This window comes from Notolepis coatsorum (genome assembly GCF_963971535.1).
Source record: "Notolepis coatsorum genome assembly, chromosome: 2".
Classification (NCBI taxonomy): domain Eukaryota; kingdom Metazoa; phylum Chordata; class Actinopteri; order Aulopiformes; family Paralepididae; genus Notolepis; species Notolepis coatsorum.
Window position 1 is genome coordinate 11,345,763 of NC_140166.1, and position 72,089 is coordinate 11,417,851.

A 72,089-nucleotide genomic window follows, 5' to 3' on the forward strand; every position below is an offset into this window, starting at 1 on the left:
AGGGATGGGAGGAGAAGATGAAGGAAGAGAGGAGAAGATGAAGGAAGAGATGAGAAGAGGAAGGGATAGGAGGAGAAGATGAAGGAAGAGAGGATAAAGGGAAGGGAGGAGAGGAGAAGATGAAGGAAGAGAGAAGAGAAAGGGAGGAGCTGATAAGATGAACGAAGAGAGGAGAAGATGAAGGAAGAAAGGAGAAGAGGAAGAGAGGAGAAGGGGAATGGAGGAGAGGAGAAGATGAAGGAAGAGAGAAGAAGGGGAAGGGAGGAGAGGAGAAGAGGAAGGAAGAGAGGAACAGATGACGAGAGGAGAAGAGGAAGGGAGGAGAAGAGGAAGGGTTAAGAGGAGAAGATGAATGAAGAGAGGAGAAGGGGGAGGGATGAGAGAAGATGAAGGAAGAGAGGAGAAGAGGAAGGGAAAAGAGGAGAAGATGAAGGAAGAGAGGAGAGGAGAAGATGAAGGCAATAGGATAATGAGGAGGGAGGAGAGGAGAAGATGAAGGAAAAAAGGAGAAGATGAAGGATGGTGGAGGAGGAGGAGGAGGAGGAGGAGGAGGAGGAGGAGGAGGAGGAGGAGGAGGAGGAGGAGGAGGAGGAGGAGGAGGAGGAGGAGGAGGAGGAGGAGGAGGGAGGAGGAGGAGGGAAGGAGGATGTGAAATTACCCTTCACATTAAGAATGTGGTGGATTTTTGACGTCTCTAGGGATGGTTAAATGAAATACAGAGACAAGAGATTGGCCTTAAATCAGAGTGCAAACCACCAGGTTCTCCACGGACATCCAGCAGCCTAAAACAGTGTCACACTGCGAATTAGATATTCTGAAATAATAAAACAGGAGCAGAAAGAGACTCACGTTAAATGAATACAATACAGGTTTATTGGAAAAGAAAATATATACAGTACGCCCATACGGACGGACTTTCAGTCTGTCAGAGTGTATATTCACAGGTCTGTCAGAGTGAAAGTGACAAAAAGCAAAGTGTCATGTGTTTTAACACAGTGGAATAGAGACGCCTTCTTTGATGCATTCCTTAGAACTCTGGGAGGCTCCAAAAGGTTTCTAGCCGGCGCTGACCTTGACAAACTTATCAGGGCAGATGAATAGTGCTCTGTTTTAAACAGAAATCCTGACTTCACCAAAAGAGGAGGGGGAGGAGGAGGAGGAGGAGGAGGGAAGGAGAGGAGGAGGAGGATGGGGTGGTGGAGGAGGAGGAGGAGGAGGAGGAGGAGGAGGAGGAGGAGGAGGGGGAGGAGGAGGAGGGAAGGAGGATGTGAAATTACCCTTCACATTCCCCACTTTGTGCCATTTTTGGCACATCCTGGTAATTTCAACCATCAATATCACTAAACCACAGTCTCAAGACACCATACAGAACATCAAATCAACATTAATACATCATAATGTCATACTTGGCTAAGTAGGACGATAATTCCAAGCAGGTAATTGCAAAATGTTGCATCCTTAGGTACAATAATTTTTTTTTTTAAAACATAATAAGGTAGAACAATAACTCTTGAGAAAGAAAGAAGAGGGGGAAAAAAGTTCAGGTGCAAATTGAAAAGGGGAGGAGTCCCAGGCCGGGGACAGATTGGTCGCTGGCGCCTTATAAAGCGCTTCTCAGTGACCCGAAGCGCCGACAGCAGTTAATAGGAACCAAAGAACAAATAAAATAAAATGGCAGTCTTAATATAAGTAGTATTTTCAAACTCTGAATATGTACCCATATCTAAATCAGAAATTTGACTTTTTAATATGCACACTGGCTTCCCTTGTTGTCATTCTCAGTAGCAGTCACAGTGGACTACAGTAGCAGTCAGGTGTCTTCCCCACTCCTTCACACACAGAACGATATATCTGTTGCAAGGAGGCTGGATGCCGTTGAGTACAGTAGCAGTCAGGTGTCTTCCCACTCCTTCACACACAGAACGATATATCTGTTGTAAGGAGGCTGGATGCCGTTGAGTACAGTAGCAGTCAGGTGTCTTCCCACTCCTTCACACACAGAACGATATATCTGTTGTAAGGAGGCTGGATGCCGTTGAGTACAGTAGCAGTCAGGTGTCTTCCCACTCCTTCACACACAGAACGATATATCTGTTGTAAGGAGGCTGGATGCCGTTGAGTACAGTAGCAGTCAGGTGTCTTCCCACTCCTTCACACACAGAACGATATATATCTGTTGCAAGGAGGCTGGATGCCGTTGAGTAGAGTAGCAGTCATCTCCCCATAGTTGAATACAGCAGCATACCAGGTGCAAAAGGGCTTGTATTGCCGACTGGGGTGCGTGGTAGGGGTTCCTGTGGATCCCAGCAGCGATGCGTTCTTATCTTCGTGGCAGGGCGGGGCTATTGCACAGGGAGCTTAGCTGGAGTTCCTGTCCCAGTTGCCCTCCCAGGGCCTCCACTGATCCCTGGGCCCCGCTTCCGTAGCACCGGCCCTGCTGTGGTGTTGCCATATCATGCGAGATGTTGAGCAGGCGGTTCCTGTTGGACTTGGGACTGAACCTGATTAGGTTGTCGTCGTCCTCCGCGGGTTCATATGGGTATGGTGGCTGGTGTGCCGGTGGAGATGGGGCCCCTAGGTGGTGTGGTTGCCCAGGGACAGCGTGGCCCTGCAGTGGGAAGTACGGCCCTGGTGCATATTCGTTATCTTCTTTCTCCTGCGCTGAGAGAAACGCACCATCCTCCCCCTCACATTCCATAGATCTGAGTTCGACAGCATTGATTAATACTGCATCTTGGATGTCATGCGTCGCGTTAATGAGATTGCGCCGGCCAAAGGAAAAGAAATCAAACACAAAAAAAACAACAACAATTTCAAACATGGTCAGTGTGTTACATGTCTGGATATCCCTCATAGTTGTACTGGCTGGAAACAAAGGGGAAAAAAACTGTTTACAGTTAGCTGTCGCCCAAGTTGAAACATGTGGAAATAGTGACCACCAGGGGTTACAAGTTGTAACATGCAATCAAATATCAAAAGGAATGACAAATCCAACTTTAGGACACTGGTATTACAAACGCTGTGATGGCGGAAAGACAAGTGCCTCAATAAGCTGTATAAGACAGTGTCTATGGAATTTAGAACATTTGAATAGCACTTATATTCAAAAGTGCTTGGAATAGAGGCCAAAAAATAAATAAAAAAATGCCTAACTGCTGTGCAGTGGCAGAGCAGGTATAACATTGGAAAAGCATGATAGAGATAAACACAGATAGTGACCAAAGCCTTGAACTTATCGCATTGTCACATACATAATCAATAACACAGATAGTGACCAAAGTAACTAGGGTTGACTTCTCGCAGTGTCACATACATATAGTGACCAAAGCCTAACCAGGGTTGACTTCTCGCAGTGTCACATACATATAGTGACCAAAGCCTAACCAGGGTTGACTTCTCGCATTGTCACATACATAATCGCATTGTCACATACATATAGTGACCAAAGCCTAACCAGGGTTGACTTCTCGCAGTGTCACATACATATAGTGACCAAAGCCTAACCAGGGTTGACTTCTCGCAGTGTCACATACATAATCAATAGTGACCAAAGCCTAACCAGGGTTGACTTCTCGCAGTGTCACATAACACAGATAGTGACCAAAGCCTAACCAGGTTTGACTTCTCGCATTGTCACATACATATAGTGACCAAAGCCTAACCAGGGTTGACTTCTCGCATTGTCACATACATATAGTGACCAAAGCCTAACCAGGGTTGACTTCTCACAGTGTCACATACATATAGTGACCAAAGCCTAACCAGGGTTGACTTCTCGCAGTGTCACATACATATAGTGACCAAAGCCTAACCAGGGTTGACTTCTCGCAGTGTCACATACATAATCAATAGTGACCAAAGCCTAACCAGGGTTGACTTCTCGCAGTGTCACATAACACAGATAGTGACCAAAGCCTAACCAGGGTTGACTTCTCGCAGTGTCACATACATATAGTGACCAAAGCCTAACCAGGGTTGACTTCTCGCAGTGTCACATACATAATCAATAACACAGATAGATTACAATATTCAGACGGCCCCCCCACTCCTGCTTACCTAACTCGCCGCGACGCTGCATGTAATGCCCGTGGAATGCCGTCCCGACCAGCCGATGCAGACAGACAATTCCTCACTGTCCCAGACGTGGCTGTGTTGTAGAGCGATGAAGAGCCCGTCTGCACCGGCAGGATCGGTTGGCATCACCACTTCAGACACCAAGAATGTGGTGGATTTTTGACGTCTCTAGGGATGGTTAAATGAAATACAGAGACAAGAGATTGGCCTTAAATCAGAGTGCAAACCACCAGGTTCTCCACGGACATCCAGCAGCCTAAAACAGTGTCACACTGCGAATTAGGCATTCTGAAATAATCAAACAGGAGGTAGGAAAGAGACAGCCGGATTACTCACGTTAAATGAATACAATACAGGTTTATTGGAAAAGAAAATATATACAGTACGCCCATACGGACGGACTTTCAGTCTGTCAGAGTGTATATTCACAGGTCTGTCAGAGTGAAAGTGAAGACAAAGCAATATTGTAATGGCTTAACACAGTGAGATAGAGACGCCTCCTTCGATGCATTCTTGGGAGGCTCCAAAAAGGGCTTCTAGCCGGCGCTGACCTTGACAAACTTATCAGGCCAGATGAATGGGTGCCCTGTCTTTAAACAGAAATCATGACTTCACAAAGAGAGAAGGGGGAGGAGGAGGTGGAGGGGGGGGGGAGGAGGAGGAGGAGGAGGAGGAGGAGGAGGAGGAGGAGGATGTGAAATTACCCTTCACACTAGTGACTGAACTACACATGATGTTAATATCTTTCCTTATTATAGTATCTTTAGAATGTGGTGGATTTTTGACGTCTCCAGGGATGGTTAAATGAAATACAGAGACAAGAGATTGGCCTTAAATCAGAGTGCAAACCACCAGGTTCTCCACGGACATCCAGCAGCCTAAAACAGTGTCACACTGCGAATTAGGCATTCTGAAATAATCAAACAGGAGGTAGGAAAGAGACAGCCGGATTACTCACGTTAAATGAATACAATACAGGTTTATTGGAAAAGAAAATATATATATACAGTACGCCCTCACGGACGGACTTTCAGTCTGTCAGAGTGCATATTCACAGGTCTGTCAGAGTGAAAGTGAAGACAAAGCAATATTGTAATGGCTTAACACAGTGAGATAGAGACGCCTCTGTCTCTGATTGGGTTGGCTTTATATGGTCATTTGGGGAGTCGGATGGGATGGGCCCTTGCGGAAGGCTTGCTGCGGCCTTGGATGCAAGCGTTATCTGGCCTGCTCTGAATACAAAGAATGGATATAGTGTTTTAACAGTTTTTGAGAGAAGGATAACATGACTTCATGGATTTTACCCTGTTGTGGGGCCCTAGAGGAGTAAGAATGTGAAATTACCCTTCACATTTAAACAGAAATCCTGACCTCACAAATAGAGGAGGGGGGGGGAGGAGGAGGAGGAGGGGGGAAGGAGGTGGATGAGGAGGAGGAGGGAAGGAGGAGAAGGTGGAGGAGGAGGAGGTGGGAGAGGAGGAGGGAAGGAGGAGGAGGAGGAGGTGGGAGATGAGGAGGGAAGGAGGAGGAGGATAAGGTGGAGGAGGAGGGAAGGAGGAGGAGGGAAGGAGGTGGATGAGGAGGAGGGAAGGAGGAGAAGGTGGAGGAGGAGGAGGAGGGAAGGTGGAGGAGGAGGGGATGTGAAATTACCCTTCACATTCCCCACTTTGTGCCATTTTTGGCACATCCTGGTAATTTCAACCATCAATATCACTAAACCACAGTCTCAAGACACCATACAGAACATCAAATCAATCAACATTAATACATCATAATGTCATACTTGGCTAAGTAGGACGATAATTCCAAGCAGGTAATTGCAAAATGTTGCATCCTTAGGTACAATAAAAAAAATAAAAAAAACATAATAAGGTAGAACAATAACTCTTGAGAAAGAAAGAAGAGGGGGAAAAAAGTTCAGGTGCAAATTGAAAAGGGGAGGAGTTCCAGGCCGGGGACAGATTGGTCGCTGGCGCCTTATAAAGCGCTTCTCAGTGACCCGAAGCGCCGACAGCAGTTAATAGGAAACAAAGAACAAAGAAAATAAAATGGCAGTCTTAATATAAGTAGTATTTTCAAACTCTGAATATGTACCCATATCTAAATCAGAAATTTTTTAATATGCACACTGGCTTCCCTTGTTGTCGTCCTCAGTAGCAGTCAGGTGTCTTCCCACTCCTTCACACACAGAACGATATATATCTGTTGCAAGGAGGCTGGATGCCGTTGAGTACAGTAGCAGTCAGGTGTCTTCCCCACTCCTTCACACACAGAACGATATATCTGTTGCAAGGAGGCTGGATGTCGTTGAGTACAGTAGCAGTCAGGTGTCTTCCCCACTCCTTCACACACAGAACGATATATCTGTTGCAAGGAGGCTGGATGCCGTTGAGTACAGTAGCAGTCAGGTGTCTTCCCCACTCCTTCACACACAGAACGATATATCTGTTGCAAGGAGGCTGGATGCCGTTGAGTACAGTAGCAGTCAGGTGTCTTCCCCACTCCTTCACACACAGAACGATATATCTGTTGCAAGGAGGCTGGATGCCGTTGAGTACAGTAGCAGTCAGGTGTCTTCCCCACTCCTTCACACACAGAACGATATATCTGTTGCAAGGAGGCTGGATGCCGTTGAGTACAGTAGCAGTCAGGTGTCTTCCCCACTCCTTCACACACAGAACGATATATCTGTTGCAAGGAGGCTGGATGCCGTTGAGTAGAGTAGCAGTCATCTCCCCATAGTTGAATACAGCAGCATACCAGGTGCAGGGAGTAGGGAGGCAGGATATTCGTAGCGGCCGTTGTTTGTACAGGCCGGGGCCGTCGTTGGCGTGGTGGGGTAGGTCCTATTTATGCAAAAGGGCTTGTATTGCCGACTGGGGTGCGTGGTAGGGGTTCCTGTGGATCCCAGCAGCGGTGCGTTCTTATCTTCGTGGCAGGGCGGGGCTATTGCACAGGGAGCTTAGCTGGAGTTCCTGTCCCAGTTGCCCTCCCAGGGCCTCCCCTGATCCCTGGGCCCCGCTTCCGTAGCACCGGCCCTGCTGTGGTGTTGCCATATCATGCGAGATGTTGAGCAGGCGGTTCCTGTTGGACTTGGGACTGAACCTGATTAAGTTGTCGTCGTCCTCTGCGGGTTCATATGGGTATGGTGGCTGGTGTGCCGGTGGAGATGGGGCCCCTAGGTGGTGTGGTTGCCCAGGGACAGCGTGGCCCTGCAGTGGGAAGTACGGCCCTGGTGCATATTCGTTATCTTCTTTCTCCTGCGCTGAGAGAAACGCACCATCCTCCCCCTCACATTCCATAGATCTGAGTTCCACAGCATTGACTAGTACTGCATCTTGGATGTCATGCGTTGCGTTAATGAGATTGCGCCGGCCAAAGGAAAAGAAATAAAAAAAACTAAAAAAACAACAACAATTTCAAACATGGTCAGTGTGTTACATGTCTGGATATGCAACAGGGAGGTAGGGACTCCCTCATAGTTGTACTGGCTGGAAACAAAGAAGAAGAAAAAAAAAACGGTTTACAGTTAGCTGTCGCCCAAGTTGAAACATGTGGAAATAGTGACCACCAGGGGTTACAAGTTGTAACATTACAATCAAATATCAAAAGGAATGACAAATCCAACTTTAGGACGCTGGTATTACAAACGCTGTGATGGCGGAAAGACAAGTGCCTCAATAAGCTGTATAAGACAGTGTCTATGGAATTTAGAACATTTGAATAGCACTTATATATTCAAAAGTGCTTGGAATAGAGGCCTAACTGCCTCTAACTGCTGTGCAGTGACAGAGCAGGTATAACATTGGAAAAGCTTGATAGAGATAAACACAGATAGTGACCAAAGCCTAACTGCTGACTTCACAAAGAGCGGAGGGCGAGGAGGAGGTTGGAGAGGAGGAGGGAAGGAGGAGGTGGAGGAGGAGGTTGGAGAGGAGGAGGGAAGGAGGAGGAGGAGGAGGAGGAGAAGGTTATAATTCAACCAGGAACTCAGATCTATGGAATGTGAGGGGGAGGATGGTGCGTTTCTCTCAGCGCAGGAGAAAGAAGATAACGAATATGCACCAGGGCCGTACTTCCCACTGCAGGGCCACGCTGTCCCTGGGCAACCACACCACCTAGGGGCCCCATCTCCACCGGCACACCAGCCACCATACCCATATGAACCCGCGGAGGACGACGACAACCTAATCAGGTTCAGTCCCAAGTCCAACAGGAACCGCCTGCTCAACATCTCGCATGATATGGCAACACCACAGCAGGGCCGGTGCTACGGAAGCGGGGCCCAGGGATCAGTGGAGGCCCTGGGAGGGCAACTGGGACAGGAACTCCAGCTAAGCTCCCTGTGCAATAGCCCCGCCCTGCCACGAAGATAAGAACGCACCGCTGCTGGGATCCACAGGAACCCCTACCACGCACCCCAGTCGGCAATACAAGCCCTTTTGCATAAGTAGGACCTACCCCACCACGCCAACGACGGCCCCGGCCTGTACAAACAACGGCCGCTACGAATATCCTGCCTCCCTACTCCCTGCACCTGGTATGCTGCTGTATTCAACTATGGGGAGATGACTGCTACTCTACTCAACGGCATCCAGCCTCCTTGCAACAGATATATCGTTCTGTGTGTGAAGGAGTGGGGAAGACACCTGACTGCTACTGTACTCAACGGCATCCAGCCTCCTTGCAACAGATATATCGTTCTGTGTGTGAAGGAGTGGGGAAGACACCTGACTGCTACTGTACTCAACGGCATCCAGCCTCCTTGCAACAGATATATCGTTCTGTGTGTGAAGGAGTGGGGAAGACACCTGACTGCTACTGTACTCAACGGCATCCAGCCTCCTTGCAACAGATATATCGTTCTGTGTGTGAAGGAGTGGGAAGACACCTGACTGCTACTGTACTCAACGGCATCCAGCCTCCTTGCAACAGATATATATCGTTCTGTGTGTGAAGGAGTGGGAAGACACCTGACTGCTACTGAGGACGACAACAAGGGAAGCCAGTGTGCATATTAAAAAGTCAAATTTCTGATTTAGATATGGGTACATATTCAGAGTTTGAAAATACTACTTATATTAAGACTGCCATTTTATTTTATTTGTTCTTTGTTTCCTATTAACTGCTGTCGGCGCTTCGGGTCACTGAGAAGCGCTTTATAAGGCGCCAGCGACCAATCTGTCCCCGGCCTGGGACTCCTCCCCTTTTCAATTTGCACCTGAACTTTTTTTCCCCCTCTTCTTTCTTTCTCAAGAGTTATTGTTCTACCTTATTATGTTTAAAAAAAAAAAATGTTATTGTACCTAAGGATGCAACATTTTGCAATTACCTGCTTGGAATTATCGTCCTACTTAGCCAAGTATGACATTATGATGTATTAATGTTGATTGATTTGATGTTCTGCATGGTGTCTTGAGACTGTGGTTTAGTGATATTGATGGTTGAAATTACCAGGATGTGCCAAAAATGGCACAAAGTGGGGAATGTGAAGGGTAATTTCACATCCTCCTCCTCCTCCTCCTCCACCCCCTCCTCCTCCTCCTCCCCCCCCCCCTCCACCTCCTCCTCCCCCTTCTCTCTTTGTGAAGTCATGATTTCTGTTTAAAGACAGGGCACCCATTCATCTGGCCTGATAAGTTTGTCAAGGTCAGCGCCGGCTAGAAGCCCTTTTTGGAGCCTCCCAAGAATGCATCGAAGGAGGCGTCTCTATCTCACTGTGTTAAGCCATTACAATATTGCTTTGTCTTCACTTTCACTCTGACAGACCTGTGAATATACACTCTGACAGACTGAAAGTCCGTCCGTATGGGCGTACTGTATATATTTTCTTTTCCAATAAACCTGTATTGTATTCATTTAACGTGAGTCTCTTTCTGCTCCTGTTTTATTATTTCAGAATATCTAATTCGCAGTGTGACACTGTTTTAGGCTGCTGGATGTCCGTGGAGAACCTGGTGGTTTGCACTCTGATTTAAGGCCAATCTCTTGTCTCTGTATTTCATTTAACCATCCCTGGAGACGTCAAAAATCCACCACAAGAAGATGAAGGAAGAGAGGAGAATATGAAGGAATAGAGGAGAAGAGGAAGGGAGGAGAGGAGAAGGAGGAGGGAGGAGAGGAGAAGATGAAGGAAGAGAGGAGAAGAGGAAGGGAGGAGAGGAGAAGGAGGAGGGAGGAGAAGAGAAGATGAAAGAAGAGAGGAGAAGATGAAGGAAGAGAGGATAATTGTTATATTGTTAGACTAGACTAGAAGTCTTTATTTGTCATGCAGTTTTAACACACACGCGAGATGGGCGACCCACAGGAACACACACACACATGCACTGAGTCGCAGATGAAATGTCTCTCTGCACTTTTCCCATCCCGTTGTCCTTCCCCCCATGGGTAGCCGGGAGCAGATAGGGCGTCAACGTGAGCCGCGCCCCAGGGACCAATCAAAGTGCTCCTGTCCGTCTTCGTCAAGGACGCCACAGCGTTAGCGATCTGTTGTGCATGTTTTTCCATTGGGTTTATCTTATCGGGGGGGAAACCCCTGCGTGCACGGGGAGAACATGCAAACTCCACACAGAAAGGCCCGGGAGGTACCCCGCCTGAGTACCTTGCATCATGGAAACCTGGTCCCCAAACGGGAATCGAACCCTGGACCTTCTTGCTGTGAGGCGACAGTGTTAACCACTACACCACCGTGCCGCTCATAGGAGAAGATGAAGGAAGAGAGGAGAAGATGAAGGAAGAGAGGAGAAGTTGAAGGAAGAGAGGAGTGTTAGGGTGGTGTCTATAGAACCCTTGAGCACACAAGGCACAGGAGAATGAGGCGGTTTAGGGTATTTAATGGTAAAACCCTGTAGATGACAAGGCAGGCAGTGAGGGAATACAGGTGAGGGATGTGTGTGTCCATGAGGTCCCGGGATAGTCCAGGCTGGTGATGTCCAAGGGTGGGGGTGCAGGCCGGAGGTGTGTGATCCTACACACAGGAGAACAGGGGTTAGAACAACGCAGGCTACAGAGCTCACAAAAACACACTATTAAATATATAGGGTATAGAGGTCCAGATAAGAGTCCTAATACTAAGACAGGTGAAACAACACTCTGACCACTGGGCCCTCATTCATCAACCTGACTTACGCACAGATATGTGCTTAACCTGTGCGTACGAACATTTCTAAGCAAAGAGTGGGATTCATCAATTTCAACTTGAACTTGACTTTGTGCTTATGTGTATGCACAGCTCGGAGCACACTTAGCTGACGCCCAGTGGTAGAACATCGTTACTACGGCATAAGCGCTCCTCAGTTCTGCATTAGTTTCAAGGCGGAAATAAGCTTCCGTGCATTAGTGTTCAACTTCTGTATGACCCGTAATTCATTATAGTTCATTATAAAATAGCGACAGTAGTGTAATTATAACGGGCTCACACGCGAACAAGAGGTTGGCCTGCTTGTTTGGCACGGGGGGGGCAGACGCAAAACACCAACCTCCAAACGCGATTAAATATTGTTTCAAATAAAAAGCGAATTATTTTGTGTTTCATGTTTCCAAATAAGATTGGTCACGAAATGCTTTCTACTTCAATTTGTTGGTTAGAATAGATGACCTCCGTTGAAACTTCACTGAGACTAACAGTCTATTTGTGAGCTCCCGCTCAGATGTGATAATAATAACAATAATAATAATAGCTTAATTTTATATAGCGCCTTTCAAGAGACCCAAGGTCGCTTTACATAGATAGGGGGGGGGGGGAATAACAAAGTAACAGACATAGTGGACAGACACACAACATATAAATATGATGATGGAATTCATTCAAGATCCTCTCCACCCTCGGGTCTTTGCCACCGGCACGGTCCATCGTGATATTGGAGATGGATCGAGCAATAGACTGTTACTGTAGCTGTCAAAGCTCCATCACAAATGCAGTTCTGTGAATAGAAAGGGATTCCACTAAGTCAATGTTGCGATGCGCATTTGCCTGATACATGTTGTTGCTGCATGCCGGGAGGAAGGCGATGCTGAATGTTTTCAATTCATTAAATAAAACGGATACTTTTTGCAAGGGTTTACTGACTGTCATACAAATAATCAACCAACTACATACTGTAACTTTTCAGTGCACGTTCTTATTTACATTGTGACAACAGCCTTGTGAGTTCCCGCAGTGACCCGCACACAGACATGATGGAATTCAAGTTCAAGTTTGTATTGATCACATATAGGCAGGCTACACATGGCGTATCTGCTACATCATACATGGCATTGGCAGTGAGATTCATTGTTCTTGTATATGCTCTCGTATTATTGTTTATATAGGCTACCCAATACTGACATCAAAATAGATTGTATGACTCTAGAAATCATATGCAGCAGGTAGAAAATTGACGGAAAATCCGTCGCGATTTGGAATAAAATTGAGGAGAACTTTAATCCCTGGGTATTAATCAAACAAAACGGAAAAAGGCAGTCATATTCCAGCACAGTCTTTATTAGTGTTTGCGCTGCCCAGGCAGCAATGGTTAATAGATATCATATCCGACATCACCGTACGTGTACACGTCTGTCAGCCTGTCTCATAACACGCTTCCCTCGGTTTAGTCCATTCTTCCACATTTCATGGGGGTCTCCATTACCGTATATGGTTAATCAGGGCAGTTTTGGTATGCAAATACGTGAAAGTGTGCACGAGCCGCGGCGCAGGGCCAAGGTGATATTTATCATGACAGGTGTGCGTAGAACCTGCGTACGCACGTGTGGTAAATCCAGTTTTTTTTTGTGCGTGCACTGATTCTATATTCTGTGCTTACGTGTGGAAATAGAACATTTTCTACGCCACGTTGATGAATGAGGGAGTGGCAGGGGTGCAGGCCTCTTATCCGGGCTCAGTGATGATGATGAGAGCCTCAGGTGTGTAGACCGGCCCAGGTAGGCAGGCTGAGGGTGAAGCGGGAACATGGAGGGGCCCATATATGGTAGTGGGGACCTGCTGATAGACAGGGGAGAGAAAGGCCCTGGCTGTGGCTGTAACAAGGAGAAGATGAAGGAAGAGAGGAAAAGGGGGAGGGAGGATAGGAGAAGATGAAGGATGAGAGGAGAAGGGGGATGGATAAGAGGAAAATATGAAGGAAGAGAGGAGAATGGGGAGGGAGGAGAGGAGAACATGAAGGATGAGAGGAGAAGAGAAACGGAGGAGAGTGTGGAATTATGTTCCCCCCCCAAACATACTATAGTCCCAGATTACCTTGATTAATCCCCAATACCCAAATGTCCTGTCTTCTAGTCCAGGGGTTCCCAAACTTTTCAGGCCGGGGCCCAGAAAATAAGGCGTCAGAGAGCCGCGGCCCAATGCACATCGTCTGTTTTTTTTTTTTTTTTTTTTTGCCATGCGACCGATTTTTTAAGCCAAATATCACTTCAATCCTATTAAGTTAGTTCAAGTTAGTTATTCATTTATATGTGCTATTTATGAGAGGGCTAACTTGTTGCAAAATAATAATGATAATAATAATAGCCTCATTAAAATACTATTGTTGCTTCGGTTGTTTTCAGCGTTTTATGTGCATAATCTGTTATTTAGTTTGAAATGTTCGTTGAAATAAGTAGATTTTTCGTGTTTGTTTATTTATTAAGTTAATATAAAACCATATAGTCACATTTTAGAATACAATAGAATAGAATTTTAGAATACAACTAGAAACACTGTCCTGGCCTGCTTCTAAGTTCAGTGGCCTGACAAAAAAAAAAAAAAAAAAAAAAAAAAAAAAAATCATCTCGCGGCCCACCCGTGGCTGCTCGCGGCCCACCTTTGGGTCGCGACCCCGACTTTGGGAACCACTGTTCTAGTCTATCCCTTTGTCTCTCCTGATCAATCAGTCACCACCCTTTGTCTCTCACCTCCAACACCTAAACCCCCCCACGCCCTCCTAGCTCACCATCCTGTCACCCCTCCTGCCTCCTTCACCCCTATCCAGCCCTCCCCAACCCCAATCCTCCTATCTCCTACCTACCTGGTCACCTGGCCACACCCCTTTTTATTCTCGAATAAAGGTCTATGTTAACATCATTCTTGGAGCTCTCTGGGGATACGAGGCCTGTATCTTCCGCCATAACTCTTGATTTACTTGTATGTCGATACTCTGTTTGAGTTAAATAAATCTGTGTTAACTAAGTCTATATTTGGCTGAGTACTTTCTTAGCTCCGGCTAAATTCCTCCACAAGAGGAAGGGAGGAGGAGAAGAGGAAGGAAGGAAATGAGGAGAGAAAGGGAGGAGAGGAGAAGGGAGGTCATGTAGGAAAGCAGGAGGTAGGTAGGTAAGTTATGAGTTTACCAGAGTATACCCTAATACCCAAGGGTTTTAGTGTTTCTCATCTTTTCTTTGGTGGATAAGATCCCTGACCCTATAGGTCCCTAGACACCCATTGATTGCCGCATTTTAAAAATCTGTAATGATAGTAGCTGCAGTTAATTAGTGCGAAGGAGATAGAGAAGGGGCACTAAATTATTAGGTAGCAGCAATTAGCTAGCAACAAGGCGGTATAAGCTTTTAGAGGAGAGAGAGAGAGAGAGAGAGAGAGAGAGAGAGAGAGAGAGAGTGAGAGAGAGAGAGAGAGAGAGAGAGAGAGAGAGAGAGAGAGAGAGAGAGAGAGAGAGAGAGAGAGTGAGAAAGAGAGAGAGAGGGAGCATGTGGCTGTAGCTGATAAACGTGTCTACCGAGGCCTGTTCTAAGTGAAATGAATAGCCCTGCCATACGTTTCCATGTCTGAATATTAGCGGCAGACCTGCAGACTCAGAGGCAAATTGATGTCCCCTCTTAAGACCCGGCTGCCTATAGCATATCACACTGCTCCACACGCTGGGAGAAGGTACGGCTCCCAGGGGTCGCCTGTCAGACGCAGGGCTTCAAACTAGAGGCAGTTGCAGACCGAAGCTGGTAAATTTTGCCTGTGGCGGTAAGTAAGTCAAATCTACAGGCTGCTTCCAGAGAAAAATGTGTTCAGTCAGTCTTTTCTCTCCTAAAAACTACTTTATCAGCTAAGAAATGACATCGGCTGGTGCATTTTGGAATCCATTTGTCTCCAAGGCTCATTAGTGAAAACATTTTGTTTCACGTCAGCTGGTGAGCTGTTCCTAGAAGTGTAACATGAAAGAGATTTGCTCACGAGTCACAGTGAGCTGTATATGGTCATGTAAAATAAATGAAAGGCTGATCTTCCAGTTCAGTACAAATTTGAGGCACCTGCTGAGAAAGCCATTCCAGATCAAGATAATGGTAAGAAGATGGTGATTACTTGTAAGAAGATGGTGATTACTTGTAAGAGGATGGTGATTACTTGTAAGATGATGGTGATTACTTGTAAGAAGATGGTGATTACTTGTAAGAAGATGGTGATTACTTGTAAGAGGATGGTGATTACTTGTAAGATGATGGTGATTACTTGTAAGAAGATGGTGATTACTTGTAAGAGGATGGTGAATACTTGTAAGAGGATGGTGAATACTTGTAAGAGGATGGTGATTAGTATTACTTGTAGAGGGTTGTGATTAGTATTATGTGTAGATTATGGTGATTAGTATTACGTGTCGATTATGGTGATTAACATTACGTGTAGATGATGGTGATTAGTATTACATGTCGATTATGGTGATTAGTATTACTTGTAAATGACTTCGGGACGCCATTGACCCTCACCTGAGGGACAACCATAATGGCTTTAGGCAAGGAAGGTCTACCGTAGCCCAGATCTTGGCCTTAACCTTAACATGTCTAAGTAAATGGAAGATTGCTCCACTTCTGCAAGGTCAATTTGCATGTTCTTGGTATCTAGGAACATCTAGGGACCTGTGGGTATGTATTTCCAGTGTCAGAAATATTGTGTCTGTTACTAGGCTTGAGTAAATTGTAATGAAGAAAAGGAGAATATAAATTATGATTTATTATTGCATCTGTGCCGGTGAATAACACCATGTTACTATTGTGCCGTAACCGAGGTAGCTCACTGAGCTCATTCAGCACCTTATTGAGATCAAGTGTAAAAATAATCTAAGCAAATTAATAAAGGGAAGATGATTAAACAGAAGGATTTGTAGATACAGTAATAAATGATAATCGATTTTAATTATGAATTCATATTTGACCTTGAACTTGACCTTGACCTTATTATTGCCAAATCATACATCCATGGATAGGGAAAATGCTCCTCTTTCCAATGGCAGGGTTGAATCTGGATTTAGTCATTTCCTTGTGGTTTTACGATAATTAGCATTTTCCTGATAAATTCGCATTTCCGATAAATCGTATAAAACATTGGTAAAAATGAAAATATACAATTTGACTACTGTTTTTGATAGGGTTATGGTCTTTACTCTTGGCTACAAAAAATAAAATAAAAAAACATTAACCTCTTAACATCCAAGGGCCCACATGTGGACGATTCGCGATGCCAATTTGCCGACCTCTAGTGGCTTGGGTGTGCATTTCTTTTAATAGAATATATAGATGGAATTAAAGCCCTATTTGTTGTTGATTGCCCTTTCAGGTGACAAAATCCGCTCAGCGGTTCTTTTTTACATGCCGATATGTGAGGCGTACCCCAAAGTACGCAAAAGTACACATTACCACCCCCGACTCCCGGGGCTCTAGCTCCGTCAATCATTTGGCGATCTCGAAAATATTTGCACAGGGTTGTAGCCAATGAGTGTGGCTTTCCAATGATACCCCATGATATGATAATTGGGGATCTAATACGGTCTCTATTGATCGATTTATGATAAAGAAAAGCAGGGCTTAAAGAGGATTATCGAGGAGGTGAAGAAGAACAACCTGTCACTGGTCCTGTGTTTTATTGATTTCAAGAAGGCATTTGACTAAATACACAGAGGCAAGATGATACAAATCCAAACCTCTTAACTCATTCAGCGCCAGCTATTAGACGGGGCCCGTTGTAGCAATGCCAGGCTTTAAAAGATAGGAATGCATCACCTTCTTTGTAGAGGTATAACTATATTCTATATTATAGCTATGGATACAATACTATGGCCCATTTGACATCACCTATCTCCGCAACATTGCCAAAATCCATCACTGCCTCTCCACCCCTGCTGCTGAATCCCTCATACACGCCTTCATCTCCTCCCGTCTGGACTATTGTAACTCCCTCCTCACTGGCATCACCTCCCGCTCCCTCCATAAACTGCAGATGGTCCAGAATTCAGCCGCCCGCCTCCTCACTAACACCCGGTCCCGTGAACACATCACTCCTGTCCTCCACTCCCTCCACTGGCTCCCGATCAAGGAACGCATCAACTTCAATACACTACTCCTCACCTTCAAAGCCCTCCATAGCCTGCCCCCCCCCTACCTGACTGACCTCCTTGTCCCCTACCGCCCCACCCGTTCCCTCCGGTCCTCTTCCACTCTTTCCCTCACTGTCCCCGTTATCCAAACTTAAAAGATTTATATAGCGCTTTTCCTAATGCTCAAAGACACTTTACAAAACAAACAATACAATACAATACAGTTTTAGTAGATACAATAATAAAATATATATAAAAAGGTGAGAGAGGAAGGAGTTCATGGGTTGAAAGCAAACCATTGGTCAATTGCCCCCAAATACCCCCAAATATGACTTTATAAACCCAGAACTTTTCAATAATAATAATAATTATTATTATTATAACTTATTGCGTACGTTGCGTTCTTCTTCTGAAAAAGATTATGTATTGCTGTTAGAACAGTTAGATGCTGGTTGCCCAGGTGTATGCATATAACGCATATTTACAACATCTCCTCTCCTCTCCTCTCTTCTCTTCTTTGCTCGTACAAGTTCTGAGCACATTCAGGGTTTTAGCCACAGGGACCTTTCAGAGAGAGATGACAGGTGACAGATCCAGTATTTCCCAACCTACTTCATGATTGGTTCTTGACAGGGGCGCAGTCATTCAGTATTGACAAAAGCCTACTTTGCTGGAACGATTTATTTCGCACTATACAGTACGCGGTATACGTATAAGTACAAGTATAAGTCTTTATTTGTCATCAGATTAACACACACATGCAATGAGCGACCCACAGGAACACACACACACATGCACTGAGTCGCGAGTCATGAGACGTGTGTGTGTTTGTGTGTGTGTCATTTTGCGATCAGTCGCAAATCGCTTCCTGTTGAATGGATCAGACAGCGATCAGATGCCGAAACTCGGCTGTTTTACACATGCCTTATTCGTCTTATAAGGAGATGGCGGGCGTGTCTGTATGCAAATTATTTGAGCACGAACACGCATTTGAATTTAAGAATGAGTGAGATTCATCATGCAACATACCTGGGTACAGATTTGGACGTTAAGAACGGCTTGATGATTTTACACTCAATCGAATTTTTCCAGAGATGTCAATATGGCGCTTATATCTGTTTTACTCAAGAAAGATAAGGACCCCACCGAATGTGGCAGCTATAGGCCCTTAAGTCTCCTCGGAGCCGATCTCAAGCTATATGCCAAGGTTCTAGCCATCCGACTTCAAAGGCATATGACATCTCTAGTTCACCCTGATCAAACTGGCTTTATAAGAGGCCGCCTGGTTACTGACAATATTAGACGGTTACTGCACGTGATTGATGCCAGCAAGGATGTCGCAGTCCCTACAGCTGTCATGTCCATGGACGCAATGAAGGCCTTTGACAGATTGGAGTGGTCTTATTTGTGGGCAGTTCTTAGAAGGATGGGGTTAGGTGAGGGGTTCATTCATATGATCAAAGTTCTCTATACAGGGCCTTCAGCCATGATCTTAATAGGGAAGTTCTGCTCGCCACTCTTCTCTGTCTCCCGCTCTTCTAGACAGGGTTGTCCTCTTAGTCCCGGACTTTTCGCCTTATCTCTCAAACCTCTAGCTCAATACACAAGACAATCCCAGATTATATCTCCTGTTTCAATTCAGGGCACACATCACCATATCAGCTTATACGCAGATGATGTACTCTTATTTATGCAGAATCCCGCCATCTCTCTACCTCATCTTCTCAGCGTAATAGATGATTTTGGCAGTCTATCCTGCAAAATGGTGGAATACTTTAAATGTCTTGGGATTGAAATATTCCCCCCAGACGGTAAGGTATAATTACTCCAGCTTGGGTGACAGGATTACGAATGACTTTAGCAGGTGGTCAAAATAAAGAAATTCATTACAGGCCCGTGCGTCAATAATTAAAATTAATATTTTACCCAGAATTAACTTTATCAGCTCCATGCTCCCGTTACCTCCTCCTACTGGTTACTGGCAGAAATTGCACTCTGCCTCATATAAATTTGTCTGCAACAACAAACGCCCACGTTTAAAAAGATCCACTGCCCAGAGGAGTAAACTCGACGGGGGGTTAGCATTTCCAAACTTCAAATATTATTTTCAAGCTTTTTCTCTGAGACCATTGATCACCTGGTTTGACTCTCAAGCAGCCGTATCCTGGCGACCATTGGAGGAGAAGATAGTATTCCCATATAGACTTCAGGACATTGTGCATACCAACATATCAATTAAGCAATGCAATTTACGATTTGGCCCTCTTATCACACATGTGATCCAGACCTGGTGGGACACCCAGAAATGGTGTACTAACCGCCATCGATGGCATACACGTTCCCCTCTATTTAATAACAATCTACTACTTATTGGACAACAGACTATTAAGTACCCTAGATGGGAAAAGAAAGGCATTCACACGTTGGGGGATATCTTCGATAACACTGGTCTCCGATCTTTACAGGATCTATCCAACGGTTATGATCTCCCCGGAACTTCCTTTTTCTTTTATTTGCAAATAAGGACAGCTCTGAAGGCTCATGGGGTTCCATGGGACGTTCCACTAGAACATCACCAATTTCAAAAATTATTTTATGACGAGAGGCTTCGTTTCTGACTTTTATCGCCATTTGATTCTGTCCTCGTATGAGGACCTCCCCCTGGATACAATTTGGAGAAAGGATGTCCCGAAGTTGGATGTAGATTTTGATTGGGATGCAATCTGGGAAAATGTCCGGCTGTCCTCACGCAACCCAGATCACCAACAGATTCATCAAAATCTTATTCACAGGACTTATCTGACCCCTAGACCAGGGGTCGGCAATTAGGTTTGGCCACGGGCCAGATTTTCCCCAAGCCATTGCTTGGCGGGCCAGGATCAAAAACAATGGCTAATTTAATATAGTGAAAAAAGTCAAACGTTTTCCCCTTAACAATTGTGTGTATTGCGCCGTACTGTATTGTACCCATTCTGCAATCTGTTAAATAAAGTTTTCATTCATTCATTTATTCATGAACAGCAGATCAGCTGTTGCAGATCACCGCGGCGCGTGATGAACAGATCAGAAGACAGAATGCATGAAAACACGACTCACCATACCTTGTTTGTTGTTAAGACCTCCAAAATCCCTGCTAATGTTTGAAACATGTCACATATCCACTCGCCGCCCTCCAATTCCAGATTGGCATTGAATGCAGCTACTTTATCTGCCAACTTGAACACAGTTGTCATAATTTCCTTGTTGTTGTTGTTGTTGTTGTTGTTGTTGTTGTTGTTGTTGTTGTTGTTGCCACATATTATGCAGAGAGGACGTCGGCTCGGCACGCAAGAATCACCGACCTGTTGCGATAAACCCGTCTTTTAAGTATGGCTCCTGTTTATTAAAAGAAGCATTATATTTCCCCGTTGCAAAGAAGCTATCCAAAAAAGTTTGTTTTGTTTTTTTAACACTTTGATCGCCATGGGTTAAATTCATAATTTACCATCCCTCGCCAGCTCTATTTGTCTATGGAGAAGTTCCCCTTCTTTGCAGGGCTATAACTTTTTAAATTCTATTGCTACATTGCCATTATTATGGCCCATTCAATGTCCTATATGTATTGTTCAGGGTGTAGCAACGTTCAACTTTTTCATTCACATATTCATACTAAAATATGGTCTAAAGTATAAGTATGTTTTTATCGTTTTCTGCAGCTTTCTTCAGAACGTGATTTATAGCCCTAAATGCATTATATTGATGATGAAATACAGTTTGGTAGCGATCGGCGCAAGATGAAAAATTTCAACTGGACGTACTTCTAGAATGATCTACGTATGATCTGATGATGACCGGATGGGCGGGGGATCGTTTATAATTCCGTGGGCAACGTTAGATGATTCATCCAGAGTGGGTCATATGTTCATCATAGCAGTTTATATTGAACACGTTAGAATATAACGCTGAATCTCACCGTATGTTTCTCGCGCCGTTGGACGATCAGCGTGGAGTAGACCGTTTTCGATTATGGGATGTAGAAATGCCCGATCCATTTCCAGGTTGTATAATAGTATACGTCCAAATAACGTTGTTTATTGAGTTAGGGCGAGCGATCTATTATCCAGTGTTTCAAGAAGGAGTCGCGGGAGCTATAGAGAGTGGCCGGACCACATTTGCATGAGTACTACTGGTTCAAAGGTTAATATCCGGTTGGCGATCTGCCGATCGGCCACCAGATGGCGCTCTTGAACCGCTAGAGAGTTGAGAGGAGATCACACTTGTGTCTCAGGGCCCCGGAAAGGAAATATGATTTCGATGACAGATTTTTGAAATATTGACATCAAAGACGAGTTAAGGCGTCCTCGGCGGAATGAGCATGGCGTTTTCGGCGGTTAAAGTGTTAACACATTTAGTTACTCGCTCCATCTCGAACGCGTAAGTGAAAGTGCGTTAGGGAAATATACACGCGGCCCGGTGGGACTATTCCATTGGTTCTCCCAGTCCACGTGACCATTTCTAGCATTTCAATTGGCTATAGTGACAGACATGCTTTTGATGACTACCGGTAGATAGATACAGCTTCACAATAAAAGACACCCTGGCATCCCGAGTGAATATTTCCCGCGCGTAAAATAAATATCATATTCTCAAAATAATCTGATGGGCCAGAAATTATTGCTGGCGGGCCAATGTCGGCCCGCGGGCCGCCTATTGCCGATCCCTGCCCTAGACGATTGAACCTAATGGGTCTCAGACCTGACTCTCGATGTACCTTATGGCCAAATGGTGCCACCGGAACATTTATGCATATGTACTGGGAATGCCCTCCTGTTGAGCTCTTTTGGGAAAATGTTACCTCTCAGCTCTCAGAGATTTTCTCTCTGACCATACCTGTTTCTCCTTCTGTATTGCTGCTGAATGACGTCTCTCAATTGCCGACCTCTACACATGTGAAAAGCTGGCCTCACAGCCGCCAAAAAATGGATTGCCTCACGTTGGATACACTCAGACAAACTTTGCCCGAAGGTATGGATTCTCACTTATCTAGATGTGATCTACTTGGAGATTTCTACGACGCGTGTTATAGGGGTCAATGAGTCTAGTATTGCTATCTGGATGGCCGCTGTTGTGAAGTTAAAAGAGCGTATATAGCGGATTACTGAATACTATATTATGTATGTAACTCTTGTTAAGGTCCTGGGATGGGTGGGGGGGGGGGGGGAGCGAGCGATTGTCAAGTGTCCACGTATATCATTTAGTTGTTGTTTTTTTGGGGGGCGGGGGGGGGGGGGGGGGATCCTTCTGGGGGGCGGGCGGGGGGGGGTTGTTTGTGGACTATTTAACTTTTTATTGTCCTGATTTAACTGATGGTCTCGTCATTGTTGTTATTATTATTATTACTACTGTTATTGTCCTGTGATGTCTTGTTTATTAGTATTGTTACTGTATTGTGTTGTCTTGTTTGTGTAAAAAATAAACAAAAATAAAAAATATTTGATCACAAAAAAAAGAACGGCTTGATGAATGTGGCGGTAGCTTTTCTTATTGTTCTCTTAACACTTTAATCGCCGAAGACGCTGTTCAGCGTCTTTCCCCGCCATGCTTATTCTGCCGAAGACGCTGGACAGCGTCTTTGATCTGTTTACATCTTTTTTCCATTTTCCCAGTCTGAACTTCACCGCGGAGCTTTTGGACTTGAGTTTGAACCGGAAACTGCATTTCCTCTCAAATTACACTAGGTGGCAGTGTCCCCCTATTTTCTAACACTGTATCCCAATATAATGATATTGCAGCCTACAATGAGGCTGACATTTGATTGGCCAGCATACCTGACCGCAGGTATAAAAGTTTACGCTGTCCCAGAATCGACGGGGTTTTGTTGGGGAGAGAGATAGAAAGAGATAGATAGAGAGATAGAGAGAGAGATTGAGAGAGAGATATCTGCATTGAGATCAGCCTATAGTCTATATTTATAGTTTTATACAGTATTAGTGATAGTATCAGAATAATTGTAAGGTTTCAGCTGTGCTTTAGAAGTACTTAGTCGTGCTAACTAGTAGTACTATTGTGAGGGATTAGTGTGTAGTCTAGTTAGTATATTTTAGTAGTAGTAATAGTAGTTTGATCAGTTAGTTATTCCATTTAGATTATTAGTTCAGTATGAGGAGACGTAGTGTAGGTAAGCGTGGGGACAGGCCGACGGTGGATCGGCATTTGGACCCGTTGTAGCAACAATGACCGGTCCGTTGGTAGCTCCGATCGAAGAGAGCCGTGAGACCGTCGCTGGGCCCAGCGGCGTGTCTTGCCCCGGTACCGGGAGCGTATCTCCCCGTCGCAGTTCGAGGAAGAGGAAGGTGGCTGTTGAGTCTTCTTCAGACTCATCGGACAGCGATTCAACTGTTCATGAATCGGACGGCAGCGCCGATTGGAAACCACCAGGTAAGGTTGTGTAGGTTGTGCTTTACCTAACGCTAATTGATTCATTGTATACTGTGAATATGTAACGCTAGTTCGCCAACCAACGCCGGTATGTATTTATTATAGATCGGGAGTCATCTGACGACGACCTTGATCTTGATCAGAGATACCATGGTAAGTGCAGCACATTTTGATCCATGTTATTTATTTCAGTGTATATTCGACGACCAACGTTGTCTATTCATTTATTTAAAGAATCTGATTCATCTCACGACGAGGGCCATGACGAGGGCCATGGACATGGTGGTGGTGGTGGTCGAGGGGATCAGGGTAAGTCATTTTGACGAATGCAATGTGAATATTGTGTATTTACATCCAGGTTCAAATCGATGAAGTATAATATCGTGTCTGTCATGTACAGAGGTCTAACGACCGCACAGAATAGTAGCTGGAGCAGGCTGTACATGAACAGAAACAGCCCCTCTCAGTAAATGCTTTTCAAACAGTCCCGGGTAGGCAGATAATAAACGAAGACGTTTCAAATGGTAAATAATATTTATTGTATGTGGGGCTTTAAACCCACTGCTTTTCCCAAAGGGAAAAGGGATGGTATTTCAGAGGGGATTTAAACCCCAGACCACAAAAAGGGAAAAAGGTAAGGGGAGAACAAACACGGTATACATACAGACAAACAAACAATTAACAAAATAACTACGTGTCCGTTATAGGACACCACCACAATCTGGTTAGTGATCACTAACACAAAGCCACAATGTATATCGCTTCCACCGCGACAGCTAGCAGAGAAGGCAACCTCCTCACTCCACTCTGAGACGTGGCCGTGATTCAAATGAGGCACCCGGACGTGTGTCATTTCCCACTCTGTTATTCACTCATCTCCACTGCCTGCCTGAAGATGCACCAATCAGGTGCAACCAATCCAATCACGGAGATGAGTGGTATCTGCGGAACAGAACAGAAGATTAGGAGATGACACAACATCACACATACAAAACAACACATTTACATATACTAACCTGATGTTCAGATGGTTTCATAAATACAGTAATAATGGTAATGACCAACCCACGTACCCATGTACGTCACAGTGTCAAAGAGCTACATTATTTGGAGATTATAGGCCTTGATTTATATTTATTCACCACCACATGTATGGGGGGAAGGAGTGACCATGGCTTTGATGTACAATGGCTTTGATGTACAGGTGTGTGTGTGTGTGTGTGTGTGTGTGTTGTGTTGTGTGTGTGTCATATAAGCCTTGATTCACAATGTGATCTGCATCTAACTAATGTCAAGTTCTTTTATTTGGAGATTACATTGTCATATAGGCCTTGATTTATTTTATTCACCACCACATGTGCCCCATTTCATATGGGGGGAAGGAGTGACCATGGCTTTGATGTACCTGATGTACAATGGCTTGTACGTGTGTGTGTGTGGGGGGGGGGTGTGTGTGGTGTGTGGTGTGTGGTGTGTGGTGTCATATAGGCCTTGATTCACATGTGATCTGCATCTAACTAATGTCAAGTTCTTTTATTTGGAGATTATATTGTCATATAGGCCTTGATTTATTTTATTCACCACCACATGTGCTCCATTTCATATGGGGGAGGAGTGACCATGGCTTTGATGTACAATGGCTTTGATGTACAATGGCTTGTACGTGTGTGTGTGTGTGTGTGTGTGTGGGGGGGGGGGGGGGGGGGGTGTGTGGTGTGTGGTGTCATATAGGCCTTGATTCACATGTGATCTGCATCTAACTAATGTCAAGTTATTTTATTTGGAGATTATATTGTCATATAGGCCTTGATTTATTTTATTCACCACCACATGTGCTCCATTTCATATGGGGGAGGAGTGACCATGGCTTTGATGTACAATGGCTTGTGTGTGTGTGTGTGTGTGTGTGTGTGTGTGTGTGTGTGTGTGTGTGTGTGTGTTTGTGTGGTGTGTGTGTGTGTGTGTGTGTGTGTGTGTGTGTGTGTGTGTGTGTGTGTGTGTGTCATATAGGCCTTGATTCACATGTGATCTGCATCTAACTAATGTCAAGTTCTTTTATTTGGAGATTATATTGTCATATAGGCCTTGATTTATTGTATTCACCACCACATGTGCTCCATTTCATATGGGGGAGGAGTGACCATGGCTTTGATGTACAATGGCTTGGGTGTGTGTGTGTGTGTCATATAGGCCTTGATTCACAATGTGATCTGCATCTAACTAATGTCAAGTTATTTTATTTGGAGATTATATTGTCATATAGCCCTTGATTTATTTTATTCACCACCACATGTGCTCCCCATTTCATCTAACTAATATGGGGGGAGGAGTGACCATCACTTTGAGTACAATGGCCGCTGATTTATTTTATGTACATTACAGGATCCGACACAGATTCAGCATCCGGCGGTGGAACACCCACATACTTGGGTATGTACTAACTAATGCATTCATGTATGTAAATGTATTACTATTGTGTTTTATGAGACTTACTTACTGAATGAATTCAATCCAATTCAGATTCCTGGCGCAGATAGTGACGCAGAGACTGGCAATGACCCACACAACATAGCATCACAGTCTACTCCTGCAGGTGATTGTACATAAAATATAACACATAATGCTATATATATCACACACAGTTTGTAACTACGTTGACAGGTCGTGGCGTGCGACGTGGAGGAGCGAAGAGCAGGTCTGCGATCCGTCAGGAACAGGAGAATGCCTGGTCTCGTGAGGGCTGGGTGCCTCGCAGGATCCCCTTCACGTCCCAACCGGGGCTGCTCCAGGACGCCGCGGCACTGCATTCGCACCGGCCTGCAAAATGGCTAGATCTGTTCCTGACGGATGACTTTCTCAACGCCATTGTTGCCCAGACCAACCTCTACGCTGATCAGTTCATTGCCCGGCTGGATCCCACGCTAACCAGTAGCAGGGCACTGGGTTGGAAGGCCCTCACATTGAAGGAGCTGAAGAAGTTCCTTGGACTCATTTTCCTGAGCAGTGTCCTTTGGAAGCCTCGCCTGGACATGATGTGGACCACTGATGAGATGATGTTCACACCGTACTACTCAGCCACCATGTCATGCAACCGGTATGAGTTGATCTGGCGATACCTCCACTTTGCCGACAACACATCCCTAGATGTTAGAGATAAACTATGTAAGGTACGCCCTGTAGTCGACCATGTCAACATGAGGTGCAAGGAACTGTACCAGCCCGAACGTGAGCTCGCCATTGACGAGGGGATGATGGCATGGCGAGGCCGCCTGGCTTTCCGTGTCTACAACCCCAACAAGCCAACCCGGTATGGCATCAAGTCATACTTCCTGTGCGAATCACGCACAGGATATTGCTTCGCGTTCAAGCCATATTGCCGTGATAGCGCGAACCTGGGGGACACGGTCGTCGGTCTGCTTGGACGTTTGGCCGGAGCAGGGCATACCTTATATATGGATAATTTCTATAACTCTGTGAGCATGTGCGCCAGGCTCCGACAGTTGAGGACCGACGTCTGTGGTACCCTCAGGAAGCACCAGGGGGAGCCAGCCATCATAAAGAACCTGACCAATGCTGACATCGGTGTGGCGGAGCGCATTGCGGTCAACAACAAGCAGGTAATGATCGTGGCATGGCGCGATAAACGGATCGTGAAGACTATCACCAGCTTCCATGAGGACACCATGGAAATGGCAAAAGTATGGCAGAAGCGGAAGAAGGGCAAAGCAGTGAGGGTGGAGATGCTCAAGCCGTCAACCATCATGTGTAACAACCGCTATATGAAAGGAGTCGACCAGCTGGATCAAAATTTGGCGTACTATCCGGCTACACGTAAGACTGGAAAGTGGACCAAAAAGTTTGTGCTGTATCTGATCCAAATATGTATGTTCAACTTGTTTGTCTTGTACAAAACCAGGCACCCACAAGGGTATTATTACAACCTCTTCCGGTACACCAGGGCTGTGGCGCGGACCTACACAGGGGCTCAGGAGTTGAAGATTCCTGGGGTGGCAGAGGAGGAAGAGGAGGGTGGGGGTGAGGAGGAGGCAGGGGCTGAGCAGGTGGGGCGTGACAGGCAGCGCGACCCTAGGGCCCCACCGGCGGACCCGCAGAGCAGATTAGTGGGTGGCTTTGGGAAGCATGTAATGGTTGCATACAAAGCCACCCCCAAGCGAAAGCTACCATGTAGGAGATGTCGGGTCTGCCTTAGGCGTGGCCTCAGGGGTGAAACCAGATATTTTTGCACATCGTGCAAAGTCCCCCTGCATCGTGACAAATGCTTCACTCTGTATCACACAAAGACGGATTTTTCTAAATAGTTTCTTTATTAGTTGTCATACAGAAGTACAGACTACTTAAAAAATAAATAATCCGGCACACAGAAGTTCAAGGTACTTCTAAATAATCCATCATTGTGTGATACAGACAGAACCATGTGTACCACTCTGGTACATAGTATAGCTAGCTGAGAGTAGTATAGTATAGTATATTATAGTATAGTATAGTATAGTATAGTATAGTATAGTATAGTATAGTATAGTATAGTATAGTATAGTATAGTATAGTATAGTGTATGGGTAGTTGCACTGTTTTCTGTACAAGACAAATGCGTTGAACACATGTATTTGGGCCACGGTTGTCGATATTGCATAGGCATAGGTTTGGACTACTTGCAGATGAGACGTTATGTTAGCGATCTAGCTGTGTCGACTCCATTCATCATTTGCATTGTGTGTGTATATAGTTTATTTTTTTATTTATCTTTTTCCCCCCTCATTTTTACCGTTTGCACAGAAGCAATGGTTGCTGACAGTCACCCAGTTTATAAAAGTATATACTGTAGGTAACATACCACACTTTTCTAATGCAGTCCATTGGCCTCTTATTTATATACTTTGGAAGCATGTATTGGATATTTTTTGGTCCACAGATCATCTGGCGCTTCATCCATTTATCAATGGACAATGCAGTCATCGATGCGAGAGACCAACTGTAAGATATGCCCTGTAGTTGATCATGTGACGTGCCTGTACTGTGAATGTTACCAGCAAACTTCTAAATGCACAGAAACGATGGTTGGTTATCATCCAGTGTTCACTTTTTATAAGGTATTGTCTTGGTAAATTACCATAATTTTATACTGTGAATGTTACCAGCAAACTTCTAAATGCACAGAAACGATGGTTGGTTATCATCCAGTGTTCACTTTTTATAAGGTATTGTCTTGGTAAATTACCATAATTGTATACTGTGAATGTTACCAGCAAACTTCTAAATGCACAGAAACGATGGTTGGTTATCATCCAGTGTTCACTTTTTATAAGGTATTGTCTTGGTAAATTACCATAATTGTATACTGTGAATGTTACCAGCAAACTTCTAAATGCACAGAAACGATGGTTGGTTATCATCCAGTGTTCACTTTTTATAAGGTATTGTCTTGGTAAATTACCATAATTTTATACTGTGAATGTTACCAGCATATGTGTCTAATGCACAGCAACAATGGTTGGTACTAATGACTGTCACCCAGTTGATTGAACATATTGTGAAATAAAAATGTCACTTCATCAAAGTTTCAAGTTTTCTGCATTGTAAAGTATTCTGTATTTTATAATAATGTTTTCTGGACCTACACCAGTAGTTATAACTTACTTGTTCGTTAGCGCCAGGCATGGTGGTTGATAAGGTAGTAGTATTTCCAGGTGAAACTAATTGATATAAGATATTATTACTTTATGAATGTGTTTATCATGTATGGACGAATAAATTGGAAAACAGGTAGGTACAGAGCAACACAGTGTCTACAACACAGGAGCAGATTATGCACAGTACATGAATGAGAAACAGTCTAAATGTTTTTTTTTTTGTTTATTGCATGCACATGATCTATAATACGTGATCGGTACAATATCTACTAACCTGATCAATACAATATATTCCCACCTGATCGATATAATAGTATTACTGCATTTCAAGTTTGTCAGTCAGACTGTCAGTCGGACTGTCAGTCAGTCAGTCGGACTGTCAGTCAGTCAGTCGGACTGTCAATCAATCAATCAATCAAACCATCAAACAATCAATCAATCAAACAAACAATCAATCAATCAAACAAACAAACAATCAAACAAACAATCAATCAAACAATCAATCAAACAAACAATCAATCAATCAAACAAACAATCAATCAAACGATCAAACAATCAATCAATCAAACAAACAATCAATCAAACAATCAATCAAACAATCAATCAATCAATCAAACCATCAAACAATCAATCAAACAAACCATCAAACAATCAATCAATCAAACCATCAAACAATCAATCAAACAAACCATCAAACAATCAATCAAACCATCAAACAATCAATCAAACAAACAATCAAACAATCAATCAATCAAACCATCAAACAATCAATCAAACAAACCATCAAACAATCAATCAATCAAACCATCAAACAATCAATCAAACAAACCATCAAACAATCAATCAATCAAACCATCAAACAATCAATCAAACCATCAAACAATCAATCAAACAAACCATCAAACAATCAATCAATCAAACCATCAAACAATCAATCAAACAAACCATCAAACAATCAATCAATCAAACCATCAAACAATCAATTAATCAAACCATCAAACAATCAATCAAACAAACCATCAAACAATCAATCAAACAAACAATAAAACAATCAATCAATCAAACCATCCATCCATCCATCCATCCCAGTCTAAATAGCTTTATAACACGTTCGGTAACTATTATCAAAAAAAACTGCTGAATTTTCCTCTGTGTTTACCTTTTTTAACTTGTAATTGTGAACGAACGAAGACATGCAGAAACAAACGTTTTTTTTCATAGTGTACATCAACTCGTCGTCGTCAAATGAGCCAAACCATTTCCCCATAGTTATAATATAAAATATAGAAATAGCTCCGCTAAGATCATGAGATATGCTAAAATCGCCCTGGAATCCTGGCCAGGCGCCGTCATTTCCGGATTTCTGGCCGGCGACCAAAGTGTTAACAGACAGGTAAGCAAGAATATAAGAAAAATAATATGAGAGTATTGTTGAATGAGGCCCATTGTTCTGTAGTGGTTGCAATATCCCCCCCCCCCAAAAAGAATTTACAAGCTGGAAAACACAGCGGATCCATAGCCTGAAATCTTATGTAGTACAGGTCCAAATTTTATAAAAATCCATTCAGAAATGTGTCTTTTAGAGAGGTCCGGGTAAACCGTGTACCAAGAAAAAAGCTCTCCAGTATTCCATTTCCTCGTACACGGCCATTCATTCTGAATTTTTTTCACTTCTGGTTTTTGCTCGTCACCTTTCACATAGATCCCTTACTTGCACCTCCCGATGTGGGGTATCATTGGAAAGCTACACTCGGCCAATCGGCAGATGATTGGCAGTTCTGGAGCCTCGGGAGTCCAGGGTGGTAATCTGACACGTAAAAAGCTGCACGCCTAACATATGTCATGTAACTCGAGAAACGAGGCACGGATTTGGTCGAGTGAGGTGGCGTTATAACGGGAACAAATAGTGCTTTAATTCGGTAATTTATATGTTCGGCGAAAAATGCAGCCTCAAGCAGCTAGACGCTCGCAAAGTGCCGTTACTTTCGTCTGGCGGGCACGCCGGGTTATATACAACCGAGTGCACGTTAAGAGGTTAAGGCCTACGGGGTCCCTCCCAACCTACTCCCTGCCAAGAGCCAAGGTGGTAACCCCGGATGGCAACAGTGAGGAGTTTGCCATCCAAGCTGGGGTACTACAGGGGGACACTCTTGCCCCCTTTCTCTTCATAGTCATGCTAGATTACGCACTTAGGAAATCCATCAACGGGCGGAAGCAGGAGCTTGGCTTCACAGTCACACCCAGGAAGTCCAGAAGAAACCCTGCTGTAGTCCTGACAGACCTGGACTATGCGGATAACATCTGCTTGATGTCTGACCACGTGGAACAGGCACAGGAGCTCCAGATAAGAGTGGAGGCAGAATGTGCCAGGGTCGGCCTCAGGCTCAACGTGAAAAAGACTGACGTAATCACCTATAACATCCCCCTGGACCATCCGCCTCTCAAAACAGCCTGGAGGAGGTGCTCTCCCACTGGTCAGTGCCTTTAAATACCTGGGTTCACTGGTACACACACTGGAACAGGACCTCAAGGTGAGGAAAGCGCTGGCATGGAGGGCCCTGAATGGCATAACTAGTGTGTGTAACTCCAATCTCCCCCAACACATCAAGCTGAACTTCTTCCATGCGACTGTGGAGTCGGTCCTCCTATATGGCTGTGAAAGTGGGACCCTGAAGCCCATTCTGCAGACATTTCTGGATGGGTGCTACACCAGAATGCTGTGTGTAGTGCAAAACATCGGCCAGAACGAGCATGTCACCAACAAGCAGCTGTATGGGGGGCTACCAAGACTAAGTGAGCAATTTGCGGCCAGGAGGATGAAACTTGCGGGCCATTGCCACAGACATAAAGAGCTTCCAGCCAGCAGGATGGTGCTGTAGGATCCATCAAATGGGCGTCGATCACAAGGATATCCCACGCCGACATACGTGGACGTGCTTAGGAGAGATGCAGGAGTGGAGAATTCTGTGGAGCTTGCTGGATGTATGGACGACCGAGAAGACTGGATTCTCCGTTGTCAAGCTCGTCTGAGGACTACCAAATGATGATGGTGAGTAGTATTACTTGTAGAGAATGGTGAGTAGTATTACTTATAGAGGATGGTGAGTAGTATTACTTGTAGAGGATGGTGATTGGTATCACTTATAGATGATGGTGAGTAGTATCACTTGTAGAGGATGGTGACTAGTATTACTTGTAGAGGATGGTGAGTAGTATCACTTATAGAGGATGGTGACTACTATTACTTGTAGAGGATGGTGACTAGTATTACTTGTAGAGGATGGTGACTAGTATTACTTGTAGAGGATGGTGATTGGTATCACTTTTAGAGGATGGTGAGTAGTATCACTTGTAGAGGATGGTGACTAGTATTACTTGTAGAGGATGGTGACTAGTATTACTTGTAGAGGATGGCGACTAGTATTACTTGTAGAGGATGGTGACTAGTATTACTTGTAGATGATGGTGAATGGTATTACTTGTCAAGGATAGTATCATGCAGTAGTTTCAGAGGATTGCTGTAATTCAAACAAATCACATTTCATTATGCTTGCGTACCCATATGGTGTTTATTGAAAATATCTTGGTAGCAGACTGCGGTTTGTTAGGAGTTGATGAACAGCCTATATATATATATACACTGTAGCTGTGAACATTATCAGGAAGAAGGGTGTTGGAGCCGCCAAACAGGCTTTACTTTACTTCCTGTTCAGATAGCTACTGTAAGTGAAGATCAAACATGTACCATGAAGATTAAGCATTACAAAATAACCAATGATGGTAGAGAAAGAGAGGGGGAGTGGGGGGTAAGGGACACATGAAGGGGCGAGCTATAGAAAGCAGGGGATGAGGGACAGTGAGAAAAAAGGAGAGAATAGACTCAATAAAGGGAGTTGCACCTTTTATTGGGGAGTGTGGAGAGGGTACAGTGATGGAGAGATAGATTCAGAAAGAGAGAGAGATGGAAAAAGAGAGAAGCATAGAGATAGTGATAGAGATAGATGCGAGAAGAGAGACAAAGAGATATACAGAGAGAGATTGAGATAGTAGAAAGGTAGAGAAACATTATGGAGTGAGAGAGAGGGACATGTGTAGACAGATGAGACAGAAAGAGTGAGAGAGGGAGGAACAGGTAGAGATGAGAGGGAGAGAGAGATTGAAAAATCTGTTGAAATCCAACATATTTAAATCTCTCCAGTCATAATGTCCCGTGAAAATAATTCCCCCTTATTTTTATTTGGTTATCACATAACATACGTCCAGTAAAGGTGCTTGTTTTTGCCCCCGAAACAGAAATCTAGCTCAAATCCTGTGTGTTTACCTTGCCATGCAAGGTATGTGTGTGTGAAGCAGGAATACAAACAAGGGCCCTCATTTATCAATGCGTACGATCATTTCTAAGCAAAGTGTGGGACTTATCAATTTTAACGTGTGCTTGACTTTGTGCGTATATTTACGCACAGCTCCGACCGTGCGTACCTGTCGCCCGGTGGTAAAATATTATTATTGCAACGCGGAAATAAGCTTTTGTGCATTTGTTTCAACACTGGCATGTTCAACTTCTGTATGACCCGTAATTCATTATAGTTCATTGTAAAATAGCGACAGTAGTGTAATTATTGTCAAACCCTATAAATATAGCATTTGGAATAAGTCTTTCTTTCCGAATGAATGCAGCATGGTTTATATATAGCGTTATTGGAATATACAGGGGACACTGACTGCGTCCGCGGGGAACTGTTTTCAGAGATAGGAGATAGGAATGAATGAATGAATGAGGGGCAGTCTAATTGCAGAGAGAACATAATATTAACTAGAGTCCGCTATACCTGAGACACCTCCTTCATTTGTACCGCAATTTGAGACCGGAATTGGAGCGTGGAACAAAACGCACAAATGCCATCCCCGTGCACATTCAAGTCCTCTCCACCCTCGGGTCTTTGGCCACCGGCACGGTCCATCGTGATATTGGACATGGATCGAGCAATAGACTGTTACTGTACCACCCATGTAGCTGTCAAAGCTCCATCACAAATGCAGTTATGTGAATAGAAAGAGATTCCACTCAGTGATGCGCATTTGCCTGATACATGTCGTTGCTGCATGCCGGGAGGAAGGCGATGCTGCATGTTTTCAATTCATTAAATAAAACGGATACTTTCTGCAAGGGTTTACTGACTGTCATACAAATAATCAACCAACTACATACTGTAACTTTTCAGTGCACGTTTTTATTTACATTGTGACAACAGCCTTGTGAGCTCCCGCACACAGACATGATGGAATTCAAGTTCAACACATGGCGTAGGCTATGGCAGTGAGATTCATTGTTCTTGTATATGCTCTCGTATTATTGTTTATATAGGCTACCTAATACCGACATCAAAATAGATTGTATGCCTCTACAAATCATATGCAGGTAGAACATTTACGGAGAACTTTAATCCCTGGGTATTAATCGAAAGAAACGAAGAAAAGGTATATTCCAGCATGGTTATTAATGACACCACCGGCAAACAGTGGTTAACGGTCTTTATTAGTGATTGCGCTGCCCAGGCAACAATGGTCTTTAGTTAATAGATATCATATCCGACATCACCGTACGTGTACATGTCTGTCAGTCTGTCGCGTATTTCTCCCATAACACGCTTCGCTCGGCTTATTCCATTTTTCCACATTTCATGGGGGTGTTCCATTTCTGTATATGGTTAATTACGGGCGGTGCTATATGCAAATACTTAAAAACGTGCACAAGCGCGGAGCGTAGAACAAATGGTATTTATCAACACGGAGTGTGCGTACGACCCGTGTACGCACGTGTGATAAATCCCGATTTTTCTGTGCGTACACACATGCTAAATTCTGTGCTTAAGAACGAAAATAGAACACTTTATACGAATTGTTGATAAATGAGGGCCAAGGATTCTATTCCTGGAATTAGTGGACTAGAGAAACGTTACCTTGAAAATACCATACGTGTGTATCAGTGGCGGCTGCTTCTTGGTGAAGCACAAATTATTATATTATATATTAAATTATATTTTTAAAACATCCCCAAGGCTGCAACACCCCCATTCCTCCCAGGTGTCACGCTCCTCATTCGCTTCCATTCATTTTGGGGACCATGTTTAAATATCATACTTCTGAAGTATAAACAAACTATACTGCTGTGACGATTTCAATAAAACAGACCATTCTGAGTCAATGGTACATGCTTGTACAACTGTACAAGCAAAACTGTACATTGGAATATCTAACATGTATTTACCACCTTCCTCTGCACGAGGCCACAGATGGGTTTTATGTAACACAAGGACAATTACGTGGGTAATTCGAAAGTAAACGCACGCATTTCAGCCACACACACATCACTGACACACTGGACGCAGCGGCCCAATATATATATATTTTTTAAATCCACTCACCATTTGATGTACTTCTTTACGAGGAAATAGTGTCCCTCCCATCTGATCACTTGTAAATTAAATCCATCCTTCAATATTTTTTGATGAAACGTTCAATGACCTCGTCTGCTTGCAAACAGTTGCAAATCAGGCAATGCAACAAACAGCAGTCTTTTGTGATCTAATCGATCCTTCATTTGCGTGAGGATGCTGTCAAAATCCACTAAACATTGTTCTGTTGATGCGTGACACACGTTCCATCTTCGGGACTCCGACTCCGACAGGTGGTCACTCAGACAGTCACCCAAGCGAATGCCAAAGCAGTGCACTCATCAAAGCTGTGGGCACCTATCCCATCTTCTTCTTCTTCCTCTGGGTGAACGTTTCGATGACTTAGCTATTAGCTCATGTTAGCTACAACAAGTTAGCTTACAGAGTCCAAGACGGCACGTTCACGTCAATTACACTACTTCAACTGAGATTAAAAAATATATATCATCAAACGATGCACAATAAGTTCATGAACAATTGAATAAAGATCTTATTCTCGATGGCAGTCTCTTTCAAGGCAAATTGCACAGTCAGTCTCAGTGGTGAGATGATGACAGAAAAATCTAGAACATTAGATGGCTATTGACGCCACAGTCAATAGGGTCTAGCTGCAGTTCCGTATCATTAGCTGGCACCATTCTCTGATTGGATTTCAAGGCTGTCAACACAATGTCGTACGACGTGAACGCCAATCAATCAAGTGTGCTCCGTCTCACTACCCGCCTTTTTTAAACTCAAATTGCCTATTTTGATTCGATAATTATATTCTTAAGCCCAACCCGTGCAACTATTTTAGCAGTAAGTGATTGACAGATGGCCATTACTGCAGTCAGGTCAGAGAGCTCCGAGCTGTCATTTAGACATTTTTGAAGAAGAAAAAAATTCACTGGCATTGTTTTTGTTCAAATTCACTGGCATTGTTCACAGAGGAAAACATTTATAATAAAAAAATGTATAATAATAATAAAAAATTTAATAATAATAATAATAATAATAATAATAATAATAATAATAATAATAATAATAATAATAATAATAATAATAATAATAATAATAATAATAATAATAATAATAATAATAATAATAATAATAATAATAATAATAATAATAATAATAATAATAATAATAATAATAATAATAATAATAATAATAATAATAATAATAATAATAATAATAATAATAATAATAATATTAATAATAATAATAATAATAATAATAATAATAATAATAATAATAATAATAATAATAATAATAATAATAATAATAATAATAATAATAATAATAATAATAATAATAATAATAATAATAATAATAATAATAATAATAATAATAATAAAGAAAATATATATGTATATTAATAATAATATATATATATATTTTTTGTCTGTATATTACTAGTGAAGTACTGCCTCACTAGTTGTCATGCAATAACCTCCACTGGTGTGTATGGATGGACCCAAACACACTGAGTGCATGATTCCTGGATATACCAACACTTTTTTCCTCAAGAAATCTGCCATTCTACGAGTCGAGAAAGCAGACTCGAGTACGGTAATGTAATGTTAATTATTACTATTGATGATGTATTGTACATGCTGAAGTTGTGGCTAGCTGTTGTGCTACATGGACCCAAATACTGCCTGTACCAACACACTTTTTTCTCTCCAGTTGAATAGAAAATGTGACCAGGCGCAGAGTTTAGGGTCTTGTTGAGCCAGTCAATTATTTTATACATGATATGAAAGTACAGGTTCATACTGTTGCGTTTATCTGATAATCATCAATAATGAAAGGTAGAATTCATCTTCCAGAGGTTTATTCAAAAGTGAATCAAGCAATAGTACAAACAGGAAAAAGAATACGTTGCAAGGAAAAAGTACATTGCAACGGGCAGAATCAATATTCTACATTCTGCCCAGAACAGAGAAAACAAGCAACTTATATCACCGGAGCATGCTGTCAGCACTAGTAAATTCTAAGCCAATGATATAGCTTCTTCAGAAAATAGTAACAGAGAACCAAGACCAACACATGACTAAATCAGGTTATAGATTTAGAATAGCAGACTTAAGGGATCTAGAATTACAGCTGAGTTCAACAGTTTTAGAACAGACTCTGTTCTAAACAGGTGGCTGTTGTGGACAGGGCCTGATTAATGACCGGGCCGTCCGGGCCGCGGCCCGTGGGCCTCTAGTGCCGAGGGGCCCAAAAAAAAGAAATAAAAATAAAAAAAATTATATTTTTAAAATTTTAACTTTTTATTTTTTTGGGGGCCCCTCGTCACAAGAGGCCCCAAATTATTATTATTATTATTTTTTTTACTTTTATTTTATTTTTTTGGGAGGCCCCTCGTCAATAGAGGCCCCAAATATTTGTTTATTTTTTTTAACTTTAATTTTTAATTTTTTTGGAGGCCCCTCGTCACTAGAGGCCCCAAATTTTATTTACATTTTTTTTTCTTATTTTGGAGATCGATGTCATACTGTGACACTGAAATGAAAACATTATTTCATCAACTAAAATATTTAGTCAACAAAAATATTTCATCAACTAAAATATACAGTACGTCACACCCTGCCGTCTGCAAGTGGCTAATCTTGAGTATTTTTTCTCCTCTTCATAAGAGTTTGAGGTTTTCCGTTTGAGGTAAAAACAGCAATAAAAAGTCAAAACTTCCACATCTCCACATCCCAGCCCCGACACCTGAATAATTTTACCAACGGATTTCCAGTTCCGCGTTCGCGTTCTGCGCTCTGATTGGCCACTGACGTTTCTGGTAGCGCCAATCGTGTGACGCCTCTTTCTTTCACCGGTTAAGCTTAGGCACTCTTTCGAAGTTGGTTAAGGTTAGAGTTTGTCTTAGAGCAGGGCGATAGAACACCAGCCCTGATTCCATACTCTAACCTTAACCAACTTCGAAAGAGTCGCCTAAGAAACGTCAGTCAATATTTCGATTGTATTTTTATTCTTTTATACATACATACATACATACATACATACATACATACATACATACATACATACATACATACATACATACATACATACATACATACATACATACATACATACATACATACATACATACATACATACATACATACATACATACATACATACATACATACATACATACATACATACATACATACATACATACATACATACATACATACATACATACATACATACAGCCCCACCCCCACCTAATAGTCCTCTCCCCACCGTATGTAATGTATATATTCTCTCCCCACCGTATGTATATTTCTCTCCCACCCACCCACCCCCTCCTAATGTACAGTCCCCTCCCCATCATATGTATATACTCTATGTCAGGATCTATGGGTAACAGTACTGTATATTTGCATATCATATATGTCACAAATGTAACAGTACTATATACCTGTATGTCATGTATGTCCCTATGCCATAAATGTCATGATGTCATATATGTTGTGCATGTCATACATGTCACTATGAATTGAAAATGGGGGACCCTGATGTAAACAAAACAAACGTCTTTCTCTAGTCTGCATCCCCTTAACAATTGTGTGTATTGAGCCGTACTGTATTATTTGTACCCATTCTGCAATCTGTTAAATACAATTTTCATTAATTAATTAATTCACAGACAGTAACACAGGACAAAAACACATTTCAACCCCCTCCCTTCCCTAATTATAATTTAAATTGACATTCACGTAAAAGTAAGCTTACTATTCTAATAATTTATATTCTTATCTCCAAAGTGTGTGCATGTTTTTTTTCTTCCTGAGGATGGCGCCATCCCCCCATCTAAACATGATGTGTTTATTTTCTCTTCTCTTCTTGATTGATTGAAAACTTTATTAACAGATTGTAAAATGGGTACAGTACAGTACAGCTCAATAATTGTTAAGGGGATGCAGACCAGAGAAAGACTTTCGTCTTGTTTACATCAGGGTCCCCCATTTTCAATTCATCATAACATATATGACATACATGACATACAGATAGACAGTACTGCTACATCTATACATTTATGACATACCAGATTTGCAAATACAGTACTGTTTGTTTGATACGAAAAGAGTCCAGAAAAGAGAGTATATACATTTGACGTAGAAACTGTACATTGGAGGAGGTTGGGTAGGTGGGGTGGGGTTGGGGGGGTGGGGGGGACTGTACATTGGAGGTGGTTCGGTGGGTGGGTGGGGGACACTGTACAACTGTACAAGCAAAACTGTACATTGGAATATTGACAAAACCATACTTGGTAATTTACTGTACATTGGAGGGGGTTGTGTTAGGACATTTACAGGGGCCAGTTTCGAATTGCAGTCTCCCGTAGGTGTTCTTTGAGAGTGCTTTTGAAAGTGGGTAGTGATTCACATTCCTTTACAGCTTTGGGTAGGGCGTTCCACATTGATGTGGCATAATTGCGAAACGTGTTTAGTCCCTTGTTTGAGCCGAATCTGGGTTTAACATGATTTGTGGAGCTCCCTCTGGTGTTGTAATCATGGTATTCACTGACCTTTGGGAGGTATTTTGACGTACATGGGTACCTTGGTCGTGTAGTGTATCTTGTAGACCAGGCCCATTGCAAGTTGCTGTACTCTGTCATCTACTCTAAGCCATCCTATGTTGTCAAAGTGGGCAGGGGTGATCAAAGTCCTTTTAGCTTGGCCCTCAGAGCCCACCACTTCTAAATATTCTATATATTTTTTAAAGTGATATATAAAAACGCCACTGTGCGTGCGTGCACGTGTATGTGTGTGTGGGGGGGGCCTCCACAAGAATCTGGCCCAGGGGCCTCTGAAGTCTTAATCTGGCCTTGGTTGTGGAGGAATTTAGCCGGAATAAGGATGTACCCAAGTCAGATATAGACTTAGTTAACACAGGATCATTATTCCACACTGTGGGAGGTGGAATTGGATGACATTCCCTCTGTAGCACATATACCTTCAAAATAAGCCATCACTTGTACAAATTGGGTGGATACTTTTCAATTTATGTCTTATTAACAGACTGTTATGCTACCTAGTGAGCTGTACCCAGCATCCCTTACTTCCTTACTTCCCTGACTGTTCCCGTACTGGACTCTGTATCTGTTACTTGTTACCCGTGGTTTTATGTCCTGCCTATTCAACAGTTGCTTATTCCCTGTGGTTCTTTGTTTCTCTGTTCATTTGTTTTGCTCATTGTCAGCGTCTTTGGGTTCCTGAAAAGCGCTTTATGAATAAAATGTATTATTATTATTATTATTATTATTATTATTATTATTATTATTATTATTATTATTATTATTATTATTATTATTATTATTATTATTATTATTATTATTATTATTATTATTATTATTATTATTATTATTATTATTATTATTATTATTATTATTATTATTATTATTATTATTATTATTATTATTATTATTATTATTATTATGCCGTTCCATGGTGTAACAGTTAGGGGTGGGACGATATATCAATCAAGATCGATATATCAATCTATTATCAATGATCCAATAGGATCGATGCAACGTAAAAAGATCGATTCATATTGCGATTCTCTTATTTTGAAAATCCCGTGGAGAGTCGTATCCGCCCAGCGCCGCAGTAGCGTCTGAAACGTGGACATTACAACAGAGCAAGGATACATAGTGTGCCTATTTTGCGACCCAAAACAAGTCCCTGCTGTTTTATTCCGCAACGGGTGAAATGCATCTAAGTTAACATGCTTTGCAATCCCCGCCATTCGTTTATGCCCACGTCGCGTTAAAGACCGAAATTAACTTTACTTTAGCGTAAGCTAACAAGCTAACCATAGACAGAGAGAACAGCAGAGTCGGGACTGGGGAAGGGGAGGGGGGGGAGGCATTCTCTGTTTCTGTGTGTGTGGGTGTGCTTTTGGAAAGACCAAATGAAGTCAAAGGAGTATATTATATTTATGGTAAATGTACTGAGGATGGACAGATAATGTTGATATTTAAACATAAAAAATACAATACATAATAAATGTATTCATGATCATCATGCAACATAAAACAATTGTAGGAATGGTTTGGGAGAGGAAGGGGTTTTAGGTTGTGTGTTGTGAGTTCCAAAAAAAATAACTTAAGGTTTAAAGTAAAATATATCAAAACGTGGCACTTTACAGTGAACAGGAGGTCTATTTGTATTAAAAACAATACATTGTTTTTCATTTAAAGCCCAACATCCAGGTTAAACCCTACTGATCAATTATGGGTAGTTTACATCATTGGTATATAATTTCATTATTAATTTTTTTCCATTTGACACCGGAAATGCCACTCCGAAAGAGTTAAAAAGGTCCACGCACGAATAACATGCACGCGCAAATCAAAAAAGCTTATCAAACAGGTGCATATTAATGAGCCGAATCTAAAAGCTTATCAGACGCTAGCACGGCCGTGACGTCACTTCAGGAAACGTATGCCTTATGCTCGTCCGAGTCATAGTACTACTCGATATATGGCGCTGGCTAACGTTAGCATTATGTCTACTGTCGTGAACCATTTGAGATCTGGGCATGTAGAGGAGTTTGGGGAACGAGTAAAATCATGTGCAGGTCCTCTTCTCAGACCTGTGTGGCAAAGCACTGCACACGCATCATGCAAGCTACACGTCGCTGCATGTTGATCAATGGTGGCCCACTCGGTGCATCACAGTGGGCTACTGTTGTGCTAACAACAACCGCAGTGTCCGGCTTGTCGGCCGGCATGAGTGCTCGATTTGGGGTGGTTCTCTCCTCTTTGTGTGCCCCCGTCCTCCCGGGTGTCCTGCCGGGGAGCTTGTGGACGCGACAACAGCGGCGGCCGTAGCGTTAGTTAGCTCATAGCTATCGTGTACCACTAGCGTTACGGCGGGCTCGAGCACCCTACGGCTGCCGCCGTTGTCGCGTCCATGGGCTCCCCGGCAGGGTACCCGTGGGGACGGGGTTGTACAGAGAGGAGAGAACCAACCGTCGGGATATGTTGTTAGCACAATAGCTACCAAGCTAAGCTATGTTAGCTTATAACGGTGTACACAATATGTACAACGACACAATGATTTACATTATTACAAATATGGTAACGTGGTTGTGGCTTTTACAAATAGTGGTTAGCTTTAGAGATGGATGGCTATGATCACGGAGCAATAGTGTTGTTAGGTGAAACAGATACATTTTCATTCGGCTAGTAGTAGCAAGGCTCTCAGTGCCTGCCACTAGCTGTGTGTGACTCTCAGCGCCCCCTGGTGAGCCCCCTGGTGCCCTGCACCTCTTGTGACGACATCATTTCAATTACACACGCACGTTATGAACCATTGATTAAAATATCCACGTGCGTGGTGATTGTGTTGGGCAGACAAAATGTTTGATAAAAACGCAAAAACTGGGTCAATTTCAATACTTTTTTTTCCTTCTTCATGAAAGTCACCCTTGGCCTAGTCCACATTGTTTATTGAACAAAAATACAACATGAAGGTTGGCCTTTAAATGTCTGGAAGAGACTCAAAAATAAAAATGTCAAATGATATCTAAATGTTACTGATTGTGTTAAATGGGCATATAATATCGTCTCATATCGATCGCAGGCACCTGAATCGAATCTTATCGTATCGTGGCAGACTTTGTGATATCGGCAAATATCGTATCGTTGTCCAAAGAATCAATGAAACTGGTGATTCCCACCCCTAGTAACAGTTAATAGGGTCCCCTCTCAATACACGACACAGTGTAGGTGCCGGTAAAAACAAGGGAACATATATTCTTTGAGACAAAACGATATTCGCAGATTACTCGAAGTACTCTGCTGCAATCTTGTCAGTTTTACAGATAGGATTGTGTACAGTGTAATGGTGCTTTGAGCAGGAGAAACGTATAACTTATATTGTTACAGTATAAAAAGACCACTTGTAACTGAAGCTGCCACTAGGGGGTGCTGCCGCACCCCGCACCCCCCCTTCCAACATGCCTGCACTGGAGTAGATAGAGAAATGATAGAAAATAGATGAATAGATACAGCGGATATGCAGATGAATAGAAATGCATTCGTTAGAGATGCATTTGTTAGAGTTAGAGATCTAGACTTTTCAATATTCTATGCCTTACTTCTGTACACTGCCAGCCAGCCTGTATGTGACGGAGAGAAGAGAATCTCCTGATTCAAATACAATTTAACCTCTTATCCATCAGGCAAAAAATGGGGCTAGTTTTGCATAACATGCCTGACGATTGCATACCAAAAGTAATTTGCGATTTATTCTTGAACCACTTATAACACATGCATGAGTAGTCTTCTTCTATCCCTTTACCGTAGGAATCAGCCCTCATGTAATATACCATTAGCTCCAGAATTTCATTGGCTACAAATATGGTCAATCATTTTCACCGTCAGAGGTGACTGGTCCGTTCAGGGCCAGCCAAAACCGGATGTGGTCACTTGTCCGAAACCGACGCTTGTTGGTTGTTTGGTCTTGTAACCTGTGATTGGAAGCACGTAATAGGTTGAGTAGGGTGTCAATCGATTAGCGGCCATTTTAGCTTTCCAACAATATGTTGGTTGATCGGCAAAAATACACTCCGAAGCCGACACATGCATGATGGCCCGCTGTCGGGCCGGATGATGTTTAAGAGGTTTTAATCTAGCTTGACACAGCTACAGATAAAAAATTTGTATCCACTTTTTCTCCTTATTTTCTATTTTTCTCCCATCCCAATTTCGCTGTTCCCAATTCTCCCCTCCCCTGTATTGAACGTTGCTCGCATATGCCCCCCACAGGTCGGCCGTAGGGAGGATAGAAGCCTTGCATCATGTGTCCCCTCCGGTACACGAGGAGGCAGCCTGTCACATCTGTTCACCTGCCAGCGCGGACTCTCATTGGCGAGGTGTAACGTGTGGGAGGCTCACACTACCCCGCCATTTCCTGTCTCTGCTGTGCAGGCGTCCCCCAACCGACCTGTAGGAGTCGCTGTCCACAACGTCCAGATTACCACCCATCGACTTCCACCTGCTGGCTCTGCCAATTGAGCCAGTATGACGGCCGGCCCAAGCCGGAGGCAACGCCGACAGCCGGATTCGAACCCGGTGTCTCTTGCGTTGGTGAACACAGCTACAGATTTGACACTATTGCAGCGAAGCCATGTACAGCCAATGGACCTCATTCACCAACATTGTCTTAAGATTTCTCTTACGATAACCTCCTTGGAAGATCGTAAGAGAAAGCCGACCACCATTACACCCGGATTCACCAACACGTGGAGAGGTTTTCTTAACTTGCCAAATGATCTCAGCTGCAAACCCTAGGTGCACGTTCACGTTTACTTCATTTGCATGCAGACACGCCCCTCCAGCTCATTATAATGCAAGGGCTGTGCGCAAAAGAAGCATCGGCATTGCCCTGTATTCAACAGGTAGCGAGGAAGTGCTTTGCGATGGATCCAAATTAGATTAGATTAAAATGTATTGTCATCATACAGCACACTATACCTATAGTGGAATAGACTGTATTAATATTCCATATTTATACCGTCTTGTTGCACGCTCCTGGCCACCTGCCGCAGTGTGCTGAAGGAATCTATGTTTTTCAATGTGTAATTGTGTATATAATGTATATATATCGGTGGGTGACAGCATCTACTCAGACGGATCTATATATCTTAAAAGTAGCCGGCAGTCAGTGTGTGTCAGCAGCAGATGAGGATTCGGGCTGTGCTGTTAACATCAACAGCTGATAGCCACAGCATCAAGGTTACTCGATCTGGAGCAAGTGCCACAGCGTTTGTTTGGGGTAAGAGGGGCAGTAATATCAACATCGCCGTTGCTATAGTGATTTGGGTCAAAGAGCCGTTGTCAAAGACTGCGTGTCACGTAGTAACGATGAGCGGGGGTGGGGGCCCGTTGCTATGGTGAGAATGTTATGAGGTGTGAGGTCCTTCCGGTGTAAGTAAGACTGAGATACGACGCCCAGACGAGCAGACGCGTTGATCAGAGACTTTCATCCCTCCCCACCCTCGATGGGTGGGGGAGGGGAAATAGTGACACATCATCACTAGCTTCGGCTAACAGGAAATGGTGGTTGGCTACGATGAGAGAGATAACCATTGGATTAAAGAGATGGGAAGAGACGGTGGAGGAGAATGAATTAAAACTGAACAAGGACAATACAGAATGGTGTTTCCATCTGGTACAGAGGCTTTGTTTATGGAATAAACAACGTTTTTCCAAGAAAGGTACCACGCCTGCCAGTGTCGAATTCGTATGATTACGGATTGTTAATCTGTAGACCGTTTTCGCCTAAAGGTACATGCCTAAGTAAATGGAAGATTGCTCCACTTCTGCAAGGTCAATTTGCATGTTCTTGGTATCTAGGAACATCTAGGGACCTGGGGGTATGTATTTACAGTGTCAGAAATATTGTATCTGTTACTAGGCTGAGTAAATTGTAATGAAGAAAAGGAGAATATAAATTATGATTTATGATTTTTGCATCTTTGATCAAAAATGTATACGGGTAGGAGAAAATGCTCACTGAGCTCATTCACCACCTTATTGAGATCATGTGTACAAACAATCTAAGCAAATGAATAAAAGGAAGATGATTAAACAGAAGGAATTATAGATACAGTAATTAATGATAATCGATTTTAATTATAATATATTTGACCTTGAACTTGACCTTGACCTTATTATGTCCAAATCATACATCTATGGATAGGGAAAATGCTCCTCTTTCCAATGGCAGGGTTTAATCTGGATTTAGTTATTTCCTTGCGGTTTTTACGATAATTAGCATTTTCCGATAAATTCGTATTTCCGATAAATCGTATAAAACATCGGTAAAATGAAAATATACACTTTGACTACTGTTTTTGATAGAGTTATGTTCTTTACTCTTTGCTACAAAAAATAATATTTAAAAACATTAACCTCTTAACATCCAAGGGCCCACATGTGGATGATTCTTTACCGACCTCTAGTGGCTCGGGTGTGCATTTCTTTTAATACAATATATAGATAGAATTAAAGCCATATTTGTTGCCTGTCGATTGCCCTTTCAGGTGACAAAATCCGTTCAGCGGTTCTCGAGTTACGTGCCGATATGTGAGGCGTGCCCCAAAGTACGCAAAAGTACACATTACCACCCCCGACTCCCGGGGCTCTAGTTCCGTCAATCATTTGGCGATCTCGAAAATCTTTGTGCAGGGTTGTAGCCAATGAGTGTGGCTTTCCAATGATACCCCATGATATGATAATTGGGGATCTAATACGTTTATGATTTATGATAAAGAAAAGCAGGGGGTCCTATAGCGGGACATGGGGGATGACAAAGTTGTACAGCCAGTATGAGAAGGTCGACTTCAGAGAGAGAAATAAACACAACGCAGAAACTTCACGAACACAGATGACGAGGTGATACTGGCTGATTACAGAAACATCTAACAGTGCGCACACACACACAGACACACACACAGTTATACTGTAGTTATGCTACAGTACAGTACAGTACACATCTTAGCATGACATCTTGCTAAGCATCTTGCGTGAGCGCACCAGACTCCACAGAGGCGGTGCGCACCGGTGTCACACTGCTCTGCATGTTGGTTGACATCGACCTGCATTAAATGTAGTAAACTGGCATGAGAAATGTAGGAAATTGGTAAGCGGTGGTAGGCTTGACTGAAACCTCAAACGATTGCGGACATGCCGCGCAGAGTCCGGTCTGCGCACAGTATGCCCGACTGTACTGTACTTACTGTATGTACTACTATATAGCAGAGCATACAGTATCTACTATCTCCTAATGAAACAAGTAATTTGAATAATATAAGCCTACTGCTCATTCATTACACACGTAGGCTATACAATGTGCGTGTGTGTGTGTGCGTGTGTGTGTGTGTGTGTGTCAGCTGAACAGGTGGCCAGGAGCACACAACAAGACGGTATAAATATGGAATATTAATACAGTCTATTCCAGTAACTAAGATATATCCACGTGATTAGCTTTAGTTCTTATTTATTTATCCACTGTCATTTGCAGTGTTGTTGTAGTGTTTTTATTTACTTTCGGACATCACAATGCCTCTTGAGGTATGACTGTAAATGGAATGAATTCTTTTATCTACAAATATTGTCATATTTATTATTATTATGATTAATAAATTCCAAGGATGCCTGTAGAGTTGACATGAACGAAATCACCATGATTCCTCCCAAATAAAGTCCTTAAGAACAGGGAGCAGACCAGTCTGTCCGACTTACGACTGCTCTTCAGCGCTCCTAAATCCTGCTCTTAGTTAAGACCGAATCCAGGTGAAGGGACCCTCTGTGAATCCCAAAATTGGCCTGAAAATTTCTTAAGTGGAGCTAGGACAAAAATGTGTCTGATATTTTGTCTTAAGTCCGTTGGGTCTCATTCCCGAATATTTTCCAAAGAGTTCTCTTGGAAGACTTATCTTGGAACCGACTGAGACAGAATCAATGACAAGTTCACTCTGAGTCCCCAACATGCTGGGAATATGTCTTTTTTTTTTTTTTGATCCACTTTTTCTCCCATTTTTCTGTATTTTTCTCCCATCCCAATTTCGTATCATCCAATTCAACCCTCCCCTGTCACGAACGCTGTTTCTTGCCTCCCACAAGCCGGCTGCAATGTGGACTAAGTCATACATAGCACAAGTCCCCTCCGGTACTTGAGGTAACAGCAGTCGCATCTTTTCACCTGCGCAGCTCGATCTCTCAGTATCGAGGAGTAACGCGTGGGAGGCTCACGCTGCCCCCGACACTTCCTGATTCTACTGCGCAGGCGCACCAACCGACTTGTAGGAGTCGCTTGTTCACAACGTTCGATCCCCACCCTTCAGTTTTCCCTCCCCGTAATACGGCCAATGTGTATTACTGCGGACGACCAGCCAAACTGAAAAACAATGTGGAGAGCTGGATTCGAACACGCGAATCCTAGCGTCTCCACACTGGTGGCGAGTGACTTGTCCACTACACCACCTAGCCGCCCATGCTGGGAATATGTCTTAAGTGGCTCAAACGGTCGCACCTGTGATATCTGCGTTGGGGAATGGCACCATGTCTCAAACGCGAATGCGCGTCCCCGTTCAGGTCATTTGTATACAAAACAACGGCTCCAGAGATCCTTATAAGGCAATTAATGATGCAGCCAATCCCTACCCAATCCCCCCTCCCGCGTGTACGCCCGGCGCCACTCCCACGTGATGGTGGCGGCAGCCGACTAGTACGCGCGCTGGAGGGGGGGAGCCTAAGACTGTCTCATCACCAAAGCCCGATCCCCCCGTCCCTGCCCCCTCCCGCTGGACAATCTTTCCACCCTCCCTCCCGCCACCTGGCGCAACGATACCCCGGTGTTGTCGCAGCCGACTATTGCATATGGTGTCTCAGGCATTCTGTAGTCGACATGTGTCAACAAATGTACGTGTCTGTTTGAATTTATGTTGTGCCGTTGTTACTGTAAAAATTTAATGATTGTGATATGTTGTTGTTAATGAGACGATGAGCTGTATGTGTGTGTCACTGGAATTTCCCCAAGGGGATCAATAAAGGAATATCTTATCTTATCTTAAATGGATGCGGACGCGCTTTGCGACCCATCGAAATTAGATTAGATTAATGTATTGGCAACTGTTACGGATGGTGTCCTTATGTATATGTATAGAGGGAGTAATGTATAATATCTGTTGTGTATATATAGGCATGTTTTGTTTGTTGTTGTCTTGTCTCCCTCTTGTGTCTACATATCCCCATTCTCAGGTGTCTCAGTTCCAGCAGCAGCTGGTCAATCACCATCTCACTCCAGCAACAGCAACAACAGCAGCAGCAGCTGAGGCTCGTCAGCAATCAAGCTCCACACCCCTTCATATGTCCCAGTCTTTGTGTCAGTTCCCTCTCTCTGTTGTTTGCTATAGAGCCGTGGCTCTTTGGGGTATGTTTTGTAGAGCTGTTTAAGGCTCTGGTATTTTGTAGAGCTGGTGAAGACTCTGGAACTTTGTGCTGTTAGTTTGTAGGAAATAGCTTTAGTGTTGTTCTTTATTGTAAAGCTGTATCTTTAGTGTTGTGTGTTCTGTAGAGCTGTGGCATTTTAGGTATTCGGTTGGTGTAGAGCTGGTACCTAAAGCTCTGGTTATTTGTGCTATTGTTTAGTGGAATCCTTGTATCTTTTGGTGTTTGTAGTACACTTCTGTTTAACCCTAACCCTGTGTATATTTATTCCCTTGTCACCCAGCCTATGGTGATTCCTTTTTCTTGTTTATTAATCTTTTGTTTCGCACACAGGGAGATTGAGGACAGGAAGATACCCTGGGTCTACATTTTGCATCACGTAGGTGACCTGATGTTAAAGACACCAGCTTCAGAGTGAGCACCACCACCTGTACTTTTGGGCGCCAGCGCCTGTAAGGGGGGGAGGTGGGTTTTCATTTCCTTTTGGTATTTAATTTGGTGCCACTAGGTAGTCCTCCTTGCTCTCTGTGTTGCTGAGTTTTTTTTGTGTTTGTAAAAATACTGGCGCACACAAGACTTGTTATGGAATATCAATGCAGTCTATTTCCACATGATTAGCTTTAGTTCTTATTTATTTATTTATTTATTTATTTATTTATTTATTTATTTATCCATTGTCATTTAAGGTGTTGGTGTACTAGGCTACATAGTGTATTTCAATATCTGTTTTATTGATTAATGATACATTTGAAGGAATGCAAGTTATAGCTATATCAAACAAATGTCTGTCCTATTGTACCAATTCATGTTGGCTATAACCTGCATTCTTTCAAATGTATAATTAATCAATAAAACAGATATGTAACAAATAAGAAATACAAATTCCACAGAAGGCATTAAATAATTATTATTTTCAATAATTTCACAATAATTGCATAATTGTGTTTGAATGTCTGAGTAATTAAAGTAATTATACATTTGTCCAAAATAGCTGGTTCAGATATGGTTAATCCAGCTGCCCTGTGATCAGATGAATCCATATTATTTATCTTTCCGACATCAAATGCATAATTTCTTATCGTACAAATATTGTCATATTTATTTTAATGATGATTAAGTAATTAATTCCGGGGGGGCAGGTGGCGCACGGAGATTACGTTCGTCACCAACACCGGGAGACACTAGGATTCGCCTGTTCGAATCCAGCTCCCGGCGTTGCTATCAGCTTGGCTGGCCCCTCACACTGATACAATTGGCCGTATCAGAGGGTGGGAAAGCTGAAGGGTGGGTCCTGGGCGTTGTGGACAGCGACCCCTACAGTTCGGTCGGGGTGCCTGCTCAGCGAGGGTTGGATCTGAGGAGAGATAGTGTGGCCTCCCACACGCTACACTCTCCCCGGTGAGAACCTGCGCGGCCAGGTTGGCCTGCCCCAGGCTGCACATGCGTCGGAGGAAGCATGTGACAGTCTCCGGTCTCCCGGACCAACAGTAGGGGAAAGTACGCAACAACCAGGAAGGGTGGGATGGGGAGAGAAAAATCGGGAAAAAGGAGGGGAAGAAAGATAAAAAAAAAATAAAAAGAAAATAATTAATTCCAAGGAGGCCTGTAGCGCTGACATGAAGGAATCACTATGATTCCTCCCAAATAAAGCCATTATGAACGGAGTCTGTCAAGTTAATAAAATGTTAAATTAGTCAATCAATCATAAGTGTGCTCCTCAGCACTCTTAAATTCTGCTCTCAGCCACGGCCAAATCGATCTCAGGAAAATTTGGGGAATCACGCTACTAGCGCTAATATGTCTTAAATGGGCAGAAATCTGCCTGAGAGGAATTTTTTGTCATAAATCCATTCGGGAATGAGACCCATTGATATTTGGTACAGCACGATAAACGTTGGATGCTTGCTGTGCGACTCAACTGAAAAACGGACCCCGGACTGATCTTGGAGGCCGACCATATCCATTAACTCAGTGTTTCTCAAAGTGGGGGGCGCGCAGAGGCATGACAGGGGGGGCCTTGAGATAAAAAAAAAAAAATTGGATTACAGAACATTATCACTAAAGTGCTATCTGTTGCAGCTGCACTGTTCTCCATGAAAATACCATATTTGGATAAGTTTGACCATTTCTCAAAATCTGAAAATCATTATTTAATAAAACACAGAAAAGGATCACCAAGTTACAAAAACTTTACAGACAACATTGAGACAAAGCTTCCTGACACATCTCCATCCAAACTCTTGGAAGAACTCATTGAAATCTCATCTGATACCACCTGGAGAGCTAGTTTCAGAGTGTGGTGCTGAGTACCAAGTATCTCATGATGCAGCAGTTAAGGTGTTAATACCATTCAGCACCACATATCTGTGTGAAGCTGGCTTTTCATCCATGACAGCTCTGAAAACAAAATATAGGGCCAAGTTGAGCCTTGAGGATGACATGTGTGTTGCCTTGTCAAAGACTGACAGCAATAAAGACTGTTTGCTTATTTCCTATGTTCGCTTTGTAAATTCCCAGTCACTGAGTGAAGATCTGCTGTTTTGCAAATATGTCAAAAACAGAGCAACAGCTGATGAGCTCTTCAAAATTATTGACAGTTACCTGACAGAACATGGACTGAAATGGGAGAACTGTGTGGGCTTTTGCTCTGACGGTGCGCAGGCCATGACAGGGAAAAGGAGGGGGCTACAGGCGCTCATCAAGGGGGTCTCGCCAAACGCGCAATGGACGCACTGTAAATTCAAAATTTCATCAAAACCCGAGCCCTGAAAGCGCGCCTGTTCTCTGCGCTGTGTGAGGAGATGGGAGCTGAGTCAGCTGACCATTCTGCAGTGCTGTTTCACAGCGAGGCAAGGTGGCTCTCGCGAGGGAAGGTGTTGTCAATTTGAAAGGTCACGATATTGGCGTTATTTCAATACATTTAAACATGGCCCATTTCATGACTATTTTGTTGGGGCGGGGGGGGGCCCAAGATATTTTGGTCCGCCAAAGGGGGGCCTGACAGAAAAAGTTTGAGAAGCACTGCATTAACTCATTCAGGGCCAACAACGTTTATATATGTGTTTGCTCGCCATCCGTTTATATATGTTTTTGGATCGTTTTTAATTTTTTTTTATTTTAATATTCTATTCAATGTCACAGACCTGTATGTTGCCGTTAAAAGGCATACTGGGACCCCGAGGGTGCAGTACCGGACAGATCCTCCCAGATGGCAGTATCGAGAGTGCAGTAAACCCTGTTCCAGACTGTGTGTTACGTTTAAACCGCTCCGGGCACAGTTTTTTAGTACAGGGAAGCCTAGAGGTTCACTCGGTCGCATTGAAACATGTACAGGACCCTCGATGCATGTGTTGTGCTGGATTATGTCGTGGACCAGATGGACATCAGATGGACCAGATGGCGATCGAACAATTGGAATATTCTTTTTGGAATAGCCCCGGTCAAAGGTAAGGACTATCTGACGTCAATTCCAGCTTGATTGTACAATGTTTTCATACCGATCCAGCTGATCAGCGTGTGTAGTGTTCACAACGAATGCCGTTACTGGCAATCAAAGCATCAGAAACAACCCCCCCCCCTTTCATGATTCATGATGAAACATAATACCTATTATATACATTTCATTTGGAAATAGTAGCGTGTCCAGGGATGAAACGCCAATGCTTTTAGTAGAATTCACGTTGCACCCTATAACTCCCACGAATTAGCCCGGATCACTCCGAAACTATACTTATATATAAAAAATGTATTCTTTTTTGCATTTTGGACAAAAGATAGTTACTGTCAAATTACCATAGTATTGTATCCATAGCTATAATATAGAATATAGATATACAGTAGCTCTACAAACAAGGTGATGCACTCCTATCTTTTAAAGCGTGGCCTAGCTAGAACAGGATGAGGAAAACGGCTGGCCGTGAAAGAGTTAAGCATTGGGAATAACGTTTTTGCAATAAACACAATAAACACATATAATATTTGACCAGAAATGATTCCATTTGTCCGGGATAGTGACCGGCACCAATCTTTTCTAGCGGAAAGGGAGAGAGCGAGAGCGAGAGTGAGAGGGAGGAATAAGAAGAGATGAGGAATAGTGAAATGCCATCTAAATGTATGAGGATGTATGACTGATGCTAGGCAATTTGACAGTCACTAAGCAATCACTGAAATTATATACCTCAAAGCAGAATGGAAGTGTGTGTGTGTGTGTGTGTGTGTGTGTGTGTGTGTGTGTGTGTGTGTGTGTGTGTGTGTGTGTGTGTGTGTGTGTGTGTGTGTGTGTGTGTGTGTGTGTGTGTGTGTGTGTGTGTGTGTGTGTGTGTGTGTGTGTGTGTGTGTGTGTGTGTGTGTGTGTGTGTGTGTGTGTGCGTGCGTGCGAAAGTATGCATATTGTGATGTTTTAAGACCGTGCAGTGGATAACCTGAGTAATGAACCAACAGCAGTAGTGATAACATCATTTGTAGCTGCTAATACGTTATATTGTTATACTGTAGGATTTGACTTGAACTGGCTTATATTGCGATAGCTGATTTGAACTGGCTTATATTTTGATAAACTGGCTGAAACTCAGGTGTGAAATGATTTCCTGACTAGGTTTCTCTTCCATAGTCTTACTAAATTGGGTGAATCAAATGGCAACAGACCACGAGTGTTAAATAAAGCTCACCCTGTTTGGATTATTCACTGTGAACCAGCCATTCAACCCCTCCCCCAACCTCCCCTTCAGCCCCTCTCCCGACCTCCAGCACTTGACCACAGGTGTCTGACATTAATAATTATAGGGATATACGTTTCATGCTGTTGTAGCGACAAGCGCAGCGGCGTCTTCTCAGCGTGGAACTAAGACAAGGGAGTTTTCCTGCGGGAGTTATCCGAGGAAGGAACCAACGCAAGACATCTTCCAACAGAGTGCTAAGTAGACCATTATTTATCCTATTACTTACTCTTTATTACTTTACCTATTACTTTACTACTGGGACCTTTACTTTTTTCTTCTTTTTTCTATTCTCGGCCTTTCCTCCTGCCCTCTTCACCTGCCAACCTCACCTTTCCTTTCCTACCTTTACATCTACACTTATCTCCCTCTACCATGTGCTTCCTACCTATCCCCAGTCATCACTCACATAATAAACCTCTCCATAAAACAGGGATACGTCACCAAAGACTTCAAAATTGCGAGAGTGACCCCCCTGCACAAAAAAGGCAGCAAATTAGACCCAGGCAACTACCGCCCTGTTTCTATTCTTACCTCCATCTCGAAAGTCATGGAAAAAATTGTCTACGAACAGGTCGAAAAGTACCTTGCGGAAAAAAAGTTAATCTACGAATTCCAATCTGGCTTCAGAACATCCCACTCCACTGACACATGCCTTCTCTATTTGAACCACCACATCAAACAAGAGGTGGTCGCGGGCAAATACTGCGGCTTGGTCATGCTGGACCTCCAAAAGGCTTTTGACACTGTCAATCACAATCATTCTGATTGACAAGCTAAAAGCAATTGGTTTTGATAGTTCATCAGTGAGCTGAATGCAATCCTACCTGGAGGGGAGAGAACAGATGGTGGAGGTACTACCCCCCCCCCCTCCCAGTGACCTGTGGTGTTCCACAAGAAAGCATACTAGGACCGTTACTGTTCCTAATTTATGCAAATGACATGTCATCAGCTTGTGACTGCAACTTGTTCCTGTTCGCGGACGACTCAGCCCTGCTGGTCTCTGACAGGGACAAGTTGCAGGTTGAAAAAGTCCTCAGCTCGGAACTCGGCAGAATCTGCACCTGGCTTGCTGATAACAAACTATCATTATACCTGGGTAAAACAGAGTCCATTCTCTTTGGATCAAATAACAAACTCAGCAAGACCGATGGCTTCTCAGTTGCAGTGGGTGACAATATTGTCACAAGGAAAGATGAAATTACATACCTGGGTTCCATCCTAGAGGCAAATATTTCCTGTGACAAAATGGCATCCAATGTAATCAAAAAAGTCAACCAACGAACTAGATTCTTGTACCGGATCTCCTCTCTGGTAAACAAGAAGACTCTAGCAGGAGCACTCATTCAAGGGTACTACGACTATCCTTGCACCTCATGGTACCAAAGCACCTCAAAGGCGCTAAAAACTAAATTACAGACGGTTAGGTGGCGTAGCGGAGATTGCGTTCGTCACCAACCCCGAAGCTGTGAGCTGGATTCGCCTGTTAGAATCCAGCTCACAGCTCCGGGGTTGTCACCAGATTCGCTGGCCGTTCACACTAATACAATTGGCTGTATTAGAGGGTGGGAGAAGCTGGCGGGGTCGTTGTAAACAGCGACTCCTACAGTTCGGTCGGGGCGCCTGCTAAGCGCAGATAGGACCTGAGTGGGATAGTGTGATCCTTCCACACGCTACGCCCTCTCAGGGAGGATCCGCGCTGCCAGGTGAAAAGAAGCGGTTGATTGGCTGGACGTGTGTCGGAGGAAGCAGGTGATAGCCTCCACTCTCCCAGATGATCTGACTGTGGGGGGTAAGTGCGCAGCGACCAGGAAGGGATTGGGAATTGGCATACGACTAACATTGGGATGGGAGAAAATCGGAGGAAAAATGGAGGGGGAAAAAGATCATTAAAAAAAAATTTAAAATTACAAACATCACAAAACAAACTGCTCAGACTACTGCTTGACCTTACTACTAGAACCCACCTCACCCCTGCCCACTTTGACAACCTAGGATGGCTTAGAGTACATGACAGAGTACAGCAACTTGCAATGGGCCTGGTCTACAAGATACACTACACGACCAAGGTACCCATGTACATGTCAAAATACTTCCCAAAGGTCAGTGAATACCACAAACACAACACCAGAGGGAGCTCCACAAATCATGTTAAACCCAGATTCGGCTCTAACAAGGGACTAAACACGTTTTGCAATTATGCAACAACAATGTGGAACGCCCTACCCACAGCTGTAAAGGAATGTGAATCACTACCCACCTTCAAAACCTCTCTAAAAGAGCACCTACGGGAGACTGCAATCTGAAACTGGCCCCTGTAAATGTCCAAACTCAACCCCCTCCAATGTACAGAATGCATGAAACTGATGAAAGCGTATTCCGTCCGTCTGCAGTCTTCATATTCTACCACTTGGTGACATGTATGCATGGTCTGACCTGTGCGTAGATATATGCACAATCTCAAGCACATGTTCATTTAGATAAATCCCACACTTTGCTTAGACATCGTATGCACGGTTTACGCATATCTGTGCGTACGCACCATTGATAAATGAGGGCCCTGGAGAACACCAGATAACTCAATAACTTTATCTACAGCATACACCTTCACTTACACACCATGACCCTCTATAGACGTGGCCAAAGCACTGGTCTCCTGACCTCTCCCTCATGGACTACAAGCTTAATATCACTACCTGCTCTCACCCTCTCCTCTCTCCAATATCTTGCGGTATCTGTCTCTATTCAATCTCACCATTGTTATTCTCTATCACCCTCCAGGTCCCCTCGAACACTTTCCAGACGAGCTGGATATGCTCCTTCTTTCACCATAAGATTGAGGCCTAAGATTGAACCTCCGCAAACTGCACGCCACCATGTCCTCCCTCCTCCTCCCCCCTCTTTGCAACCTTGCAACCTTCTTTAAGAAAAGGGTAGAGAACATCCGCAGCTGCTTCTTCCAACCCCCACCCATTCCAAATGCTGAATCAAGAGTCCCATATTTCACTCTGTCATCTTTCTCTCCCATTTCAGTGTTGACAGTGGTAATGTCAAACCGTCTCACTACATGCAAGCTGGACCCGATACCCTCCCCACTCCTCCAGACCATAGCACCAGACATCCTCACATTCCTAACAGCAACAATCAACTCCTCTCTCCACTCTGGGGTGAATCCACCTCTCTAAAATAAGCTAGAGTCACACCACTCATCAAAAAACCAACACTGAAAAATACATTGCATTTACTGGCAACAATTGCAAACTTTGGAGGAATCTGGCCACGTGATGAAGGGGGGATGGATGTGTTTGCAAATTTTAAGAGGTTGCTGCAGAACAACACTCTGATCGGTGTGGATTGCCCAGCATGCATATTGAATAATTGTGTTCATCATGGGGCAGACACTGAGAATTTACCTTGAGAATAACATGTTCAAAATCGACCAGTACTTCAAGTTCAAGTTTCAAGTTTGTTTATTATTTGTCATAATAGAATACAGAATACTTTATGATGAAATGCTTGTTTCTGTATGAGCCCCTGAGAGTGTGCTACAAACAGTAAAAAAAAGTAAATAAAAAAGAGTTATTAAGAAGTAAGTAAAAAGTAAGTCAATATACATATATAATATACAATACCAGTAAAATGAGTAACAGTGAGGTACAATGCAGAAATGAAATGAGGTACAAAACTTAGGGTAAGGTGAAAATGAGGTATGAATGTAGTGCAAATCTCTTTAATAATAGATACATATAAAGTGTGTTAAAGTGTCTAAAGTGAGTGGTAAGGTGAGTGTTTGTTTAAAGTGAGTGTGTACATGTGGATGTGTGTGCAGTGAGTGTAGATGATGGGTTGTTACATAGTGTCATTGTCATTGAGCCTCCTGATGGCCTAGGCCCAGGAGTTCAAAACGTTTAATCCCTATCTGATTGGATCAGATTTGAATTTTGGGTAGTTCAAAACCAAAAAAACAGGATTAGGATCACTTTGATATCCAATCAGATCAGGAAATCAAATCCAAGCTTTAATCTGGATCAAATCTTCAAAACAGTTAGTTCAAACCAACAACACAGGATTGGGATTAGTTTGATAAAAAAAATTAAAATGGATTTTCTTGATCCCACCAGAGGGGTGGATTTCCAGTGGATTACCAGAGCAAAATGTACTATACAATTTATTTGAAAATATGTTTCAATATAAATAAGATGGCAAAGTTTGTTAACTGAAATAATACACACTTTTAGCCTTCATGGCAAATCAATAAAACATTTGATCTTTTGGTCACATTTGTGGTCGCCTATTTTGTTTTCAACCAAATACTGATGACATAAATATTTATGCTCATAAAAGTATCACAACAAAGATGTACAAATGTAATTTAGATTAAAGAACAAATATCTTCAAAAAAAAAATCATCTGTCATCATTCATCACCTTCAGCAAACTGAAACCTCACTTAGAATTCAGCCCTTCAAAGCACGCCTGGATGATCAGCTGCCTTTGAATGAATGTTTTTTTTGTTACCCTAGTGGGAGTATTTTTTTTAATTACAATTCCATTGTGATTTTATGTCCTTTATGTATTTAACAATATAATTAGACTTTATAGATGTCTCTGCAATGTGGTCCTTGTCATCCTTTTTTTCATATCCACTAGATGGAGATCGGTAGGATTAAAGCACTGATATTCAGGATCTAGTAATCTTGAAAAGTCTCAATCTGGATCAGGGTGATCCTATCCTGGATTACTTTGAAATACCGGGACAAAATCTGGGATTTAAAAATATGATCGGATCAGATAGGGATTAAAAGTTTTGAACTCCTGTGTCCTGGGGATAGAAGATCCACATTTACATTGTGCACACTGAGAGCCTGGAGGAGTACTGTAATTTTGTTGACATTGAATATAGAAGCATGCTTTCTTACAGCAAGACTGCGGTTGTCTTTTTTCCCAGGCATTGAGAGGATAATACAGATGTTTCCAGCTTTAAAGGTATTCTTTCTGTCTCAGCAAAAGCCACCCATAGTGATTAAAAAACTACATGCACGCACTCATGTCTGTGTTCCACACCCACATTTAAGAAATAGAAAAGGAGAACAACTCCATTATGGAGGTGAAGAAAATACTGAACAGCATCCAGACCATTTTTCTTAAACGCAAGAGCAATAACTTCATGTCCCTTAAAGTTAAGGGAGTACTGGCACAAAGGCATAGTGATGGACTTGGTAAAGGCTATAACCAGTTACAGTATGTGCTGATGTGCAAGGCCTGTACACTACATGTCTCATGCTTAACCGAAAGGTCTTCACCCCAACTCAAACCGTCTCACTCAGACGCAACCTGCCCTCCCTATCCCCCTCCACCCTCTCCTCTGACACAGTGGCGGCCGCTGGGTACTTCGCCACTAGGGGCGCTATACCAAATATTTTGCAAACATGTACAGTACAGTACTGTACCACGCAAGACTCATGGCAAGACGTGAGCGATTCGACTCACGCTCACGGCAATGAATCGGCTCTTATGAACGAGTCGCTCAGCTGTTACTACAACAACACACAACCAGTCAAATAAAGTATAGTCTAGACTCTAATTCACAACTTGAAACACAATATAAATAGAAAAGTTAGAAACAAAACTCGCCCGTCTCCAAACACAGGCAGATCTCTCCCTCTCTCCTTCTCTCTCTCACACACAGCGCGACGTGGAATCGATTCGTTACACAATCAGACCTATTATATACCAAGAATAACTTCAGTATGAGTACAGGGCTGTACACATATTTTGCATATTGTTAAACGAGCCAAGGCTAGCTATTAAACTATCGATATGAATCGAAAATCTGCGACCCTGATGTAAACAAGACAAACGTCTTTCTCTGGTCTGCATCCCCTTAACAATTGTGTGTATTGAGCCGTACTGTATTGTACCCATTCTGCAATCTGTTAATAAAGTTCTCATTCATTCATTCATTCAAACATAGACAATATTGAACAAGCCATAATCCACGTATTTTCAATCCGAGAGAGCTGCAGTAGTTAAATCAATGAGCCATCGATAAATAAACAATCAGCAATGTCTCGCTTCATGAATGGCCAGCAGTAGTACTGCTCCTAAAAAAACTATTTACAACCGTTAACGTTAAGCCAGTTAGCCCGCACCAGCCTAGTAGTACTACTAACGTTAGCTCCCAGAACGATAGCCAGTTAGCCCGCACCAGCCTAGTAGTACTACTAACGTTAGAGAGAGAGAGAGAGAGAGAGAGAGACTCACTGTTTAGTTGAAACGTCCAGGGCAGGAAACGTGTATAATCCGCCATATAGCTTGTTAGCCAAGTGTTAGCTCAGCTGAGCTCGTCGACGTTAGCACAACACTCAACAAGTACATTCCTTTGTCCATTTCCGCTCGAACAGACTGCAAACTACCTGGCGTTCTATCGCCATGCTCTAAGACAAACTCTAACTTTGAAAGAGTGCCTAAGCTTAACAGTCTAAAGAACTTGCAGTCACAGCACGGCACGCTCTAAGACAAACAACAGTCCTAGTACCAGGAACCAAGCTAGAAGCTAGAATTGGAACATTAGAAATTGGATTCGACCAATCAGAGATCGTCTCTGTGAAATTCTGCCATAGAAAAAAATACTGGCGTCGGCCAATCAGAGAGCGTCTCCGCGAAATGCGGCTATGGAAATTCTCACGGAAGTTCACGCTGCTTTCTAGACCGCTTCAAATCGCGCTCGGATTCCAACATAATAGTCATATTTCAACGCACAACGCCGTATGCACTGATTGGCTGTGACGGAGACAGCGATCAAACTGTGACGCGCAGTCAGAGCGCTATCGCTTCTTGCCCGGGCGAGAAATACGAAAAAATTAAAAAAAACGTCACTTCCTGCCCATGAAAACGCTGTTTTTTTTATTTAGATAATAACGTTATATTGTGCATTGGAAATACAAACATACTTAAAATGAGTAAATATTATTCATTTTAAACATGTTTATATTATTTATAGGGCTATAAAACAAAAAACAAAAAAGTTTTTTTTTTCTTCTTCTCTCATTTAACAGGTGGGTCGGCGCCCTAGCGCCACCAGTGGCGAGCCGCCACTGCTCTGACATACTATCCACTCTACCTCTGAGTGACACCTTCTCTGCTCTCCCCACAGAGATGGCAACCTCCACCCTCCTCTCAGCCCTTGCAACCTCCTTCGACAAGTTCTGTCCCCTCGTTGAGAAACCTGCCCGCCGTTCCCCACCCAGTCCATGGCTGACGGATGCAGTGAGAGAACAAAGACAGGTCCTGAGAGCGGCTGAGAGGAAGTATAGAAAGTCACGCCTCACTGCTGACATCCAGGGGTGGACCTTCCTACAGGCGATATAGGCGGTTGCCTAGAGCGCAATTTTTTTTAATAAAAAATCTGAATATTTTTTTTATTTTTTATTTTCTATTTTCTATTTTCTATTTTCTATTTTCTATTTTTTATTTTTTATTTTAATTTTTGTATTTTGTATTTTGTACTTTAAATTTTTAATTAAATTTTTTTTTATTTTTAAACTTTAATTTATAATTTTTAATTTTTAATTTTTTAATTTTTAATTTATTTTTAATTTTTTTTGGCGCAGTTTTGGCGCCCCCCTCTATATCTGCAACCATTATTTTTACATAAAAAAATGTCTAACATAAGGGAAAATGAGCCAAAAATCTAAAACGGTCGGGCGGTCTGAGCCTCAGCTTTAGGTGTTAACAGTCAGAACATGCTAGAGCGCTGTGCATTGATGGGTATCGGTCAAGTGTTTATAGAATTGAGCGTTGAGGAAAGAAAGACTACTAGGAGCTACAGGCTAACCTTGAAGTGTGATGATAGGGAGTGGAATGTAAATAGTTCTTTAGACAAAGTGAATTTGTAATTTTTATTTATTTGTTTGTTTATTTAGCATATTATATTTTGATTATATATGTGTAACATATTTTACAATACATAATTTTCTTTTAAAGCAAATTTGCACGTTATTTTATTGTTTGTTATTATTATTATTATTATTATTATTATTATTATTATTATTATTATTATTATTATTATTATTATTATTATTATTATTATTATTATTATTATTATTATTATTATTATTATTATTATTATTATTATTATTATTATTATTATTATTATTATTATTATTATTATTATTATTATTATTATTATTATTATTATTATTATTATTATTATTATTATTATTATTATTATTATTATTATTATTATTATTATTATTATTATTATTATTATTATTATTATTATTATTATTATTATTATTATTATTATTATTATTATTATTATTATTATTATTATTATTATTATTATTATTATTATTATTATTATTATTATTATTATTATTATTATTATTATTATTATTATTATTATTATTATTATTATTATTATTGTGTGTTAGCTAAGTTGTTTATTTGTTTTAATTCTTTAGTGTGCACTTTACATTTATTCTTAGCTCTTGTTCTTGCTTGTAAAAAATAAAGGTGCAGTACTTTACTGTATAACTGTTAACCCTTTCACTGCCACACGACGGAGGGTTAACCCTTTACTATCACACAACCGACGGTCGTGAAAGGGTTAACCTTCGGTGTATTGTCGCAGTGAAAAGGGTTAACCGGTTGGTAGCGCGGCGATGTGTTGATTTTTTTTGGGGGGGGGGGGGGGGGGGGGGGGGGGGAGGCTCAGACCGACCGACCGGTGCAGTGGTGAATCTCGCCTAGGGCGCCAAATGTGCTAGGTCCGCCCCTGCTGACATCGACACATATCACAACCTCTTGTTAACATTCTCCAAAACCATTATTAATGCCAAAGCTTCTTTCTTTCACCATAGGATCGAGGCCTCTGCCAAGAATCTTCACAAACTGCATGCTACCATGTCCTCCCTCCTCACTCCCCCTCCACCCCCTCCTCCCTCATCTTTCTCTGCTGAAGACTTCGCAATCTTCTTTGAGGAAAAAGTGGAGAACATCCGCAGCGCCTTCTCCCAACCCCCACCCATTCCAAATACTGAATTGAGAACCTCATCCTTCACTCTGTCATCTTTCTCTCCCATTACAGAAGCCGAGACCCTGACACTGGTAACGTCGAACCGTCTGACTACATGCCAGCTGGACCAGCTACCCTCCCCACTCCTCCAGACCATAGCACCAGATATCCTCCCATTCCTAACTGCAACCATCAACTCCTCACTCAACTCGGGTGTGGTCCCCACCTCCCTAAAACAAGCCAGAGTCACGCCGCTCATAAAAAAAACAACCCTGAACCCCACCGGCATAGGCAACTATCGTCCTGTCTCTCTTCTCTCCTTCCTTTCTAAAACACTTGAACGTGCTGTATCCAACCAACGTACTGCTTATCTCTTACAGAATGACCTCCTAGACCCTAATCAGTCTGGCTTCCGGACTGGCCACTCCACAGACACGGCCCTCATTGCGGTCACAGAGGCACTTAACTTAGCAAAAGCGAAAGGCCTCTCCTCTGTCCTGATTCTCCTAGATCTATCTGCAGCCTTCGACACAGTCAACCATCAGATCCTCCTCGTGGCCCTCGTAGGAATGGGAGTGGCTGGCTCTGCGCTACCAAGTGTCATGGAGAGGGACCCTGTCGGCCACCCGGCCCCTGCGGACGGGTGTCCCCCAGGGCTCGGTCCTAGGACCCCTTCTCTTCTCCCTCTACACTAAATCACTGGGTAACATTATCACGTCTCATGGCTTCTTGTATTATTGTTATGCTGATGATACTCAACTCTTCCTCTCTTTCCCTCCCTCAGATATCCACGTCTCTGAGCGGATCTCGGCCTGTCTGTCCGACATCTCCGCCTGGATGACGACCAACCACCTCAAACTGAACCTAAGCAAAACAGAATTGCTCCACCTGCCGGCCAAATCCTCCCCCCTGACCGACCTTTCCATCACAGTCGAGAATGCAGCTGTGACCGCGTCCACGACCGCCAAGAAACTTAGTGTTGTCCTCGACGACCAGTTGAACTTCTATGCTCACATCGCAGCGACAACCAGAACCTGCAGATTCCTCCTGAGCAACGTCAGAAGGATCCGCCCGTTCCTGACAAAAGAAGCCACCCAACTCCTCGTCCAATCAACAGTCATTTCCCGCCTCGACTACTGCAACGCACTGCTCGCTGGCCTCCCGGCCACTGCCACCAAGCCTCTTCAACTCATTCAGAACACAGCGGCCTGCCTGATTTCAAACCTACCGAAGTCGGCCCATGTCACCCCACTTCTTAGGGACCTGCACTGGCTCCCCATTGCTGCACGTATCCGCTTCAAGGCCCTCGACCTAGCATACCGTGCGGCAAAGGGAACCGCTCCCGCCTACCTCCGGTCAATGGTCTCTAACTACACACCCTCAAGACCCCGATGCTCTGCATCCTCTGGCCGCCTCAGACCTACTCCTATCCAAGCTCCGGGAGGGTCATCAAAGAGAAGTCGCCTATTCTCAGTCCTTGCCCCACAATGGTGGAATGAACTACCCACCCCAGTTAGGACAGCCGAAACCCGTCCAATCTTCCGCCGTCGACTAAAGACGCACTTCTTCAACCATTATCTGAAATAATAATAAAAAAATTGATTGACGGCTACGTGGTGCAGTGGGCAAGGCGCTCACCACGAATACTGGAGACTGGGCTCGAACAGGTTCGCCTCCCTGTTCGAGCCCAGCGCTCCACATTGCTTTCAGTTTAGCTGGTCGTCCGCACTAATACACATTGGCAGTATTAGGGGGAGGGAAACTGTTGGGTGGGGATCAGGCGTTGTGGACAGCGACTCCTACAGGTCGGTTGGTGCGCCTGCGCAGTAGAATCAGGAAGCGACGGGGGCGGGGCCCCTCCAAAGCCCAGACCCCTGACGCTGAACGATCGAGCCGTGCAGGTGGAAAGATGCGACTGCTGTTACCTCGAGTATCGGAGGGGACTCGTGCTATGTATGACTTAGTCCACATTGCAGCCGGCTTGTGGGAGGCATGAAACAGCGTTCAAAGACAGGGGAGGGTTGAATTGGATGATACGAAAATTGGGATGGGAGAAAAATAGAAAATGTGAGGAAAAGTTAATCAAATCAGTAAAAATCAAAAAAATAAAAATGTTACCCTTCCTGATGACTTGTCGTACAGAACTTGTAAGTCGCTTTGGATAAAAGCGTCAGCTAAATTACTAAATGTAAATGTAAATGTATCTGGAGAAGTGGATGACTCCCATGGAAGAGTTCTCAACATGCATGGTCCTAGGAGAGAATGGGGTTCCAATTGATGATGTCAAGTGTTTTGACCAGGTCACCAATATGAATATATTCACAGAAAGGTGGAACAGTGATGAGGGGTTCAGTGGGCTGCAGGTGCACCAGAAGTGGGCAGAATATTCTGAAGCCAAAAGCGTTGCATGTTACTCAGAACTACTGAAGATTGCAGTTTGTCTTTGAACTTTCCTAAAGAAAGATATCGATGGAGGATCGATATCTGGATAACAAGGATGATGAAACTCAGGGAATTGAAAACTATTTATATGCTTTCATAACTGAATAAGCAAACTGCAGCAAAAAAATCTGGACCTGGAACTCTGTTTCAAGCTAGAAATCTGAATGAAAAGTTGCCGTTTCACTGTGGTTGTTTATAATGACAGGGCCTGGAATTTTGTTTACAAACCTTCAAAGTAGGCTTGTATTTTGGACTGAAATGGACAAAAAAAACATAAAAAATAAAGCTGTGTGCGGCAAAGTTGACCAAATTGATTGAAGTATGCAGCTATTCAGAGAGAGAAAGAAAATAATTTTAAACTATTTTGATCCCTCAAAATTATGTTTTGGTTTGATTTATGATGATATAAGATGCTTATGATACTATTCTAAGGATTACGTGTGTAATAAATTAGTTTTGTTATTGCAAGTTATGCAAATGTAAACAAATCCAAAACTGCATAGTGCACTTTTATATTAGTTTGAACTACTTTGCGAGGTTACTGTTTTATCATTTACATTACATTGAAAAGATACAAAGATATATTTTTTAAAGCTGGATTCTCTAATACCGAAGAGGTATTATTTAGAACATTAATTAATATTTTTTTGTTATTTATTTTGTGCAGTAAGACTTGAAAATACCTATTATTTTGTTATAGGTTGATTTTTAAATTATTTTCTCAATATTTGTCAGAGAGATTACTTTAGGCATAATAAAGCATGTTGAGTAACTTTGGTTATAGACAGATATTATTTTGTTATATAAAATAATATAAATAATACATTTCTATCCATACAGAGGATCATTTTAATACTATAATTATAAGGCATCTTTGAGTAAACTTTGAGTATCATTTAAGTATCTTGAGGCTGGGGGCAGAGTGTCCTCTTTTTTGGATATCACAATATGGTCACCCTAATCTATGCTGTGTTTTCTCTAAAAGTAATGCAGGCTACTGGTCAGCTATATGCAGCTATGCAGTTCTCTAAAAGTACATACACACTTTAAGCTAACATACACAACACCCCGACAAGCAGGATGGAATGTGTACATACTGTTTATGTGTGTGTGTGTCTGTGTGTATATGGAATGTTTGTGTGTATGTCTGTGTGTGTGCGCAATGTTTATGTGTGTATGTCTGTGTGTGTATGAAATGTTAATGTGTATGTGTTTGTGCATATGCATCAGAGAGACAAGACAGATTGAATCGCGATTGAAGTCCCCATAACCAAGATAGACGTCCTTAGCCAGCCCGAAAGACACAAACACACTGAAGCACAGATGCAGATGCATACACTGGCTGGCACTCAAACATGTACACAAAGAAATCAACACACACACACTGGCAGGCAGACACGCGCACACACAGGCTCATGCATAAACTACCCTATACAGACACTGCGATGCTCTAGCCACAAAACATGATTTATAACTACCATCCCACAGGAGAGAGAGATGAGAGGAAGATAGAAGAGGGAAAATAGCACTCTAAATCCCTATCGTTGTCCCTTTCTCACCCTCACTCATTTCTTCTCTCTCACCTTTCCTCACTCCTTCCTTCCTACCTCTTTCTTGTTTCCTCTCTCCTCCTTATTTGCCCCCATTGCTCTCCCTCGCTCCTTCATTAAGCTCTGCTCCTCTCCCTCTGCTTCCTTCTCCCTCCCTCGCTCCTCTCATCTCTCCTATTCCTCCATTATCTCCCTTGTTCTCTCTATCCCTCCTTCCTCCTTTCCCTATTAATTTTTATTTCCATCCTGCCTTTACAAGGGGTGAAGGATGTTGTCAGGTAAGAGGAGATAAATGAGTAAGAGAGAGAGAAAGGGGGGGAGGGGAGGAGAAGAGAGCATTACCCAAACTCTGAGAACATAAAACAAGGAGAAGCAGCGTGATAGAAGAGGAAGCTTCATACTGTCAATGTAAACGTACTCATGGGACATTCATGACAGTAGTTCTGTCGTAACGTAATCAAATGGGAGCTCCGCCCACAATGCTATTCAGAACGCAGTTTTGGCTCTTACATTTTCGGGCCACTTCCCTCACAAAAACCCAAAGTTCCAGACGATACTTTCAATTGGTAGAACAAACAGCCACTCAAATTATAGCCAACCCTGTGTGCACACAATGGCGTTTGTCAGTTGATGATTTATTGGAGAAATGCCTGTCAAAATGGCGTCTGCGTTTTTCATTCAAATGGCTTAACAACAACGGTTTTTGCATCAAAATGTTGCCCCAAGTCTCTACTACAACTGCGTGGAATCTGATTATTCTCTCCATTCTCACACTGTTTTGATTTATTTTGTGTTGTAGACCATCTCACAGAGGTGAAATATGCAATTTAAATAAATATTATCTTTACCACATGTAGCAGGGTGGATTATCCCTGCTTCATGGGAACGGGTGTGCACAGTCACTGGGTAGCGAGACACAGTAGATCTCTGTCTAACTGCACCTCCGTCTTTGGGTCTGGAGCATCAACTGGAGGCTGGCAGTGGGAGTGGATGGGGCCCGGGATTTACCAACCTGGTCTGGTACTCTGGTCTTCCTCTCCCTTCCAGGGCGGTCAGCAGTACTCCCCAACACGCTCTCACTTCCCCCAATTACTCCTTTAACCCTCCCACACCTAGTGACTGAATTGTAAATAAATAACTTGGTTCCCCCCGCAAGCAGTACCCTCCCTCAGTGACACTAGAAACCTTACAGTAAGAAAGGGAAGGTTGAATAGGAAGGGGTTAATTGCAGTAACGTTACCCACACCAAAATGGTTAATACTGGGCACAGGAAGGGACACGCACACAGAACCCCATTCAATGTTTTATGTTAATTGGTACGGTTCAGTTACAAAGATTTAATAGGGATAGTAAACTAGAATGAAGTCCTACTATTACTCAGGTTGTAACTCAACACCTTATAGCCACCTATATTATACACCCACCTCTGGGTTAGTACCAGGGATAATATACTTCAAATGTGTTTGACTCATCACCCACGTATGGGTCATTTCCATGTACAATACCTCTCTAAGGCTTTACTTATGAAATCACAGGTCTAGAACCTCCCCACAGGGAAAGGGTTAATTGGATGGGAAATTATTATTAAAGAACCACACGTTGTCACACTCAAAGGAAATAAAAAATGTGGGCCCACTCTACCAAAACAAAAGTCATATACTAATGCCGGCATATAATGTGTATGGGGTACCCCTATGAACTGGATTTAGCAACGTTAGCTTCACCCGTAGGCCGCATCACACTGTGTACTGTGTAATAGATCCGGAGCATCGAAGCTCTATTGTACTCAACCAAAATGGCGGCCTCGCCGCGCCACCACCGTCCAGGTAACAAGATGGCGTCGAACGCTCTCGTCACGGGCGCTAGCAAGCGGGGCTGGAGCAGAGGGGCAGTAGCGGGCTGAGAGCGCGTGCTGGGTGATAGCGACCTCTGCTGGTCGGGACGAACTCCTGTGCTGGCCTAAAGACAGCCGGTGCAGAGCAGACGTTGACGCCGGCGAAGACTAGTTGTTGACGGCCGGCGCTGGGTTGACGCGCAGCAATACTCTGGCCCTACCCTAAACTGAAGCTACTCTCTGGGTCCCAAACAGCCCACCTGCTACACGGTTATACTGTTGCGCAACGTGGCTGGCTACACCACCGGTCTCTTCAGCGCCTCGCGCTCGGTGTATACTTAACTGGAGTCAATATAGCCGTTAGCAGCATGCTAAATATACCGCACACACTGCTACTATAACACGCTATCTATGGACGTTAGTCCTTGGGTTCAGTCTCTCTTACTCACGCACTATCACAGGTACTTCTAGGATAACCCGTCATATACTCAAGTTCAATACGTTCGCCTGTGTGGTCCACAACGGGGGCTCTGTCGAGACATGACCGATCACATCCAAGTCCAAACTCAAAGAGGCTCGTTCTCCCCCCTTCCGTCTCCATTGGCTTGCTTCCTTCCCCGTCTCTCTCGTACGCTCTCTGCCTGCCACCGCGCTCCCTGCTGGTACCGCCAACTAGCCCCACAGGGAAGCACTGGATGAAAGAATATGACCCAGTGTTACTGTTCATAATCCATATTCCAGCCGGTAGAAGAAGGAGAAGTCTGCGTCATTGTTCGAGGGAATATTAATGGAAACTAGTTAGTATGTCTTGGTGCACCAGGGGAGATAAAAGGCAAGTCAGCACTTCTGAATAATATTTTCAGGGTGCTACACACAGATAAAAAAAAAGAAAGAATTCAGTGACTAGTAGGTGAGAAATGGAGAAATGGAGCTCATACAGAAACAAGCATTTCATCATAAAGTATTCTGTATTTTGTTGTGACTGATAATAAACAAACTTGAAACTTGAGTCACAGACTAGATCTATAATGAGGAGATGGATCGCTGTGGTTGAGTTACAGGTTGACAGCAATGTTTTCATGTATTCTTTCCTACTCTAAGTGCTTTTTAAGACTACATTGCCTTTTCCCTGTTGGGATTGCCTGTGTTTTAGCTGTGTGCCCAGGACTGTGATGATGAAGGGATTAGTCAATTAATGGGCATAGCTGAGGGTTGAGTTTGGATTGATTGTGGGAGGACCTGTGTCAGATATTGGCAGGTTTTTGCTAATATAAGAATAACTATATCTATTAATCTACCATATCTATCTGTTTATCTATCTGCCTATAATTGTCTGGTCTTAAAGGCCTGTATCGTTGTTCTGTTGGATCTTGTGGGCTACTCTGCGTTGCTCTAAGTCTATATTATAGACTGTCAGGTCGCCTGTTTCAGAGGTGCGGCGCCGCGGAGAGTTGAAGAAATCCAGCCAAACAAGTCGCTCAGGTATAATACCTCGGAGGCGTTTTAGTGCACTCAAAACGCACACTAGACTAGAATTGGAACCTATTGGAGTTTGCTAGAACAAGATACTCCATAGGATTCTGCTAAGAAGAACAAGTAATCGAATTATTTCTAGAGTCTAAGTTCAGTTCAGTAGTATTCTTGGAAGCAGGAAGCAGGGCATCTCTCCTGTGACGGTGGAAGGTGTGGTTTCGTCTTGATGTCCGTTTCTATTGTTCTCTCCTGACCTGTAGAGAGGGATTATAACACTCACAAGCCACCCCCGTTTCTGACATCACAGAAGTGACGTCGATTACAGTTTCTCCAATCACAGTTATCGGCGGCCATTTTGAAAGTTTAAAAAGGCAGTCTGAAACTTTGTTTAGCACACATTGGGAGAGATTAGTTTTAATCTATTTTAACACGTTATACTAAGTTATTTTAACTTAACATTTAGATATTGTTTTGTATCTGTTATAGACACACAATCTAGTCTTTCTTGTAATATTTGTAGAGTCACTTTAAATTAGATAACACAATTTGGCATTTTGCAATCATTGTCTTACTGTGTATCATTCCAAATTGTGATCTAATTGACACTGGCCTGTTCTATTCTAAACCCAATACCAGAGTTAGCTTCAACTTAAAGTAGAGCTTTCTCAGAATTCCATGTTCCCAGGTACTAGAGAACTGCAGTTTGATATCCCTTGGTTCATCTTTTAATTTACTGAACAATGATATTATTCTCTTGTGCACTTTAAGTCTAAATTAAGCATTTATTAGACTTTCTAGTTTGAATTACTGAAACTACTTGGGAGGGTCTAATCTCGGCACTAAGGCGTTTTCCCTTTGACCATTTGGGAGGCTCTGTATACGTAAATGTCCTACTATATTTAAATTGCGCCTGCTGCAAGGGGGGTTGTCCTTGCTTTACCAAGTGAATGATACCTCCTGACTCCCTCTATGTTAATGTACTGTTTGTCACATAATATCTTGATCAGCCTTAAAGCACTTTGGTCTGACATAGATACAGTAATGAAATATGAATCACTTGTTAGGTTCTATTTAGTTATGAAATACATGGTAACCCAGTTATTTTACATTTTAAGAGAGATAGAGGTTAAAACCTTAAATATAGTCCTGCTTCCCCAAATAACCTCTGGTTGCTCTCAGCTACTATGGTCCTAACATGTCACTGTGAACTCTGTGTTCCCAGGACA